Source organism: Phyllobates terribilis, unplaced genomic scaffold, assembly GCF_046119375.1.
Source record: "Phyllobates terribilis strain yellow unplaced genomic scaffold, ASM4611937v1 Scaffold_5__5_contigs__length_657084704, whole genome shotgun sequence".
Lineage (NCBI taxonomy): Eukaryota > Metazoa > Chordata > Amphibia > Anura > Dendrobatidae > Phyllobates > Phyllobates terribilis.
The window spans coordinates 32015545-32083689 of record NW_027362765.1 but is presented as its reverse complement, the minus strand read 5'-3'; the positions used below and the strand labels follow the sequence as shown (position 1 = coordinate 32083689).

The 68145-nt window shown below is 44.7% G+C and overlaps 1 protein-coding gene across 1 annotated transcript; it reads left to right on the top strand.

Annotated features, from left to right (window-relative positions):
• Positions 1–50407: 50407 nt before the first annotated feature.
• Positions 50408–62926, top strand: LOC141271845 (uncharacterized). The gene is made up of 7 exons (XM_073682034.1): positions 50408–50484; positions 58483–58629; positions 58759–58938; positions 59022–59145; positions 59225–59322; positions 59517–59607; positions 61618–62926. The coding sequence occupies exons 2-7, from the start codon at positions 58558–58560 to the stop codon at positions 62721–62723; spliced, it is 1671 nt and encodes a 556-aa protein (XP_073538135.1). The 5' UTR covers positions 50408–50484; positions 58483–58557; the 3' UTR covers positions 62724–62926.
• The last annotated feature ends 5219 nt before the right edge of the window (positions 62927–68145 follow it).

Here is a 68145-nt window from a genome sequence, read left to right as displayed (position 1 = left end):
GCTTTATGTTTTGGGTCATTGTCCATCTGTAGTATGAAATGATGACCAATCAGTTTGGCTGCATTTGGCTGGATCTGAGCACACAGTATGTCTCTGAATACATCAGAATTCATTCGGCTGCTTCTGTCCTATGTCACATCATCAATAAACACTAGTGACCCAGTGCCACTGGCAGCCATGCATGCCCAAGCCATCACACTGCCTCCGCCGTGTTTTACAGATGATGTGATATGCTTTGGATCATGAGCTGTACCACGCCTTCGCCATACTTTTCTCTTTCCATCATTCTGGTAGAGGTTGATCTTGGTTTCATCTGTCCAAAGAATGTTCTTCCAGAACTGTGCTGGCTTTTTTAGATGTTTTTTTTAGCAAAGTCCAGTCTAGCCTTTTTATTCTTGATGCTTATGAGTGGCTTGCACCGTGCAGTGAACCCTCTGTATTTACTTTCATGCAGTCTTCTCTTTATGGTAGATTTGGATATTTATACGCCTACCTCCTGGAGAGTGTTGTTCACTTGGTTGGCTGTTGTGAAGAGGTTTCTCTTCACCATGGAGATTATTCTGCGATCATCCACCACTGTTGTCTTCCGTGGGCGCCAAGGTCTTTTTGCATTGATGAGTTCACCAGTGCTTTCTTTCTTTCTCAGGATGTACCAAACTGTAGATTTTGCCACTCCTAATATTGTAGCAATTTCTCGGATGGGTTTTTTCTGTTTTTGCAGCTTAAGGATGGCTTGTTTCACCTGCATGGAGAGCTCCTTTGACCGCATGTTTACTTTACAGCAAAAGCTTCCAAATGTGAGCACCACACCTCAAATCAACTCCAGGCCTTTTATCTGCTTAATTGAGAAAGACATAACGAAGGGATTGCCCACACCTGTCCATGAAATAGCCTTGGAGTCAATTGTCCAATTACTTTTGGTCCCTTTAAAAACAGGGTGGCACATGTTAAGGAGCTGAAACTCCTAAACCCTTCATCCAATTTTAATGTGGATACCCTCAAATGAAAGCTGAAAGTCTGAACTTCAACTGCATCTGAATTGTTTTGTTTAAAATTCATTGTGGTAATGTCTAGAAGCAAAATTAGAAAAATGTTGTCTCTGTCCAAATCTATATGGACCTAACTGTATATTAATGTTTTCATCTGTATTGCATATAATGCATATTGTATGTAGAGTTTTATAGGTAATGTGTTTGGTGGGCGGTTTTGTCAGGAGGGGGAGGTGATATGGGTTCTCATTGATGTGGCTTTAATTAGCAGTATTAGTGCAAACGAGGTTTAAATATGTTGGTATGCTTGACAAAGACTTGTATCTGGTCGAAAACTGGCACCGTATTTGTCGGAATAAAAGAAGATTTATTTACTTCACCCAAGTTTGGATGCCGTCCTTCTATTCTATTTATAAGTAGCACAGCAGAGTCCGCATACACTGAGGCCCCTGATCATGTGACCCCTGACTCCTCCCCTCCTGTGACCTCATCACTGGTCCTGTGCGCACAGAACAGCCATATATGTTGGTGTTTTTTTGTTGCCTCTGACTAAGAATCGTAACTTTTTTGTTCCTTTTCCTCTGATAGATACATATGACCCAACTATGAAAGGCAGGAAGTAAGGAAACACGTATTACTCACATAGTACATTGCCCCTTTCTCGTCCCTCACATAGTGTGATGTCCCCATCGTGTCCCTTGTGCAGTATATATGATGCTCTGTAAAAAATACTTATTTACATATATTTTTTATAGAGGACTTATCAGATATGATTGATTAAAAAAAAATATATCACGATATTCTTATAAAAAAATGTAGCGGTTTATTCTTGGATTGTCCGTTAAAAAGAACAATTGTAGTAGTTACATAAAATAGGTTAAATAGTTACAAAGTGATTGTGCATTTGTCCATAATTAGCTTAATAGTTGAGATTCACCCATCTTTTCCTGGGATTCTGGCTGGTAGGTTGCGTCTGTGTGTGCCCAGCACGTGTGTCAGGATGACACCATGTGTCCGCTTGGACCTACATCGGCAGCTGTTTCCTCAGCCAGCGTAGATCCTAGGACTGAGCTGTGTAATGTAGAATGGAAAGAGCCACCCTTCATGTATGGGTTATATAGGCCGGTCATACCAGCTCTTCTACTTATGGTACTAACTTACACCGAGCTAAAAAAATAGCCTGAATATCTAGCTGATGCAATCTTATGCAAAGTACAGAATTCAGAATTAAAAATAAAAATGAATATCCTAATTAATATTTAACATGCTCCTACTTTCTTCCCACAGTATCGCCGTTTCCCCTTGCACACAGTATAGGACCATTCACTCCATGGTTAATCGGGGCTGTGGAGTCGGACTCTGTGTCCACTTGGTGGAGTCGGTATAAAATGGACCGACTCTAACAATTATATAATAAATTGGGTACAGTTGCACAATGCAGGATGTGCTGTAATAAGAATTTTGGAAAGTTGTGAAATGTCCTATAAATGTCTGTTCTGTTCCTGATCTAAGGATCTTGGCTTTTAGTTGAGATGAATCTGTGCTGCAGTTTATGTATATGTTCAGTAGTGAAGCAGGGCTGTGGAGTCAGAAAAATTTAGGAGTTGGACTTTTGGCTTACTGACTCCACAGCCCTGCGGCTAGTAAATAAATACTCAGCCCCATTCTTGGTGCAGATACATATGAACCCAGGACATATGAGATATAATTTACCACACAACAGTTGTGTAAGCAGAGGTGTATCATCCATAGTGGCAGTCCACCTGGTGCAGATCCCACCATTCCCCCTCTCCTTTCCTTGTCATCAGAATTTCAGCTGCATCCACATCCCCAGGACATGGACACTGTTTAATATCATGGTGGATCAGTGATTCGATAGCTCCCTGATCCACCATTCAGCCTGCACCCGTGAGTCTGAGACTGTGTACACTGCAGGCGCGGTGATGTCACTACATCTCACCTGTACTGTGTACCCTCAATACTTACACTGCACAGACTGGAACAGCACGCCAAGGGAATGGGGTTAGTTAAGTCGTTTTTTGAATGTCATTAATTATGGGTGCATCATATTAAGTGAGGAGCCATCATATTGAGTGGGGAGCTGTAAGGGCCCTTAAACTGAGTGGGGGCCCTCATACTAAGTGGGCGGCTGATGGAAGCCATTATTCTGAGTGAGGGGCTAGTGGGGGCCATTGTATTGAGTGGGGGGTTGTGAAGGCCCCCATACCAAGTTGTGGTCCTCATTTTGTGTAGGGAGCTGTAGTTCTCTTAATTCCGTGTGATACGCTATGGGGGTCTATGAGCTGAGTAGAGATTTGTGGGGGCCATCATACTGAGAGGACAGTTACACTGGGTGAGTGATTATAGGGGCCATTACACTGTGTGAGGGGCTATGGGGAACCTCATACTGAGTAGAGAGCTGTGAGCACCCTTATTCTGAGTGGTGGGCTATCGGAGCCATCATATAGAATGGGGAGTTGTGGGGGCCATTAAACTATGTGAGAGGCTGTGGGGAGCCTTTAAAGTGTGTGGAGGCTCCCATACTGAGTGGTGAGCTGTGGGGCCCTTGTTTTGTGTGGCAGCCTGCTTTCTGTGTGGGGGGCTGTAGGGACCTCATACTTAGAAGGGGGCTGTAGATGTCATCATTCTGTGTGGGGGCCCTCATATTGAGTAAGGATCTGTGGGGGCCATCATACTAAGAGAGAAGGCTGTGGGGGTCATAATACTGACAGGCCATGAAATTCTGTAGGGGCTACTATACTGTGTGTGTGTGTGTGTGTGTGTGTGTGTGTGTGTGTGTGTGGAGGGGGTGGCTATGGGGATATCATACTACATGGGGGCATCATGCGGTGTATTATACTGTGTTAGTGGACTTGTAGGTACCACATACTTTGCTGGAGGCACCAGAGTCATCTTACGGTACGTTGTGGGGTGAAACTGTGGGCGTGGATTCACTGTGTGTAGGTGGGGGCATTTTTGGAAGCATCATACTCTATAATGGCCATAAAAGTGTATAGGAAAATAGTGTAATAAAGTTGTTATTAATGTGACTTAACAAACGTTATATCGTGAGTTTGTTTTCCCTTTAGTGACAGATATTTTTTGTTGCTATATTGTGAACTTCTTTATTTCACTTTAAGCGTTTTTTATTAAACTTTTCAATGACACTCATTAGTGCAATCATAAAACATACAAGCCTCTGATTGCTCTGGTGATGCACTGTACTACTGTGGTGTGGTGTATTATCCCTGCCTGTCAGAGTAATTCTAACAGCCCCATACACATTAGGTAACTGTTGGCTGAACGATCATTTGGCTGATGGCTATCTCTCCTGATTCCCCCCATATACATAAACATTCAAACTTTCCTGTGGTCTTTATGAGAGAGAAGCCTGTCTCCAGTATACTGTGATCTGTTTCCTTCCCCTGGGTCCACTGCCCTCTACTGTGCTCCACATCCAGGTTTGCTAGTTGCTTGGAGCCAATCAATGACATTATCTTCCACAACCTATGTAAGGCTATTAAAGCCCATGAATATTCTCTACAACCCACTCCCATGGGTTGTAGGGAATATTCATGGTCTTTAATAGCGGGCACACAGACCACCGAGCGCAGCAGGAGCCGCGCTACGGTACAGTGTGCCCGCTATTGAAGAGACTGAATGGTCACTGCTCCCCACACACAGAGTCCCGGCGCAGGGAGCAGTGACTATACCAGCACAGCACTTCACTGTGTGAGTGTGCATGGCAGGGACGCCATGCTCGCCCTGCTATGCGTGGCTCACACAGTGAGAGTGTCAGCAGCAGAGCGGGACGCAGCGCTGGAGGTGAGTATGATTGTTTATTTTTTTTGTGGGCAGCGTGATGGGGGCTCAAGGGGTGCCAAGCATACCAGGATGGAGGGGTGCCAAGCATACCAGGATCAAGGGGTGCCATACATACCAGAATGGGGGAATCAAGGGGTGCCATGCATACCAGGATGGGGAAATCAAGGCGTGCCATGCATACCAGGAAGAGGGAATCAAGGGGTGCCATACATACCAGGATGGGGGAATCAAGGGGTGCCATGCATAAAAGGATCAAGGGGTGCCATGCATACCAGGATGGGGGAATCAAGGGGTACCATACATACCAGGATGGGGGAATCAAGGGGTGCCATGCATACCAGGATCAAGGGGTGCCATGCATACCAGAATCAAGGGGTGTCATGCATACCAGGATGAGGGATCAAGGGGTGCCATGCAAGCCAGGAAGGGGGATGAAGGGGTGCCACGCATACCAGGATGGGGATGAGGGCCACGTATACCAGGATGGGGATGAGGGCCGCGTATACCAGGAAGGAGGGGCCATACATAACAGGATGGAGAATATTAACAGAATTACGGAAAATTACCCCTATAACAGTGTCAGCAGCAGACCCCCTCCCCCATAACAGTGCATGATGACCACATTTTTTTCTTAATTTTTTTTTCTATTTTCCTCCTCTAAAACCTAGGTGCGTCTTATAGTCCGAAAAATACGGTATTTGATCCCCTTCAAACCATTATGAGTTCTGGCTCCTACAGACCAGTTAGACGCTCCTAATCAGCTCGTTACCTGCATTAAAGATAGCTGTCTTACATCGTCACCTGTATAAAAGACTCCTGTCCACAGACTCATTTAATCAGTCAGACTCTAACCTCTACAACATGGGCAAGACCAAAGAGCTTTCTAAGGATGTCAGGGACAAGATTATAGACCTGCACAAAGCTGGAATGGGCTACAAAACCATAAGCAAGACGCTGGGTGAGAAGGAGACAATAGTAAGAAAATGGAAGAAATACAAAATGACTGTCAATCGACATCTATCTGGGGCACCATACAAAATCTCACCTCGTGGGGTATCCTTGATCATGAGGAAGGTGAGATATCAGCCTAAAACTACACAGGGGGAATTTGTTAATGATCTCAAGGCAGCAGGGACCACAGTCACCAAGAAAACCATTGGTAACACATTACGCCTTAAAGGTTTAAAATCCTACAGTCCCCGCAAGGTCCCCCTGCTCAAGAAGGCACATGTGCAGGCCCATCTGAAGTTTGCCAATGAACACCTGGATGTTTCTGTGAGTTGTTGGGAGAAGGTGCTGTGGTCAGATGAGACAAAAATTGATATCTTTGGCATTAACTCAACTCGCCGTGTTTGGAGGAAGAGAAATGCTGCTTAGGACCCAAAGAACACCGTCCCCACTGTCAAGCATGGAGGTGGAAACATTATTTTTTGTTGGTGTTCCTCTGTTAAGGGCACAGGACTACTTCACTGCACCCCTTGGGAAAATGGATGGAGCCATGTACCGTAAAATCCTGAGTGACAACCTCCTTCCCTCCGCCAGAACATTAAAAATGGGTTGTGGCTGGGTCTTCCAGCAAGACAATAACCCAAAACATACATCCAAGGCAACAAAGGAGTGGCTCAAAAAGGTCATGAAGTGGCCTAGCCAGTCTCCAGACCTTAATCCCATAGAAACATATGGATGGAGTTGAAGCTTCGAGTTGTCAAGCGACAGCCTCAAAATCTTAATGATTTAGAGATGATCTGCAAAGAGGAGAGGACCAAAATTCCTCCTGACATGTGCGCAACCCTCATCATCAACTACAAAAAACGTCTGACTGCTGTGCTTGCGAACAAGGGTTTTGCCAAGAAGTATTAAGTGTTGTTTGCCAGAGGAATCAAATACTTATTTCTCACTGCAAAATGCAAATAAATTTAACTAATTAATTTATACAATGTGATTTTCTTGATTTTTTGGGGGATATTCTATCTCTCAATGTTAAAATTAACCTACCCTTAAAATTATAGACTGTTCATGTCTTTGTCAGTGGGCAAAGTTACAAAAACAGCAAGGGATCAAATACTTATTTCCTTCACTGTGTGTGTATGTATGTATGTATGTATATATAACATTTATTGTATGGAAAGAAAAATATATCATGATAAGATATAAATTGGTGTATAAGGTTATGTACATAATACCACAAGAGATGACACATAGGTAGCAAAAAGGAAATCTTTTATTTGGAATGAGTTTACAGACAGTATATTGGACCGCACACAACCCTCCACACAGTTTAATGGCATCCACACAGTCCTCCAAACAGCATAATAGCCCCACTCAACCCTCCATACAGTATGGATGCACTCCACACTGTATAATAGCCCCCACATAGCCCTCCATATAGTATAATGAACTCCACATAGCCTTCTATATAATATAATGGGCCCCACATAGCCATGCATATAATATAATGGGCGTCACATACGCCTCCATTTCATATAGTGAGCCCCACACAGTCTTCCATATAGTATAATGGGCCCATATAGCCTTCCATATAATATAATGGGTCCCACATAGCCTTCTATTTAATGCAATGGGCCCCCCCAATGCACTCATTGATTAAAAAAACAAAAAACAACTCACCTCTCCTCATTTCCCTTTCTCTTCAGTGTGTGGTCTGAAGCTCTGCACTGCTCAGCACAGCGGCGCAATATAGTGATGTCATTGCTTGCTGCGCTGATTTGTCAGAGCCTAGACACAGAGGGAGAATGATGGAGGAGGGAGTGGACGGCTCCTCTTTCATTATTGCGTTCAACTGTATCAGCATCCAGGGATGTACTGTACATATATAGACAATAGATAAAAACACATATATAGATTATTATTGGATTATTATATAGATATATATATATACAGTACAGTCCAAAAGTTTGGACACACCTCATTTAAAGATTTTTCTGTATTTTCATGACTTTGAAAATTGTACATTCACTCTGAAGGCATCAAAACTATGAATTAACACATGTGGAATTATATACTTAACAAAAAAGTGTGAAACAACTGAAAATATGTCTTATATTCTAGGTTCTTCAAAGTAGCCACCTTTTGCTTCGATGACTGCTTTGCACACTCTTGGCATTCTCTTGATGAGCTTCAAGAGGTAGTCACTGGAAATGGTCTTCCAACAATCTTGAAGGAGTTCCCAGAGATGCTTAGCACTTGTTGGCCCTTTTACCTTCACTCTGCGGTCCAGCTCACCCCAAACCATCTCGATTGGGTTCAGGTCTAGTGACTGTGGAGGCCAAGTCATCTGGCGTAGCACCCCATCACTCTCCTTTTTGGTCAAATAGCCCTTACACAGCCTGGAGGTGTGTTTGGGGTCATTGTCCTGTTGAAAAATAAATGATGAATGTCTCCCGCCACATCTCTAGATGAACCCTTAACAGAGTCCGAATTGCAGTTAGCTACCCAGTCGTTAGCGAGTGGAAAAAGTCCAGGCCCAGATGGATATACAGTCAAATTCTATAAAACATTCCTTCCGCTCCTTTCACCTCTCCTGCTGGGAGGATTTAATCACGCATCCTGCACATATCACTGTTCTCCCAAAAAAGGGTGGGGACCCACACTTATGTTCTAGCTATAGACCAATCTCTCTGCTGAACGTGGATCTGAAGATCTACGCGAAAATATTGGCGAATAGGCTGCAACCTTTCTTAACCGCACACATACACTTGGATCAGGTGGGATTCCTCCTTGGGCGGGAAGCTCGGGACAACACTTTAAAGACAATTGACATTATTCATCATGCCCAATCAAGAGGTATCCCTCTACTGATACTCTCTTTGGATGCTGAGAAAGCATTCGATAGAGTCTCCTGGCACTCCATATATTACTCTCTTAAAAAGCTTGGGGTAGGGGACCCTTTTATTGCCAAAATCATGGCCCTGTATCGCAATCCGTCAGCTAGGCTGAAGATAAATGGAACATTATCATCACCTTTCATAATAACCAATGGGACAAGACAGGGATGTCCTCTGTCCCCTCTGTTATACATCCTAGTGAGGGAGCACCTGCTCTCATCAATCCGCGATAATCCCAATATTAGGGGGATTGGGGTGGGAGGCACCGAGTACAAGTGCTCTGCATTTGCTGATGATGTCCTGCTATATATCACTCAACCACATATATCCATCCCTGCTGTTATGGCTGAAATAGATCACTTTGGTACATGGTCAAATTTTAAAATCAATGCAGCGAAGTCTGAGGCCCTCGGTGTTTTCCTCCCCAAATCCATACAGGATTCCATCCAGTCCAACTTTCCCTTTGCCTGGCCCTCATAGAGACCTCTCCCGTCTATTTTATCTTAATTTTGGGCCGTTTATTGAACAACTCCATAGAGATCTTACTTCTTGGACGGTGAGGGATTTTTCCTGGTTCGGCAGAATAAATATACTAAAAATGAGCGTCCTACCTAAACTCTTATACCTCTTCCAAACCATTCCCGTGGTAATTCCCTCAAATTTTTGGAAAAGACTGCGCAGTAGCTTTTGCAGATTTATCTGGGCAAGTCGGCGTCCACGCATTCGGGGAGATGTTCTGATCAGACACAAACAAAAGGGGGGCCTTAGCCTTCCGGATTGTAGAAGGTATTACATAGCAGCAGTACACGCTAGAATCCTGGACTTCTTCCATCATTCGGAGGGGAAGTTATGGGTCAAAATAGCTCAATCCATTTGTCCTAAAGCGCTTACCACTCTCCCATGGTGTGCCCATTTAACTGTCCCCTCTCTTGGCCTTATGTCATATAGTACTTATGCCACTGCTCTGGCTTTGAGATCCCATAAAAAAAGCTTATCCTTAATCGACCCCCAGGGCCCCTTGCTCCCGATTTCAGATAATCCGGATTTCCCACCAGGACTATCTGCAAATAGATTTCTCGGTTCAAACAAGTCCCATCCGATATTCTTTTCTCATGTCATCTCCAACACTTCGCTGCTCCCCCTCAATGACTTGTTACAGGGAAGAGCCACTTCCCCGAAGGCTAATTTTGAATATAGTCAATTACAACACTTCTATTCAACTGTGAAGAAGCACACACATCTTCATAGAGATCTCACAAACTTAGAAAAATTGTGCCTATCATTGTCACCCCCTACACACTCCATCTCCCTACTGTATAATCTCCTCATTGCCCAGGTAACTGACAATAGGCCAGGATTCTGCGGTGCATGGGAAAGGGAACTGGGGAAGTCCTTCTCTGACTCACAATGGGATAAATGTTTCTTCCTAACACATAAAACCTCAATAGGGTCCAAAGCTCAGGAAACCTCCTTCAAAATTATCTCTAGATGGTACCGGGTACCAGCAGTCCTTCATAAATGGTACCCAGTGGTCTCAGACAGATGTTGGAGATGTGGGGAGGGGGAAGGGACAATGTCACACATATGGTGGGGGTGCCCTATAATAAATGCATTTTGGGCAAAGGTGGTTCCCATGATTGAGAAAATAACTGGTTTGACTATCCCTAATACACCAGAAGCCCTCCTATTATCAATGTTACCAATAAGTAAACGTAGTTATAAAAGGTCATCAATAGGCTACCTAATACAGGCGGCTAAAAATGTCATTCCACGACACTGGAAAAGCAGAGACCCACCCACTGTGGAGGAATGGTTTGCGGAGATCTCCCTCCTTAATAGGATGGAGCATCTGATTGCCATCTCACCGGCTGATGTTGATAGACACTGTGTGACTTGGAGGGATTGGATGGATTTCCAAAACTCTGACGCCTACCATCTAGCCCCCAACTAAAGTTATCCGGGATGTCGTCACAACAAAGATCATAATCACACTCTATTGATTAGTGGTCTGCCGTGGTCCGCTCCCTCTCTCTCTATCTTTCATATGGAAAAATACATGCTTGATCTGGAGATTGATGGAAAACCCTCCCTGTACCCCCCCAACGTACTGTAGTTATGCATAGATTTATAGTTACGTTACCCCTTTTACTATGTATATTGTATTTTCTTGTACTTTTTCAACACAAAAAATAAAAAAACTTGAATTTGAAAAATAAATGATGGTCCAACTAAACGCAAACCGGATGGAATAGCATGCCGCTGCAAGATGCTGTGGTAGCCATGCTGGTTCAGTATGCCTTCAATTTAGAATAAATCCCCAACAGTGTCACCAGCAAAGCACCCCCACACCATCACACCTCCTCCTCCATGCTTCACGGTGGGAACCAGGCATGTAGAGTCCATCCGTTCACCTTTTCTGCGTCGCACAAAGACACGGTGGTTGGAACCAAAGATCTCAAATTTGGACTCATCAGACCAAAGCACAGATTTCCACTGGTCTAATGTCCATTCCTTGTGTTCTTTAGCCCAAACAAGTCTCTTCTGCTTGTTGCCTGTCCTTAGCAGTGGTTTCCTAGCAGCTATTTTACCATGAAGGCCTGCTGCACAAAGTCTCCTTTTAACAGTTGTTGTAGAGATCTGTCTGCTGCTAGAACTCTGTGTGGCATTGACCTAGTCTCTAATCTGAGCTGCTGTTAACCTGTGATTTCTGAGGCTGGTGACTCGGATAAACTTATCCTCAGAAGCAGAGGTGACTCTTGGTCTTCCTTTCCTGGGGTGGTCCTCATGTGAGCCAGTTTCTTTGTAGCGCTTGATGTTTTTTGCAACTGCACTTAGGGACACATTCAAAGTTTGCCCAATTTTTCAGACTGACTGACCTTCATTTCTTAAAGTAATGATGGCCACTTGTTTTTCTTTACTTAGCTGCTTTTTTCTTGCCATAATACAAATTCTAACAGTCTATTCAGTAGGACTATCAGCTGTGTATCCACCTGACTTCTGCACAGCACAACTGATGGTCCCAGCCCCATTTATAAGGCAAGAAATCCCACTTATTAAACCTGACAGGGCACACCTGTGAAGTGAAAACCCTTTCCGGTGACTACCTCTTGAAGCTCATCAAGAGAATGCCAAGAGTGTGCAAAGCAGTCATCAAAGCAAAAGGTGGCTACTTTGAAGAACCTAGAATATAAGACATATTTTCAGTTGTTTCACACTTTTTTGTTAAGTATATAATTCCACATGTGTTAATTCATAGTTTTGATGCCTTCAGAGTGAATGTACAATTTTCAAAGTCATGAAAATACAGAAAAATCTTTAAATGAGGTGTGTCCAAACTTTTGGTCTGTACTGTGTATATATATATATATATATATATATATATATCTATATAATAATCCAATAATAATCTATATATGTGTTTTTATCTATTGTCTATATATGTACAGTACATCCCTGGATGCTGATACAGTTGAACGCAATAATGAAAGAGGAGCCGTCCACTCCCTCCTCCATCATTCTCCCTCTGTGTCTAGGCTCTGACAAATCAGCGCAGCAAGCAATGACCTCACTATATTGCGCCGCTGTGCTGAGCAGTGCAGAGCTTCAGACCACACACTGAAGAGAAAGGGAAATGAGGAGAGGTGAGTTGTTTTTTGTTTTTTTAATCAATGAGTGCATTGGGGGGGCCCATTACATTAAATAGAAGGCTATGTGGGACCCATTATATTATATGGAAGGCTATATGGGCCCATTATACTATATGGAAGACTGTGTGGGGCTCACTATATGAAATGGAGGCGTATGTGACGCCCATTATATTATATGCATGGTTATGTGGGGCCCATTATATTATATAGAAGGCTATGTGGAGTTCATTATACTATATGGAGGGCTATGTGGGGGCTATTATACAGTGTGGAGTGCATCCATACTGTATGGAGGGTTGAGTGGGGCTATTATGCTGTTTGGAGGACTGTGTGGATGCCATTAAACTGTGGAGGGTTGTGTGCGGTCCAATATACTGTCTGTAAACTCATTCCAAATAAAAGATTTCCTTTTTGCTACCTATGTGTCATCTCTTGTGGTATTATGTACATAACCTTATACACCAATTTATATCTTATCATGATATATTTTTCTTTCCATACAATAAATGTTATATATACATACATACATACATACATACACACACAGTGAAGGAAATAATTATTTGATCCCTTGCTGTTTTTGTAACTTTGCCCACTGACAAAGACATGAACAGTCTATAATTTTAAGGGTAGGTTAATTTTAACATTGAGAGATAGAATATCCCCCCAAAAAAATATGTATATTGTAATGCACACGCCCGGACTGACTGGCGTGTGCGTGTTTATGTAGTGATTCCACTGTGCAATGAACCGGAGAGTGCCTGGAGGGGCTGAACTAAGTATCTGCCCGATCCGACCAAGGTCGCACGACTGCATACGACGCCAGTGCACCAGGGAGGAACCGAGCAGAGGAACCAGGGTCTACTCCAGGTCAGACTCCGGACACGGCTGTTGACCCACACCGGGGAATACAGGAACAGGCAGACTAGAGCGCAGGCTGGGTAGGGTCCAGTACAGACTGGAAGACAAATTCGAAACCGCAGACGCGGTGGACAGAGCAGAGCAAAGCGAAAACCGCAGACGCGGTGGACAGAGCAGAGCAAAGCGAAAACCGCAGACGCGGTGGACAGAGCAGAGCAAAGCGAAAGCCGCAGACGCGGTGGACAGAGCTGAGCAAAGCGAAAGCCGCAGACGCGGTGGACAGAGCTGAGCAAAGCGAAAGCCGCAGACGCGGTGGACAGAGCTGAGCAAAGCGAAAGCCGCAGACGCGGTGGACAGAGCTGAGCAAAGCGAAAACCGCAGACGCGGTGGACAGAGCTGAGCAAAGCGAAAACCGCAGACGCGGTGGACTGAGCTGAGCAAAGCGAAAACCGCAGACGCGGTGGACAGAGCTGAGCAAAGCGAAAACCGCAGACGCGGTGGACAGAGCTAAGCAAAGCGAAACCGCAGACGCGGTGGGGACAGGGCTCTGTACACACGAAACAGACTAGAAGGGAAAGGCAGAACCAGATACCCACAGGGTACTTGCAGAGAAGTAGCGATTGGACCACAAACTCACAAACGGAAGTACAGTGACAACGAGCAGGAGTTAGGTACGAGTTCAGACTCTGCAGAAAAAGAGAAAGTACGGACATAGAGAAAAACAAAACAGGCTAGGAGAGTATTCAGACAAGAACAGACACAGCAGCAAGATACAGGAGCGGGTTCACACAGGCCTGGAAATACAGCCTCCAGGATAGGCAGAAGACAACAGGCTAGAAGATAATACAGACAGGACACAGTTCAGACACGGGAACTGATACCGAAGGCGGGAAACAAACGGGACCTGGCATATCAGTGACCAAAGGCCAACTGACAGAACACAATGCTCAGGCAGGGATTCATTGGAGCAGCTGGGTTAAATACCAGATGGTAGACAGCAATAGGCTGAGGACGCACAAGGGGTGTGTCTGCAGCAGGTACAAAAAGCAGGAAGTGATCGGGCGCCGCCCTTAAGCAGCAGACACAGAGGCAAACAAACAGCATGGAGGGAAGCCAGGCTAGCAAACTGGACTGGAGATTAAGTGCGCGCTCTTGCACAGTGGGAGATGGACCACTATGCAAGGACGCCGCCAGGTATGTTACAGTACCCCCCCCCCTTACACCCCGTCTTCTTCAGGCCTGCCAGAATGTTCCGCAGGGAATTCGAGGGCCAATCCTTTACTTCAAGGAGATCACTTCCACTGTCCACCGGAAAAACTGGTCTCCTCTGGTTAGCTAGGATGCTACCTCCTATCCAGCCATCCTCAGCAACAGACGAAACGGGTGGAGTACCAGGAATAGCACACAAGGAAGTCTCTCTCCACTTATTATCAGGTAGCACCCCAGAGGGTTCAGGAGACAACTGAAAGCCCTCCGACGGGTTGGAGGGGTGCAGAGACTCGAGGGTAACCTCTGCTTCAGAGTACACTAGGTCGGACTCACTAAATGAAGCGGGCGAGGTATCAGATCCAGGATATAGGAAAGTCTCTGTCCATTCACCACCAGGTGGCACCCCGAAGGGTTCTGGAGACAACTGGAGGTACTCCGCCTGGTCGGAGGGGTGTAGAGACTCGGGAGTAACCTCTGCTTCGGAGTACACTAGGTTGGACTCACTGGACGAAGCGAGCAAGGTATCAGGTACAGAGTATAGGAGAGTCTCTGTCCTTTCACTACCAGGTAGCACCCTGAAGGGCTCAGGAGACAACTGGAGGTCCTCCGCCAGGTCGGAGGGGTGAAGAGACTCATGGGTAACCTCTGCTTCAGAGTACACTAGGTCGGACTCACTGGATGAAGCAGCCGAGGTATCAGGTACCGAGTATAGGAAAGTCTCTGTCCATTCGCTACCAGGTAGCACCCCGAAGGGTTCAAGAGACAACTGGAGATCCTCCGCCTGATCGGAGGGGTGTTGAGACTCGGGGGTAACCTCTGCTTCGGAGAACACTAGGTCGGACTCACTGGATGAAGCGGGCGAGGTAACAGGTGCAGAGTATAGGGAAGTCTCTCTCCAATAGTCATCAAGCGGTATCCCGGGGGATTCAGGAGGCAACAAGGGGTCCTCCGGTGTGGATTCTGGGTGGGCAGCAGTCTCTTCGGGCAGGAGAACTGGTGCACTACCCAGGCACATTACCTGTTGGGGCTTCTCCGGGACACAGGGAGATGAAGCTTTAGTAGGGACTTCAAGGTTAGGGTCAGGAGGTCTCAGGGAGGACAAACCCTGGCGTGACGGCTTGCCTCTACGTCTAGCACGTCTGGACTGCCTCTTGAGGTTTGGAGAAGTATTCCGGAGAGTGTAGTCACCCCGTGAGGATTCTGTGTGGGCAGTAGTCTCATTGGGCTGGAGGACTATTGCGCTACCCACACACATTACCCATCGGGGCTGCTCCGGGATATTGGGAAGTGAAGCTTCAACAGGAGCCTCCGGGATAGGATCATCGAAGACCATTAGAAAGGCCACCAGGAAGGCCATTATGTCCAGGACGATAGGATCCTGTGCGTCCCATAGGGGGGTGATCCAATTCAAGGCATCACCCGCTAGGTAAGACATCATGAATCCCACCTTAACCCGATCGGTGGGAAAATAAAGAGGGTAGAACTTGAAGTGTAGCATGCATTGCTCCACAAATGCACGACTCTGTCTTGGATCCCCATAGTAACGTGGCGGATCCGCAGGAACGAGTGCAGAAAGATCCATCTGGACGGGTGCGTAATTCGCCTGGACTCAGCTAAGGAAAAAAAAAAAAAAAATTTATTGATTTATTTTTCATGCACGTATTTGCTGGAAAACGTCTGAGAGCGAAGGCCGTGGGGCTCAACGGGAACCATGGCCTGAGCATGCTGTAATGCACACGCCCGGACTGACTGGCGTGTGCGTGTTTATGTAGTGATTCCACTGTGCAATGAACCGGAGAGTGCCTGGAGGGGCGTAACTAAGTATCTGCCCGATCCGACCAAGGTCGCCCGACGGCATACGACGCCAGTGCACCAGGGAGGAACCGAGCAGAGGAACCAGGGTCTACTCCAGGTCAGACTCCGGACACGGCTGTTGACCCACACCGGGGAATACAGGAACAGGCAGACTAGAGCGCAGGCTGGGTAGGGTCCAGTACAGACTGGGAGACAAATTCGAAACCGCAGACGCGGTGGACAGAGCTGAGCAAAGCGAAAACCGCAGACGCGGTGGACAGAGCTGAGCAAAGCGAAAACCGCAGACGCGGTGGACAGAGCTGAGCAAAGCGAAAACCGCAGACGCGGTGGACAGAGTTGAGCAAAGCGAAGACCGCAGACGCGGTGGACGGAGCTGAGCGAAGCGAAAATCGCAGACGCGGTGGACAGAGCTGAGCAAAGCGAAAACCGCAGACGCGGTGGACAGAGCTGAGCAAAGCGAAAACCGCAGACGCGGTGTACAGAGCTGAGCAAAGCGAAGCGAAAACCGCAGACGCGGTGTACAGAGCTGAGCAAAGCGAAGCGAAAACCGCAGACACGGTGGACAGAGCTGAGCAAAGCGAAGCGAAAACCGCAGACACGGTGGACAGAACTGAGCAAAGCGAAGCGAAAACCGCAGACGCGGTGGACAGAGCTAAGCGAAGCGAAAACCGCAGACGCGGTGGACAGAGCTAAGCAAAGCGAAGCGAAAACCGCAGACGCGGTGGACAGAGCTGAGCAAAGCGAAGCGAAAACCGCAGACGCGGTGGACAGAGCTGAGCAAAGCGAAGCGAAAACCGCAGACGCGGTGGACAGTGCTGAGCAAAGCGAAGCGAAAACCGCAGACGCGGTGGACAGAGCTGAGCAAAACGAAGCGAAAACCGCAGACGCGGTGGACAGAGCTGAGCAAAGCGAAGCGAAAACACAGACGCGGTGGACAGAGCTGAGCAAAGCGAAGCGAAAACCGCAGACGCGGTGGACAGAGCTGAGCAAAGCGAAAACCGCAGACGTGGTGGACAGGGCTGAGCAAAGCGAAAACCGCAGACGCGGTGGACAGGGCTGAGCAAAGCGAAAACCGCAGACGCGGTGGACAGGGCTGAGCAAAGCGAAAACCGCAGACGCGGTGAACAGGGCTGAACAAAGCGAAAACCGCAGACGCGGTGAACAGGGCTGAGCAAAGCGAAAACCGCAGACGCGGTGGACAGGGCTGAGCAAAGCGAAAACCGCAGATGCGGTGGACAGAGCTGAGCAAAGCGAAAACCGCAGACGCGGTGGACAGGGCTGAGCAAAGCGAAAACCGCAGACGCGGTGGACAGGGCTGAGCAAAGCAAAAACCGCAGACGTGGTGGGGACAGGGCTGAGCAAAGCGAAAACCGCAGACGCGGTGGGGACAGGGCTGAGCAAAGCGAAAACCGCAGACGCGGTGGGGACAGGGCTGAGCAAAGCGAAAACCGCAGACGCGGTGGGGACAGGGCTCTGTACACACTTAACAGACTAGAAGGGAAAGGCAGAACCAGATACCCACAGGGTACTTGCAGAGAAGTAGCGATTGGACCACAAACTCACAAACGGAAGTACAGTGACAACGAGCAGGAGTTAGGTACGAGTTCAGACTCTGCAGAAAAAGGGAAAGTACGGACATAGAGAAAAACAAAACAGGCTAGGAGAGTATTCAGACAAGAACAGACACAGCAGCAAGATACAGGAGCGGGTTCACACAGGCCTGGAAATACAGCCTCCAGGATAGGCAGAAGACAACAGGCTAGAAGATAATACAGACAGGACACAGTTCAGATACGGGAACTGATACCGAAGGCAGGAAACATAAACGGGACCTGGCATATCCGTGACCAAAGGCCAACTGACAGAACACAATGCTCAGGCAGGGATTCATTGGAGCAGCTGGGTTAAATACCAGATGGTAGACAGCAATAGGCTGAGGACGCACAAGGGGTGTGTCTGCAGCAGGTACAAAAAGCAGGAAGTGATCGGGCGCCGCCCTTAAGCAGCAGACATAGAGGCAAACAAACAGCATGGAGGGAAGCCAGGCTAGCAAACTGGACTGGAGATCAAGTGTGCGCTCTTGCACAGTGGGAGATGGACCACTATGCAAGGACGCTGCCAGGTATGTTACATATATATATATGTATAGATCTATTTAATTATCGAATAATAATCTATACATCTATGTATGTATTTTTTATCTTTTTTATAAAGATAAAAAATACATAGATGTATAGATTATTATTCGACACACATACAGTACAGACCAAAAGTTTGGACACACCTTCTCATTTAAAGATTTTTCTGTATTTTCATGACTTTGAAAATTGGACATTCACACTGAAGGCATCAAAACTATGAATTATATACTTAACAAAAAAAGTGTGAAACAACTGAAAATATGTCTTATATTCTAGGTTCTTCAAAGTAGCCACCTTTTGCTTTGATGACTGCTTTGCACACTCTTGCCATTCTCTTGATGAGCTTCAAGAGGTAGTCACCGGAAATGGTTTTCACTTCACAGGTGTGCACTGTCAGGTTTAATAAGTGGTATTTCTTGCCTTATAAATGGGGTTGGGACCATCAGTTGTGTTGTGCAGAAGTCAGGTGGATACACAGCTGATAGTCCTACTGAATAGACTGTTAGCTGCTTTTTTCTTGCCATAATACAAATTCTAAGTAAAGAAAAACGAGTTGCCATCATTACTTTAAGAAATCAAGGTCAGACAGTGCGAAAAATTGGGCAAACTTTGAATGTGTCCCCAAGTGCAGTTGCAAAAAAACATCAAGCGCTACAAAGAAACTGGCTCACATGAGGAAGTAAAGGAAGACCAAGAGTCACCTCTGCTTCTGAGGATAAGTTTATCCGAGTCAACAGCCTCAGAAATCGCAGGTTAACAGCAGCTCAGATTAGAGACCAGGTCAAGGCCACACAGAGTTCTAGCAGCTGACACATCTCTACAACAACTGTTAAGAGGAGACTTTGTGCAGCAGGCCTTCATGGTAAAATAGCTGCTAGGAAACAACTGCTAAGGACAGGCAACAAGCAGAAGAGACATGTTTGGGCTAAAGAACACAAGGAATGGACATTATACCAGTGGAAATCTGTGCTTTGGTCTGATGAGTCCAAATTTTAGATCTTTGGTTCCAACCACCGTGTTTTTGTGCGACGCAGAAAAGGTGAACGGATGGACTCTACATGCCTGGTTCCCACCGTGAAGCATGGAGGAGGAGGTGTGATGGTGTGGGGGTGCTTTGCTGGTGACACTGTTGGGGATTTATTCAAAATTGAAGGCTTACTGAACCAGCATGGCTACCACAGCATCTTGCAGCGGCATGCTATTCCATCCGGTTTGCGTTTAGTTGGACCATCATTTATTTTTCAACAGGACAATGACCCCAAACACATTTCCAGGCTGTGTAAGGGCTATATGATCAAGAAGGAGAGTGATGGGGTGCTACGCCAGATGACCTGGCCTCCACAGTCACCAGACCTGAACCCAATCGAGATGGTTTGGGGTGAGCTGGACCGCAGAGTGATGGCAAAAGGGCCAACGAGTGCTAAGCATCTCTGGGAACTCCTTCAAGATTGTTGGAAGACCATTTCTGGTGACTTCCTCTTGAAGCTCATCAAGAGAATGCCAAGAGTGTGCAAAGCAGTCATCAAAGCAAAAGGCGGCTACTTTGAAGAACCTAGAATATAAGACATATTTTCAGTTGTTTCACACTTTTTTGTTAAGTATATAATTCTACATGTGTTAACCGGTTCCCAACCGCCCACTGTAGATAAACGTCGGCGCTTGCTGGGCTCTGTGCAGCGCCGACGTTTAAAAACGGTGGGTGGTCTCGCAGCGCTCAGGACCCCCAGGGTCCTGCAAGCGCTGCTATTCCGGTGCAGAGCATTAGAGTAACTCTGCTGCCTCATTACAGTGAATGGATCCCGCAGGGGTTTCATCTGAATTACATCACTTGGAAATTTAGATGGAAACCCCGATGTAAGTGCTCAGCCTAGAGCGCCGGATAAATGTTACGTAAAATGTTCCCAATAAAAGCTTCAACTCAGTCCTCAAAAAAAAGCTAGTCCCCACTCAGGTCTGTCATCTGTTAAAAATATAAGGGACTTCCAAGTTACTGGTAGCAGAAAAGCGAGATGGCCCTTGCCCCCCAAAAGAAATTCTGAAAATTTTGTGCTCCCAAATCCAAATGCCTATTCTACAATAATTTGTTCTCCAATCGTCAAATAGCACTCCGTCCCCCCCAGATCTCGCCGTATGGCTGAGCGGTACGATACAGCCACATATGGGGTATTGCCACTTTTAGAAGATTTGTGTAACATTTTGGCACCATTTTTACCCATTGCCCTGTGTGAAAATGTAAAATCTGAGGGTAAAACATTTTTTTGTGGTAAAAATATAATTATGCTTTTTTCACTGCCCAATGGTATAAATTTAAAAATTAAAAAATACTCACTACTTCCCTAGATGAATTCCTTGAGAGGTGTAGTTTACAAAATGGGGTCACTTGTGGGGGTTTCTGCTGTTTCGGCATGTCAGCGACTCTTCAAATGTGACATGGTGTCTGCTGCCTATCCCAGCCAACATAGCGCTCCTTTCTCTTCCGAACCCTGCCGTACACCAAAGCAGTGGTTTTCCCCCACATATGGGGTATCGGCGTACTCAGGAGAAGTTGTACAACAAACTTCATGGTGCAATTTATCCTGTTACCCTTATGATAATACAAAATTAGGGAATGAAAAACATTTTTTATGGGAAAAATATTATAAACTTCTGTGAAGCAGCTGGGGGTGCAAGGTTCTGACCACACATCTAGATATGTTCCCTAAGGGGTCTAGTTTCCAAAATGGTGGCACTTGTGGGGGGTTTCCACTGTTTAGGCACATCAGGGGCTCCCCAAATGCGACATGGCGTCTGCTAATTATTCAAACTAATTTTACATTCAAAAAGTCAAATGGCGCTCCTTCCCTTTCAAACCCTGCCATGCGCCCAAACAGTAATTTGCCTCCACATATGGGGTATCAGCGTGTTCAGGAGACATTGCACAACAAATTTCATGGTGCAATTTATCCTATTACCCTTATGATAATGCAAAATTAAGGGATGAAAAATGGTTTTGTGGGAAAAATGTGAAAATTTTATTTTTACAGCTCAATATTATAAACTTCTGTGAAGCACCTTGGGGTTCAAGGTGCTCACCACACATCTAGATAAGTTCCCTAAGGGGTCTAGTTTCCAAAATGGTGTCTCTTGTGGGGGTTTCCACTGTTTAGGCACATCAGGGGCTCCCCAAATGCAACATGGTGTCCGCTAATTATTCAAATAAATTTTACATTCAAAAAGTCTAATGGCGCTCCTTCCCTTCCGAACCCAGCAGTGCGCCCAAACAGTGGTTTTCCCTCACATATGGGGTATCAGCACGCTCAAGAGAAATTGCACAAAAAAATTTGGGGTCCATTTTTTCCTGTTACCCCTGTGAAAATAAAAAAAATTGGGTCTAAAGTAACATTTTTGTGAAAAAAGTTAAATGTTAATTTTTTTTCTTCCACATTCCAAAAATTCCTGTGAAGCACCTGAAGGGTTAATAAAGTTCTTGAATGTCTTGAATGTGGTTTTGAGCACCTTGAGGGGTGCAGTTTTTAGAATGGTGTCACTTTTGGGTATTTTCTCTCATAAAGACCCCTCAAAGTGGCTTCAAATATGATGTGGTCCCTAAAAAAATGTTTTTGTAAGTTTTGTTGGAAAAATGAGAAATCGCTGGTCAACTTTTAACCCTTATAACTTCCTAAAAAAAAAAAATTTTGGTTCCAAAATTGTGCTGATGTAAAGTAGACATGTGGGAAATGTTATTTATTAACTACTTTGTGTGACATCTCTCTGATTTAAGGGCATGAAAATTCAAAGTTTGAAAATTGCAAAATTTTCAAAATTTTCGCCAAATTTCCGATTTTTTCACAAATAAACGCAAGTGATATCGAAGAAATTTTACCACTGTCCTGAAGTACAATATGTCACGAAAAAACTGTCTCAGAATCAGGGGGATCCGTTGAAGCGTTCCAGAGTAATTACCTCATAAAGTGACAGTGGTCAGAATTGAAAAAATTGGCCCGGTCATGAAGGCAAAAACAGGCTCTGGTGCGAAGTGGTTAATTCATAGTTTTGATGCCTTCAGTGTGAATGTACAATTTTCATAGTCATGAAAATACAGAAAAATCTTTAAATGAGAAGATGTGTCCAAACTTTTGGTCTGTACTGTATATAGATAAAAATAATTTTTGGAATTAACCCCTTTCATGTAAAGTAGCTTACCAGAGAGTAAACTGATATGGGTAATACATGCTGTGCTTTACTCTGTAGCCTCAGGTGCTGCCCAACAACCAGCCTGTAATCTGGGAGCGTGTGTCATTAGAACACAGCACGCTGAGCTGCCAACCTCAAGATGGCAGCTCCCATTAACTGTGATTCTCTCAACACAATTCTTCTATTCACAGTCAAAGGTGATTTATTTCATGTTTATTTATACATGCAGCCTCCTTACTGTGATATAACTTAGTTTGTGTGAAGGTGATAGGTCCTCTTTAACTTCTATGTGTGAATCAGACATGAGATCTAATGTTATAGAAGATTACAGCCGGGAGAAGACGGGGAACATTCACACCGTCGGCTGGTGGTGATGTAGTAAGTGACTGCCTCTGACCAAATATGTTTATAGAGCCGTAGTAGAAAATGAGGATTTCGTCCTCATCATTAAGCGGTTATTTCTCATGTCACATGTAATGAATATCTCCTGCAGTATTGCTAATGCCAATTCTGTGTACGTAAATGTCAAGGAAGAAACTGCTTGTTGTGTGTGTGGCCTAAAATATATAGATTTTAGTAGATGTAAGGAAAAAAACTGAATGCTGTAAAATAATAAAAATACCACCGCTGCTTGGGTCCACCACCAGTCTCTGTATTCTCTGGTCAGTCCCAACAAACTTGTGGTTCCTACAGGCAATCAGTTGCTGGAGCACTGGCCATCATAGCCAGTGATTGGGAGCATGGAAAAATTGTCTTAGTCAGCAATTCAACTTATGTTCCAGTCCATACCAGCCAAGGAGAATACATACAGGTGCATCTCACTAAATTAGAATATCATCAAAAAGTTAATCTATTTCAGTTCTTCAATACAAAAAGTGAAACTCGTAATATATAGAATCACTACAAACAGAGTGTTTATTTCTGTTAATGTTGATGATTATGGCTTGCAGCCAAAGAAAACACAAAAGTCAATATCTCAGTAAATTAGAATAATTTATAACAACAGCTTGAAAAATGTTTTTAAAATCCGAAATGTTGGCCTACTGAGTATGTTCAGTAAATGCACTCAATACTTGGTCGGGGCTCCTTTTGCCTCAATTACTGCATCAATGCGGCGTGGCATGGAGGCGATCAGCCTGTGGCACTGCTGAGGTGTTATGGAAGCGCAGGCTGCTTTGATAGCAGCCTTCAGCTCGTCTGCATTGTTGGGTCTGGTGTCTCTCATCTTCCTCTTGATTCTCTATGGGGTTAAGGTCAGGCGAGTTTGCTGGCCAATCAAGCACAGTGATACTGTTGTTTTTAAACCAGGTATTGGTACTTTTGGCAGTGTGGACAGGTGCCAAGTCCTGCTGGAGGATGACATTTCCATCTCCAAAAAGCTTGTCGGCAGAGGGAAGCATGAAGTGCTCTAAAATTTCCTGGTAGACGGCTGCACTAACTTTGGTCTTGATAAAACACAATGGACCTAAACCAGCAGATGACATGGCTCCCCAAACCATCACTGATTGTGGATACTTCACACTAGACCTCAAGCAGCTTGGATTGTGGCCTCTCCACTCTTCCTCCAGACTCTGGGACCTTGATTTCCAAATGAAAATTCGAACTCTGGGACCTTGTGGAGTGTATCAATGACTGCCTTCTGGACATCTGTCAAGTCAGCAGTCTTCCCCATGATTGTGGAATCTACTGAAACAGACTAAGGGACCTTTTTAAACTCTTAGGAAGCCTTTGCAGGTGTTTTTTGTTAATTATTTTAATTTACTGAGATAATGACTTTGGTGTTTTCATTGGCTGTAAGCCATAATCATCAATATTAGCAGAAATAAACACTTGAAATAGATCACTCTGTTTGTAATGACTCTATATAATATGAGTTTCACTTTTTTGTATTGAAGAACTGAAATAAATTCACTTTTTGATATTCTAATTTAGTGAGATGCACCTGTATATTCCCTCTTATTATAAGGGATTCTTTTTGATTTTCCATCAGCTCATCTTCTCCCCATTCAGGTCTCTGCAATATCAGATCTTCTCAGCGGAGATCTTCTATATAAGAGAATTTTCCTGATTGACCCATCAAGAATGGATAGGGAACATGGTGGAGAGGATCTTACACCTCACCCTAGAGATCTTCTTCCGGCTTACTGGAGAGGTGAGAGATTCTGATAACGTCACATTACATAATTTTTATGTATGGGAATAACAGATGGACAGAACTGGAGAGGTGAGCTCTATTTGCAGGTTCCATCAGTCATCACATGACCCCTTCACTCATATGCGATTTTCATTCTTACGTTCATGTGAAAACTCGCTTTTCTTTCTGCTTCTCTCAGAAAGAATTAGGAAGAGCAGCTCATCGGCATGTGACTAAGGCGACGGCCCCATTATCAGTATTTGGTCAGTATTCGGTCAGTATTTTTTCTCAGGAGTGGGAGACAAAACAAGGTGAGGAACAATTGGCGAAAATGTATAGTAGAAACAGGTCCACCAATTCTGCACTTATCACCCACTCCTGTTTTGGCTCCCACTCCTGAGAAAAAATACTGACCAAATACTGATAGTGGGGCCATGGCCTTAGTGTGCAAATCACATATGTGCAGTGGGGTAGGTGACAAACTGAATTCTCCGGGTGCTAGAAGACCTAGATGCACCTCTGGTTTGACTAATTTTCCACTGTTCCCTGGTCCCATTGTTTCAACTGTTGGATTTGGGCAGCTAAATAATAAATCCAAGCATTGGGAATAGCTAGGCCCCAATCTGTTTGTCCCTTTGAAAATGTTCCAACTTTATTCTTTCTTGTTGCTTTTTCCACAGTAATAATTTAACTTGTGGGCTTTTTGGAAATACAGTGGGTATGGAAAGTATTCAGACCTCTGTAAATTTTTCACTCTTTGTTTCATTGCAGCCATTTGGTAAATTCTAAAAAGTTATTTTTTTTCTCATTAAAGTACACTCTGCACCCCATCTTGACTGAAAAAAAACAGAAATGTAGAATTTTTTGCAAATTTATTATAAAAGAAAAACTGAAATATCACATGGTCATAAGTATTTAGACCCTTTGCTCAGACACTCATATTTAAGTCACATGCTGTCCATTTCCTTGTGATGATCCTTCTTGAGATGGTTCTACTCCTTCATTGGAGTCCAGCTGTGTTTAATTAAACTGATAGGACTTGATTTGGAAAGGCACACACCTGTCTATATAAAATCTCACAGTTCACAGTGCATGTCAGACCCAATGAGAATCATGAGCTCAAAGGAACTGCCCAAGGAGCTCAGAGACAGAATTGGTATCCAGACTGGAGAATTATGCAATATATATAACAATTGTGGCATTTATACCATTTTTCCCAGGTTGCCCCTCGCCACAGTTGAGATGGGCAGACGACACCATGCATTTATCTTATTTATAATCCTGTCTAGAAGTGGAGTGAGATTAAGGGTTACATAGTACTGAGGTCTCGCTGTTACTCTAACACCCTGGTATTTGAATTCTTTTACCACTTGAATGTTAGTAGAATCCATCAACTGTGAATCTGATATCGGATCTAAGGGCAGAGGAACTGATTTGTCCTAGTTCATTATAAGTCCCAACCATTTTCCAAATTCTTCCAAAATAACCATCATCGGTTTAATTGAAGAGGGAGCATCCCCAAGAAATGATGGTTTGATGATGGTTTTTTGATGTTTTTTTGTCCTGAAGAAGTCTGTAGTACTTCGAAATGCATTGACTGAATAATCCCACATCCCTTGTAGATTGTGAGCCCTCAAGGGCAGGGTCCTCTCTCCTCCTGTACCAGTCACTGACTTGTATTGTTCAAAATTATTGTAATTGCTAGTGCTCAGTATACCCCTTTCACAAGTAAAGCGCCATGGAATAAAAGGCGCTATAATAATGAATAATAATAATAATGATGATGATGATGATGAAAAACCACTAATGCCTAATGTCTGGACTTGTATCTATTATACAGTTATAATGACCTGTTGGACCTGCAGCAGCTGGATTGGGTTAGCATAACTTTTTTAATATTTCTATCTCCCCCGGATAAGAACCTATTGTGCTGTTTTTCTCCTCCTAGTTTTCTCTAGAAAATGTCTTAACGTTAGGGTTTCTTACTCACCGTATATCGTTATATCCCATCTCATGTAAAACTGTTGCCATTGAGGTAGGAAAAATATTTAGATTTGAGGGTCATCAGTGGTTGATAGCTTTAAATGGTTAACTGAAAAGATGGTAACAAATTGCAAGCTTTCAAAACTACTCAGGTTTTTTTCATCAGGCATAGTATAACACAAAATCTGTCACATATTTATACACAATAGGACACAGAAATAATGCAATAGATGAGTCAAGTGACGTGAAGCAAAACTTTGAGTATGGGAGAAGGATAAACAGTTGTGGCCGTAAATATTGAAGCAGTTCATAGATAAGGAGTGTGAAAGTTTTATTGGTCTGTGATTGAAGTCTGGTCGAGTTTTGTGATGACCCCACAGGTCTGAGGAGCACATTCCTTAGTTGATGTAGAATGACATAAATCCATGAGACACATTCATTCCTGCATTGAGTGTGTCAAAGGTTGTAATAAGATTACATTCCCAGACTCTTCTGTCTCTCTGAGATTTGAAATTACCTTTTAATACTAGTAATTTCATGTCCATGATGCTGTGATCAGGGAAACAAAAATGTTTTGCCACAGGTAGATCTATTCTTTTTTCTTTTATTGTGCGGCGATGAGAATTCATCCTTGTTCTAATTTTTTGCCCTGTCTCCCCTACATACAGACCTCCAGCTGGATATTTGGTATATATAATTAAGTCCACCACATAAAATGTGATGCAGCTGAAAGTACCTGGGATCTTGTATTCCTGATGTGAGTTAGGGATCTTTATCTTGTCCGTGGTCATTATAAACGGACAGGTTTTACATTTTTCTGGTTGCAGGGAAAGGTTCCTGTACCTGGTGGAGAGGACAAATGTTAAGGAACACTCTTTCCAGTGTAATGACTTGTATATAAGGCAAAATAAATAACAAAATACAAAAATGCTCCTCCACACCTTGGGCTAAGTTCACACGTAGTGTTTCTCATGCGTTTTTGCACTTTTGCATTGATTTCAACGGTGAAAAATACATTCACCAGTAAATGTAATTTTAACATCTTACTACCTTATCTGGCCGTTTGGTGTGTGCGACATGATCAGACACATCCTGTTTCATTTATGAAGAAGGGACTCTGTAAGTCACAAAGCCTATTTTTTACAAGGCCATCAGGCGGCCCTTACTATTGTTAGAGGACCAGCAGTTATCCCTCACTATTGTTAGAGGGCCATTAGCCTGCTATGCTTTGTTCCCCTTATTAAGGAGTGGGTCTCCTATACTGTTATTGCATATGCAGTGACTGCAAGGGCTGCCAAAATTCAGTTTGCAGTCCAATACCCCTTTGAAGAGACATATAGGAAGGCCTCAGAAAAAAAATGTTCCCATGATAAAGGAGTGGGTCTCCTATACTTTTATTGTGTATGCAGTGACTGCAAGGGCTGCCAAAAATCAGTTTGCACTCCAATACCCATTTGAAGAGACCTAGAAGAGGGCCTCAGTAAAAAAATAGTTTCCATTATTAAGGAGTGGGTCTCCTATACTGGTAATGCCCATGCACTAAGTGCATGGGCTGAAAAACATTTATCCCTGGGGGGTATACATGAACATACATACTGTAAAAATATTTCCTACGGGCATCAAACGCCCTTAAAAAAAATTATGTGGGTGTTCCATGATGGTCACCCTGTTGATATGGTGGTGGAGGATAAGGAGAAGGAGGAGGGTGACGTAAAATAGACAAAACCAGGAAGCGTATACCCATGTCTGGGTGTGAAGAGGTACATAAGAAGAGACCCCCCCCCCCCAAAAAAAAAAACACTGGATTTGACTTTATGTTCTGCTGCTATCATCCTGTGGTGTTGAGAAGTCTGTCCAGCCCTTTTGATTTTGATAAGAGTCTGCCTGTCAGCATTTTCAGTTGACAGGCGGATGTGCCTATCAGTTATAATACCCCCGGCGGCACTAAATACCCGCTCTGACAAAACGCTAGCGGCAGGGCAGGCCAGGACCTCCAAGGAGTAGAGAGCCAGTTCATGCCACGTGTCCAGCTTGGATACCCAATAGTTAAAAGGCACAGAGGAATCACGGAGGACGTTGGTACGGTCCACAAGGTGCTCCTTTAGCATCATGGCCTATGCGCTGGGAGGGCCTGAGAAAACTGTTCCAGACCTTTGACAGTGTTCCCCTGCCTCTGCTGCATCGTATCGGTGTCTCCCTCGCCTGTACTCCTTGGTTGTCCAACAAACTGTGACCTCTGCCACCAGCGTTTTCAGATGGGAATTTTTTTAATAATTCTTCAACAAGGGCCTTCTCGTGCTGCAACATTTTATTAGATCTCTCTGCCATGGAAAGGAGAGATAGAAAGTTCTCCTTGTAGCGTGGGTCTAGAAGTGTGACCAACCAGTAATTAGTGTTTGCCAAAATGCGTATAACGTGAGGGTCACGGGAAAGGCAGCGGAACATAAAGTCAGCATGTGTGCCAGACTGCCAACAGCCAAGACTTCCCTGTCCTGACCAAGAGGACAACTGTCCATGCTCTCCTCCTCCTCCTGGTCCTCCTCCTCGTTCTCCCTCACCTCAGGCCATCCATGCTAAACAGACGGTATGACTGTTGTGTGGGTAGTACCGTCTGTAGAGCAGGAAACCAGCTCCTGTTCCTCCTCCTTATCCCCCAATCCACGTTGAGAATGAGATGAGGCTGGACTGTGTAGCATCACCCTATATAGCTCCTTGCTCCATCTCATTGTGCTTCACCTGCAATGCCTCCTCTTTAATTGTGAGCAGCGATCGTTTCAGAAGAAAGAGAAGCAGGATGGTGATGTTAATTATGGCATCATCGTCGCTCACCATCTTGGTAGAGTCCACAAGTTTTGGGGGACGGCACAGATGTCTGATATCCATGCCCACTCATCAGTTCTTATGTGCGGAGGCTGGCGTGAATAACGATGGGTGTATTGAAGCTGGTACTCAACAACTACCCTCTGCTGCTCACAAATCCTTCCCAACATATGCAATGTCGAGTTCCAATGCGTTTTGACATTTCACACCAGGTGGTGAGCTGAAAGCTGCAAGTGCTGCTGAAGCATGGTGAGGGCGGCGGAAGCTGTAGGTGACTTTCTGAAATGGGCACACACGTGGTGTACTTTGACAAGCAGCTCAGGCAGATCCGGGTAGGTTTTGAGAAACCGCTGAACCACTAGGTTGAGCACATGGGCCAAGCATGGTATGTGTGCGAGGTTGACAAGCCTCAGAGCTGCAACCAAGTTCAGGCCATTTTCACACACGACCATGCCTGGCTGTAGGTTCAGCAGTGACAGCCACAGATCTGCCTGATCTGTTACAGCTTTTAACAACTCTGCAGCGGTGTGTGGTTTGTCACCTAAGCATATTAGCTTCAGCACAGCCTGTTGCCTCTTGACCGACACAGTGCTGCAGTGCTTCCAGCTCCCGACTGATGTGGTCATTTCGGTGATGGACGCTAAAGAGGAGGAGGAGGAGGTGCAGGAGCTGTAGAATGTGGGAGCAACCCTGATTGACCCAGGTTCCGCAATCCTCGGCGTCAGGAGGATGTGTTCCGTCTCAGGAACTGGGTACCGGCTTCCACTATATTAACCCAGTGTGCCATCAGTGAGATGTACCATCCCTGGCCACAAGCATTTGTCCGTGGTTAGGTGGACCTTCCCAGTAACTGCGTTGTTGAGGGCACGGGTAATGTTCTGGGACACGTGTTTGTGTAAGGCGGGGATGGCACACCGGGAGAAATAGTGTCGGCTGGGGACCGAGTACCGAGGGACGGCCGCCACCATGAGGTTGCCAAAATATTCCGTCTCCATGAGCCTAAAAGGCAAAATTTCAAGTGCAAGCATTCGAGAAATTTGTCAGTTTAGTATTGTGACCTGTGGAGCATTGGCTGCATATTTGTGCTTGCGTTAAAAGGACTGGGGTAGGAACAACTGAATGCTGTGCTGGGACAAGGACATGGTTGCTGATGGTGGTGGTTGCAAGTGTGCAATGACAGGTGCAGGGCAGGAGGCATCTTCACCTGCGCCATGGACAGGGAATTGGTGTGCACGCACAACAGCGGAACAGGGAGTGGTGTCACCTGCAGACACTGTTTCTGGACCCTGGCATTTGGCCCAATTAGTCGGGTGCTTTGCTGTCATGTGACTTAGCATGCTGGTGGTGGTCAGGCTGGTAGTTTTGCTGCCCCACAGATGCTGGCATATTAGATGTTGCAAATGGCTTTTTTGGGGTTAACTGGATAGTCTTTAAAAAAAGATCTAACAAACGAAGTAGCACTCTGCAACGCTAATTATGCGAACATGAAATATATGAAATTTGAATAGCATTACTGCTCTAGAAAATAGAAATAAATGAGAAATCTAAAAGCATATATTGGTAAATTCATGTGTACCTGGTAGTACACATGTCAGTTGCATATGGAGGTAGCTGCTCCTAGTAATCACCTGTTCACACCTATTACTTGTTTTTTTCTTCTGTTTGGTCTTCCCGAGTTTGGCTCTTTTTTAAAGACTAACACTTGGACTGGCAACTTCCCTCGTGTTGGTGTTCTGGGGAACAGTTGCCCGCCTTGTGTCTGTGGCCACTGCACTTCTTGTTCCTTCCTGTTGTGGTGCTATGGCTCCATTCCACCCTGCGCTGCTGTCCTCGCTATGCATGTCACCTTGCAGGTTGGGTCAGTGATTTCATCGTCCACCACCTCGTTTTCCACATATGCACCCTGGGCCTCCTGACTTGCTGCCAATTGTATCTCATCATTATCATCCACCTCTTGTGACAGTAATTGCACTTTCTCACCGTCGCCTTCGTGTGACCGAGGCTGCTCAAATATTTGGGCATCGCTACATGTGATCTCCTCAAGCCCCCCTTCAAGTGGGCTGGGCAAAAGGCCCGAAACTATAAATGGAAAGTGAACAGCTCTTCAGAGTGTCCAAGTGTGGGATCACTTGTCTCCGGGCACTCAGCATGGTGGGAGGAAGGAGGATCAGGGTAAGGAATATGTGGTCCAGACTCACGGCTACTGAGACTGAACCGTGTGGAAGACAGGGTGGTGGTGGTGGCAAACTGACTGGAAGCAGTCAGTTTCACACTGCTCTGGCTTCAACAGTGGTGTTCCACGGTCCCCTATGTGGGACAGGAAGGTAGGACGATATGCTTATTGTGCTCCCTCAACAGGCATAATTTCAGCTTGCCCACGGCCTCAGCCTCTGCATACACAATCATGTCCACTTCCCTGTCCCTTGCCATGCGCCTTGCCCATTTAGAGTATAATATTTGTCATGTTCCCAAAAATGTCTGTATTATTACTGCAGTAATATAGGATCATGTCTGATGACCACGGTTTTAGGCAGTAGCCCAATAGTATGGTATTTGTCAGCGACCTAGTGTGAATAGGTTTTAACAACACACAACTGGGAGACTTTAAATGGAGTATAATATTTGACACGTTCCCAAAAATTTCTGTATTATTACGGCAGTAATATAGGATTACGTCTGATGACCACAGTTTTAGGCAGTGGCCTAATAGTATGGTATTGGTTAGCGACCAAGTGTGAATAGGTTTGAACAACACACAACTGGCAGACTTTAAATGGAGTATAATATTTGTCGCGGTCCCAAAAATGTCTATATCATTACCGCAGTAATATAGGATCACGTCTGATGACCACAGTTTTAAGCAGTGGCCTAATAGTATGGTATTGGTCAGCGACCAAGTGTGAATAGGTTTGAACAACACACAACTGGCAGACTTGAAATGGAGTATAATATTTGTCATGTTCCCAAAAATGTCTATACTATTACCCCAGTAATATAGGATGCCGTCTGATGACCACGGTTTTAGGCAGTGGCCTAATAGAATGGTATTGGTCAGCAACCAAGTGTGAATAGGTTTGAACAACACACAACTGGCCGACTTTAAATGAAGTATAATATTTGTCATGTTCCCAAAAATGTCTGTATTACCGCAGTAATATAGAATCACCTGAGATAATGGACAAGTTTCTCTGCTTCCACAAAGCAGAATTCCATTAAAATCAAACAAATCTGGCTGTATGCTGCTAACAAGCAAATGGAGCAGTAAAAAGGGTGTATTATATTGCTTTTCAACAAAATAATCAGGATTAAGAGCAAAAAGAATATTAGCCCTGACAGAACGTTCAATGGATCCTATTCTGTTGTATACATCCTCCACAAACTATGCCTGCCTAATGCCTGCTATCACCAGGATTGATATGCATCAGAATTAGTCTGACTAAATTAACCGCCAATTCTCTACCTCACTCAGCTGAAGCTCTCCCTACTCTGCCTGTCTGAAGGGTGGACTGTGACAAGCATAGGGTCACTGGGTCTTTATATAGACCCGATGACGCTATGCGGCCAGTCAATCACTGTAATGCCACAACCAACATGGCTACGGCATTACAGTGACTGGCAGGCAATCCCCGCATCTTAATTCGCTGTCTAAACAACACCAAACACGCGGGGTGGGGACTCAAGCTCCTGCCCGAGCATTCAGGAAATACTCATCGAGAATAACAAGCAGTGAGATGCTTGGGCAAGTACCGAGTCGTTGCGAGCATGCTTGTTCTTCACTAGTTGTTATCAAATTCAAAGTAATTGTAGGTGAGGATAAATTTTATAAGTTTTACCACAGAATAAGCATCAATTCTTGTATTTTCCATGAAGATTTTGCAGGCATTTAATGCATCGTGGTGTGGGATATTAGAGTACAAAGATTCCACATCCATGGTAGCCAGGATGGTTCTTTCTGGTAGAGGACCTATTGCTGCTAGTTTATTCAGTAGGTCCGTTGTGTCCTGAATGTAGCTGGGTGTATAAAAAAACTCTATTGTCTACAGCCCATCCATCAGATACAATTGAATATGTTTCAACCCTATCAATAGAGACAAACACCTTGGTGGCCTCAGAAAGACCTTTTCAAATGCGGGCTACCATCCAAGAACAATTGAGAACCAGATTCCAAGAGCCATCCGGATTATCAAGGAATCACCTCCTACATTACAAAACTATACAAGAAAGAAACCGGGTGCCTCTAGTAGTCACCTACAATCCAAATCTGGAGGCAATAAGAGGAGCTGCACAGAAACTACGTTTACTATAAAAGATGCCCGATTACAATTCATATTTCCAGACCACCCACTTTTGTGTTTTAGGCAACCCCCAAATCTAAGAAGCATTATTGTTAGAATCTCCCTGTTCTCTCCACCAGCTACAGGAACCTTTCCCTGCAACCAGAAAAAATGTAAAACCTGTCCATTTAAAATAATAATAATAATCTTTATTTATATAGCGCCAACATATTCCGCAGCACTTAACAATTCTGAGGTTCATATACAACAGTCATAAGTAATATAGCTAAAGATAATACAAAAATTACAGCAAAAATAATGACGACCCTGCTCGTAAGAGCTTACAATCTACAATGAGGTGGGGGTGACACAAAGTACAATGGCTTATTTACAAGGATGGTCCAGCCATCTTGAGGGGATGAGGGATAGATAAAGGCTGCATGAGCTCATCACCAGCCAGTATCTGTAGTGCTTTTGGGTTCGGTGGAGACTTATGTTTGGAGAAATAAGGGATGGGCTATAAGAATATAAAAAGACTTCGATTAGGGAACGTGATAGGCCGCCCTAAACAGGTGTGTTTTTAGGGAGCGCCTAAAACTCTGTAAGTTGTGGATCATCCTAATTTCTTGGAGTAGCGCATTCCAAAGAATAGGTGCGGCTCGGGAGAAGTCTTGAAGCCGGGAGTGGGAGGTATGGATTAGTGCGGATGTTAGTCGAAAGTCGCTTGCGGAGCGTAGAGAACGGGTAGGCCGATAAACAGAAATGAGGGAAGAGATGTAGGGGGGTGCCACACTCTGGAGAGCTTTGTGGGTGAAAACAAGCAATTTAAATTGGATCCTATAATTCATGGGCAGCCAGTGCAATGACTGGCACAGAGCGGAGGAGTAACGGTTAACCGAATAGATGACCTTGGCTGCAGCATTAAGGATGGACTGGAGAGGGGAAAGTCGAGTGAGGGGGAGGCCAATTAATAGAGAGTTACAGTAGTCAAGGCGGGAGTGGATCAGGGCAACAGTGAGGGTTTTTGTTGTTTCCAAGGTGAGAAAGGGGCGGATTCTAGAGATGTTCTTCAGGTGCAAGCGACTAGAGCGGGCAAGAGATTGTATATGGAAGATGAAGGAGAGATTGGTGTCAAACACAACGCCCAGACAACGCGCCTGCTTGCTTGGCATTATTGTGGTGCCACACACGGGGAGAGAGATGTCAGATTTAGAGAGGTGAGTAGACGGCGGGAGCAGAAGAAGTTCAGTTTTGGAAAGGTTGAGTTTCAGGTAGAGAGCGGACATGATGTTAGAAACTGCGGCCAGACAGTCACTGGTGTTCTGTAGTACAGCGGGGGTAAAGTCAGGGGATGAGGTGTATAGTTGTGTGTCATCAGCATAAAGATGGTACTGAAAACCAATTTTGCTGATGGTCTGTCCAATTGGGGCTGTGTAGAGAGAGAAGAGAAGAGGGCCAAGGACTGAACCCTGAGGAAGGGTGAGAGGAAGGGGGGGAGAAGTGGAGCCAGCGAACGTTACACTGAAAGAGCAGTCAGATAGGTAGGAGGAGAACCAGGAGAGAGCAGTGTCCTTTATGCCGATTGAGTGGAGCATAGAGAGTAGGAGGTGGTGGTCAATGGTGTCAAAGGCTGCAGAGAGGTCAAGAAGAATGAGCAGAGAGTGGTCACCATTACCTTTTGCTGTTAGAATGTCATTGGTTACTTTGATGAGTGCAGTTTCTGTAGAATGTAGGGGGCGGAAGCCGGACTGTGATGGGTTTAGAAAAGAGTGAGTGGAGAGGTAACTGGTAAGGCGGGGAGTAGACCAGGCGCTCCAAGAGTTTAGAGATTAAGGGAAGATTGGAGACTGGTCTGTAGTTGTTCGTGCAGGAAGGGTCAAGGAAGGGTTTTTTTTAATAATGAAGTAATGATGGAGTGTTTGAAGGAGGAGGGGAAGATACCAGAAGAGAGGGAGAGGTTGAAGATTTTAGTTAGGTGAGTAGTGACGACTGAAGAAAGAGACTGGAGTAGATGTGAGGGGATGGGGTCAGTGGTGCATGTAGTGGGATGAGAAGAAGAGAGGAGCCTGGAGACTTCGTCTTCTGTGACTGGGTCAAATGTGGAGAGTGATCCCGAGGGGATGTGGGGAGGGATGGGAGTCCTGGCACTTGGAGGCTGGGAGCTGATTTCCTGACGGATGGTGTCTATTTTCTCTGTGAAGTAGGAGGCCAAGTCCTCGGCACAAATGTCCGTGATGGGGGCCTGCGCTTTAGGACTGAGGAGGGAGTGAAAGATATCGAAGAGTTTTTTGGGGTTGTTGGATAGTGAGGAGATCAGGGTGGTGAAGTAGGTCTGTTTTTGGCGAGGTGAAGGGCAGAGTTATATGTTTTTAACATAAATTTATAGTGGATAAAGTTTTCTAGTGTGCGAGTTTTCCTCCATAGGCGTTCGGCACTTCTAGAGCAACACTGGAGAAATTGGGTTTGCTGTGTGAGCCAGGGCTGTTTTACTGTGTTTAGAGGTTCTGAGGGTGAGGGGCGCTACTTGGTCCAGCGTGCTTCTGAGAGTGTCATTGTAGTGGTTTACAGCCAGATCAGGACAGGAAAAAGAGGAGATTGGGGACAGTGATGAGTGAAGGGAGTCTGTAAATGTATGAGGGTTAATGGCTTGTATTTTTCTGAATGTGTGATAGGTAGGAGTGTGCTGGGGCAGGCGAGGATTTGTGAGCGTGAAGGAGAGAATGTTATGATCAGAAAGGGGAAGGGGGGAGTTGTTTAGGTGGGGGATTGAACTAAGCCGGACAAAGACCAGATCAAGGGTGTTTCCGTCTTTGTGTGTCTCAGAGGTTGAAAGCTGTGAGAAGCCAAGAGAAGTGGTTAAAGATAGAAGCTGGGATGCGGATGAGGAGGTGGGGCTGTTTATGGAGATGTTGAAGTCTCCCAGGATAAGGGTTGGTAAATCTGAGGACATAAAGTGCGGCAGCCAGGCAGAAAAATGGTCAAGGAACTGGGTGGGTGAGCCTGGACCATGGACAAGATAAAGATTCCCAACTCACATCAGGACTACAAGATCCCAGTTACTTTCAGCTGCATCACATCTAATGTGGTGTACTTAATTATATGTACCAAATGTCCAGCTGGGGGTCTGTATGTAGGGGAGACAGGGCAAAAACTTAGAACAAAGATGAATTCTCATCGCCACACAATAAAAGAAAAAAGTATAGATCTACCTGTAGCAAAACATTTTTTGTTTCCCTGATCACAGCATCATGGACATGAAATTACTGGTATTAAAAGGTAATTTCAATTCTCAGAGAGACAGAAGAGTTTGGGAATATAAACTTATTACAACCTTTGACACACTGTGTGCAGGAATGAATGTGTCTCATGGATTTATGTCATTCTACATCAACTAAGGAATGTTCTCCTCAGACCTGTGGGGTCATCACAAAACTCGACCAGACTTCAATCACAGAACAATAAAACTTTCACACTCCTTATCTATGAACTGCTCCAATATTTACGACCACAACTGTTTATCCCTCTTCCATACTCAAAGTTCTGCTTCACATCACTTATCTCATCTATTGCATTATTTCTATGTCCTATTGTGTATAAATATGTGTCACTTCAGATTTCATGTTATACTATGCCTGATAAAGAGACCTGAGTAGTCCCGAAAGTTTGCAATTTGTTACCAACTTTTCAGTTCAGATCAACCACTGAGGACTCTCAAATCTTGATATACGCAATATTCCATATGGGGAATTAATTAGGACGAAACAAAATTGTACGGATAATACTGCGTTTGATATGGAGGCCAGTGAAGTTTGTGACAGATTGGCAAAAAGAGGTTATCCTGACTGGAATCTTAAAAAAGCATACAAAATGCTATCTCGCCTACAATGTAAGGATCTTCTCAAAAATAAGGAGCGAAAAAAAGTTTTGGGATGTGAAACTTCCAGTGTAACATTCTCTACAACTTATAGTCCGCAGTATAACAAAGTGGTGTCCATTATAAAGAAATACATACCAATGTTGCACAATGATCCAGGGCTTAATAAAATTCTTACCAATGATATTCTGTTTGTGGCTAAGAAAGCACCCACGCTGTCCCCCAGTCTTTTCCTGAGTGAAGAGCATAGGCATTCTGAATCTACTACCTGGTTAAACCTTAGTATTTTTTTCAAATGCGGAGCGAACCGCTGTAAAGCGTGTTCACACGCAGTGAAAAAGGATACTTTTACTTCACTACAGTGGGGAAAAAAAGTATTTAGTCAGCCACCAATTGTGAAAGTTCTCCCACTTAAAAAGATGAGAGAGGCCTGTAATTGACATCATAGGTAGACCTCAACTATGAGAGACAAAATGAGAAAACAAATCCTGAAAATCACATTGTCTGATTTGGAAAGAATTTTTTTTCAAATTTTGGTGGAAAATAAGTATTTGGTCAACTACAAACAAGCAAGATTTCTGGCTCTCACAGACTTTTAACTTCTTCTTTAAGAGGCTCCTCTGTCCTCCACTCATTACCTGTAGTACTGGCACCTGTTTGAACTTGTTATCAGTATAAAAGACTCCTGTCCGCAACCTCAAACAGTCATACTCCAAACTCCACTATGGTGAAGTCCAAAGAGCTGTTGAAGGACACCAGAAACAAAATTGTAGCCCTGCACCAGGCTGGAAAGGCTGAATCTGCAATAGGCAAGCAGCTTGGTGTGAAGAAATTAACTGTGGGAGCAATAATTAGAAAATGGAAGACATACAAGACCACTGATAATCTCCCTCGATCTGGGGCTCCACACAAGATCTCACCCCGTGGGGTCAAAATGATCTCAAGAACGGTGAGCAAAAATCCCAGAACCACACGGGGGGACTTAGTGAATGACCTGCAGAGAGCTGGGACCAACGTTACACAGGCTACCATCAGTAACACACTACGCCGCCAGGGACTCAGATCCTGCAGTGCCAGATGTGTCCCCCTGCTTAAGCCATTACATGTCCGGGCCCGTCTGAAGTTTGCTAGAGAGCATTTGGATCATCCAGAAGAGTATTGGGAGAATGTCATATGGTCAGATGAAACCAAAGTAGAACTGTTTGGTCGAAACACAACTCGTCGTGTTTGGAGGAGAAAGAATGCTGAGTTGCATCCAAAGAACACCATACCTACTGTGAAGCATGGGGGTGGCAACATCATGCTTTGGTGCTGTTTCTCTGCCAAGGGACCAGGACGACTGATCCATATACATGAAAGAATGAATGGGGCCATGTATTGTGAGATTTTGAATGCAAACCTTCTTCCATCAGCAAGGGCATTGAAGATGAAACGTGGCTTGGTCTTTCAGCATGACAATGATCCCAAGCACACCGCCAGGGCAACGAATGAGTGGCTTCGTAAGAAGCATTTCAAGGTCCTGGAGTGGCCTAGCCAGTCTACAGATCTAAACCCTATAGAAAACCTTTGGAGGGAGTTGAAAGTCTGTGTTGCCCAGCGACAGCTCCAAAACATCACTGCTCTAGAGGAGATCTGCATGGAGGAATGGGCCAACATACCAGCATGAGTGTGTGCCAACCTTGTGAAGACTTACAGAAAATGTTTGACCTCTGTCATTGCCAACAAAGGATATATATATAACGAAGTATTGAGATGAACTTTTGTAATTGACCAAATACTTATTTTCCACCAAAATTTGAAAAAAAAATATTTCCAAATCAGACAATGTGATTTTCAGGATTTGTTTTCTCATTTTGTCTCTCATAGTTGAGGTCTACCTATGATGTCAATTACAGGCCTCTCTCATCTTTTTAAGTGGGAGAACTTGCACAATTGGTGGCTGACTAAATATTTTTTTTCCCCACTGTACATAATAATCGTATGTATAAAATACATGACTTTATTAATTGCAGCACGCCCTGGGTTATATACGTTGTTGAATGTATTACATGTAACATCCAATACATTAGTTGTACTACTGTCCCTTTAAAAGTACGGATTAGAAGGCATATATCTGATGCAGTTAATCCTTTGGCCACAAATATTTCAGCAGTTTCAAAAGCTGGGCTGTGGAGTTGGTAAGCCAAACCTCTCACTCAATTTCCATGACCCCGTACTGTAGCACAGATTCATCTTGGCTAAAAGTCTAGACCCTTAGATCAGGAATAGGACAGACATTTATAAGACATTTCATAACTTTCCCAAATTCTTATGAAAAAATATTCCCCACAAACTGCATTGAACTACTGTACCAATTTATTATATATTTTAGGAGTTGTAGTTGGTCCATTTTATACCGACTCCACCAAAATGGACTCCGACTCCACAGCCCTGGTCAAAACACTTCCAAATGTTCCATAAAGGGGAAGTTTCAGCAGTGAAATTTCAAGGCATAGAAAAAGAGTATAAACCTATTCGAGGGAGGAAACCATAGACGCGTACTGCTAACTAGGGAATCATATTGGATTTTTATGTTGGAAACCCGAGTACCCTTTGGACTGAATCTCAGGCAGGATCTAATACTACAATATTAATGACAGTTTTGCTTACAGCTTGGACATGGTATATCGCTAGTTTTTTATATTTATTCTATATTTGTATCACAAATATTTTTATTTTTTCTACATGTCAATGTTATTAACTTTAGAGGACAATAATATGTGTGTCACTAACGTTTTTATTTCACTCTTGTCTATGTTAATCATACTGACCTCAGAGACTTGTGAGCATATGATAACTATTCTCTTTAATTACAACTTACCTTTATATGCCCACTAGTCCGTTCAGACAGACCATGATTAAGCCTGTACGTCGAAACGCGTAGGTCGAGATAGTGCACACAAGGATCACACCTAAGTCTTATTATGGTGGTAACAGCATTTTATAGTCGCTCAATAAAAGCTGTTTTATTCAAGTTTATAGCCTGATACGCTGGATCATTCCTTCTATTTTCTGATTCATGAACCAGGCTACTATGACTGGATCCGAGCGAGGCTGAGACTGCACCACACCCCAATGGTGAGCGGACTTTACATACTTTTTTTTTCTCTAACATTTACATTTTGAGCTATATTATAATGAAAGTCAAATATATGGGCTTCATAGATCAGTATTATTTATAATTATAAGGTCATAGATACACATTGAATATATCTTGTGTTCCACAATAAACGTAACCCAAACCCCTTTAACTAAAGAACAGACGAAAAGTGTAGCATCGGTGTCTCTGCTCCCTGCCAGGCAGAGACGCCGTCCCCCTTACCCCCGCGGTCCTGCTCCAGTGTCTTCTGGCCTACCTGGAGCTGCTGCTGGTGCACGCAGCTTCCCTGGCTCTGTGCTTAGGGCGCACGTGCGCTCCCTCCCTCTGAAAGGGGCCGCGCGCGCCGTCCTAAAAAGTCCCCGGCCAATCACCGGAGGGCTTTCCCTATAAGAGGCACCTCCTCCAATATTGAGGTGCCCGTGCAAGGTTGTTGATTTGTGATTCTTACTTTGCTTCAGCCCTTAGGTCCTCTGCAAGTCAATCCTGTTCACCAGTCTGATCTTCTGCTCAGTCCGCTAGCCTTCTCTTCTGCCCGACAGTCTGTCTACAGTCCAGTCCGCCAGTCTGTCTATGGGCTCTGCCCGCCTGCTTACCTGGAAGCACCTGCCGTGCCTGCCTGCCCACTTACCTGTAAGCACCCACCTGTTACCTGCTGTGCTTGCCAGCCCGCTTACCTGGAAGCACCTGCCTGTCACCTGCCGTGCCTGTCCGCTTACCTGGAAGCAACTGCCTATTACCTGACCTGCCTGCCTGCCCGCTTACCTGGAAGCACCAGCCAGCTACCTGTTGTGCCGCCAGCTTGCCTACCCGGGACACTCGCCTGACTATCTGCCTAATCAGCCTGCTTGTCTACCCGGACCACCCGTCAGCCTGCCAGCCGAAGCTCATCCGCTGTATCGGTCAGTTCCTGCCTTCTGAACCGTGGGAGTCACCTGCTCTCATACAAGGTCGGTCCCAGAGTGGCACCTGGTCCCTCTGCTCGGTTCCTCCCTGGTTCACGGAGTCGACTGAGCCGCCGTGCGACCTTGGTCGGACCGAGTTGATACTTAGTCACGCCCCTCTGGCCCCTCCTTGCACCGCAGCACAGAGGTTCCACCACCCGGATCCATAACAAAAAGCATAAAAAGACATTCCTCTCTGGAAAAGATAACAGGGGCCATTACAAAAAACAAGTCAACTAGGAAGACATACACTACTACACTATTAGGGATATTTGTTTTTCAGGCAAAATTTCAGGCTGAACCTAAAATTGACTCTAATCTTTTCAAATGAATGTAATGTGACCACCTCTAAACTTTTGAGTGCACATGTCCAACTGTTTAATGTTTCACTACTTTTTGCATAACTTGCTTGTCAATCAATTTCGAGGTTCGATTAGAATTGATAAATTGATAATTAAACAGTCCTCCTCATCACGATGTTCACATTTTGACATCATGAGACCAAGACGACACCTAACAATTGATCAACAATACCTCGCCATTGCGAAGCTTCAAGCAGGATGTCCTCAGATGGAAGTGGCCACTGAGCTTAGAGTGTCATCAGCAGGTTGCAACAGAGATACCAAGTGACTAGAAGAGTCACAGAAAGGCAAAGAAGTGGATGTCCTTTGTCCACAACCCACCGTGATGAGTGAATAGCAGACAGTGTCACTTCCGACCATTCAAAACCATTTACATCAGCATGATCTACAGGCTAAATGACCTGCAAGGGTACCTGACCGTCTTGCCTGGGCCAGGGAGCATTTACGCTGGACGAGGGACCAGAGGGGCTCAGTGCTATTCACTGATGAAAATCAATTCATGCTGAGTAGAAATGATGGCTGTTAACGATGTTGGAGCCATCAAAGAGAGAGTGCTATGCATCAGCCACTGTTGTCATCAGACGAGACTTTGGTGTTGGTATTGCAGTGAGGGCAGGTGTGTCTAGTCAATATAGAACTGCCATACACTTTGTGAATGGTATAGTGACGATTCCCTATTACGTGAATAACATCATTAATCCAGGTATTGTGCCTCTGCATGAACAACAAAGGCCTAATTTCATCCTCATGGACAACAATGCTCCAGCTCATCAAGGTCGCATCATTAGGGAATGGCTGCTGGAGACTGGGGTAACTCAAATGGAATCGCCTTCTCTTTCTTCAGACCTAAATCCCACAGAAAACCTATGGGATTAGCTGAGTCATGATGTAGAGGCTCGTAACTCTGTACCCCAGAACCTCAATGACCTGAGTGCCACCCTTTAAGAAGAGTGGGATGCCATGCCTCCGTAGACAATAACTCGACTTGTGAACAGCATGAGACGTCGTTGTCAAGCTGTAATTGATGCTCAAGTCACATGACAAGTTATTAAGACAGACATTAGAGTGTTTGAGATGAGGAAATTACCATTGCATGCTTCTACTTAAATGCTCTACTTTTATGATAAAATATCACTGTAGCGGGAACTTTTTACGTTTTCCGTAAATTTCACACAAAAGCTAAATATCCCTAACTTTTTGTGAGTAGTGTCTTTTATAAGCGTATTGATGTAAATGAATAACATTCTTAAAGGGAAACTGTCAGTAGAATTCTGCTAAGCAAACTACATACACTGTCAGGTGGGCGCCGTTACACTGGTTAAAATGATATCTGGGTTGATGAAATCCGTCATGTGGTTCTCTTGTAATCTTTGATTGCAGTTTTCAGTTAATGAGATTCTGGTCCTTTGGGGCATATATCGGCAGGCGTTAGATGTTACTGCGCGAGCGCCATTCTGTTGGAGCAAAGAATTTTTTTAGCTCCAGCAAAATGGCTGCGGAGCGTGCGCAGTAGCATCTATCGGCTAGTGTTAGATGCTACTGCGCATGAGCTGGCACTATTTTTCTGGATGTAAATTTTTTTTTCTCCTAACCCCATAATAGAAAAACCCCATTATAGAAAATAGGAGGCAGGTCACTGAAGGATCAGTGACCTGTCATAAGCTCATACTACAGATTAATATATAAGCAGAGCACCACATAAAGCCCTACCCACAGGCCCGCCCCGAAGCACAGGCGTATAATTATCTCAAAACTGAAAATAAAGATTACACAAGAACCACAGGATGGATTTCATCAACCAATGTATCATTTTAATCAGTGTAAGGGCGCCCACCTGACAGTGTATGTAGTTTACTTAGCACAAACCTGCTGACAGGTTCCCATTAAACATAACCATATCACAGGTACTTTTAGAATTAAAAATATCAACATCGCTTATATCAGCAGTAGAAAATCATAGGCACTCAGTCATAACCACTTCTCTTATCGTGAAATATGATTCCTATTTTTAATTCCTATTTTGCATCTGTTTTCTCTCAGAAAGAAAATGTAACATCAACTGATCTTCACTGTCCTTTCAAAGGAATAGAAGAATCCAAGTTATCTGTAAACAGAGAGATTGTGAGGGAATATTTAGCTAACATAAATGAGTTCAAGTCTCCAGGTCCAGATGAATTACACCCCAGAGTACTGAAGGAGATCGTAGAAGAAATTTTAGAACCACTCTCCATAATCTTTGAAAATTCTTGGAGAACAGAAGAAGTCCCAGAAGACTGGAGAAGAGCAAATGTTGTTCCTATCTTCAAAAAGGGGAAGAAGGTGGACCCAGTGAACTATAGGTTGGTGAGTCTGACTTCTATACCAGGAAAGATCTTTGAACAAATTATTAAACAACATGTATGTAAGTAACTGGATAAGAATGAAGTGATTAACCAGAGTCAGCATGGGTTTGTAACTAACAAGTCACATGAGACGAACTTAATTTCCTTCTATGACAGAATCACTGACTGGGTGGTTCAGGGAAATGCTGTAGATATAGTATATCTTGACTTTAGCAAAGCATTTGACAACGTATCTCACACCATCCTTATTGAAAAAATTACCAAGTATGGAATGGACAAGGCAACTGTTAGGTGGATTCATAACTGGCTTAGTGATCGGACTCAAAAAGTGGTCGTAAATGGCTTCACATCCAGTTGGATGAATGTCTCAAGTGGGGTACCTCAGGGCTTTGTCCTGGGACCTGTATTGTTCAACATCTTTATCAATGATTTAGATGAAGGAATTGAGGGTAAACTGATTAAATTTGCTGATGACACAAAGCTAGGAGGAATAGCTAACACTAGAGAAGAGAGAGAGAGGATTCAAAAAGACCTAAATAAACTGGAGAAGTGGGCAGCAACTAACAGAATGGTTTTTAACAGGGATAAATGCAAAGTACTACATCTGGGCAATAAAAATGAAAAAAGCATATACAAATGGGAGGAATAGAGCTAAGCAACAGTACATGTGAAAAAGACTTAGGTATACTAATAGATCATAGACTGAACATGAGTCAACAGTGTGATGCAGCAGCAAAAAAGGCAAATACAATTCTGGGATGTATTAACAGAAGCATACAGTCTAGATCATGTAAAGTCATTATCGCACTTTACTCCTCTTTGGTCAGACCTCATCTGGAATACTGCGTCCAGTTTTGGGGAACCACATTTTAAAAAAGACATCGACAAACTGGAGCAAGTTCAGAGAAGAGCGACGAGAATGGTGACCGGTCTGCAAATCATGTCCTATGAGGAACGGTTACAGGATTTGGGAATGTTTAGCTTGCAAAAAAGAAGACTGAGAGGAGACTTAATACCTGCCTACAAATATCTCAAGGGCTGTCACATTGAAGAAGGATCATCTTTATTCTCATTTGCTCAAGGAAAGACTAGAAGCAATGGGATGAAACTGAATGGGAGGAGACACAAATTAGATATTAGAAAAAACTTTTTGACAGGGTGATCAATGAGTAGAACAGGCTGCCACAAGAGGTGGTGAGTTCCCCTTCAATGGACGTCTTCAAACAGAGGCTGGACAGACATCTGTCTGAGATGATTTAGTGAATCCTGCTTTGTGCAAGGGGTTGGACCAGATGACCCAGGAGGTCCCCTCCAACTCTACCATTCTATGATTCTATGATGGATCACTGCCCATCATATCGCAACTGCCCTTCATTGGAGTCCATCAACTGAAGAGCTTCTTTGGAGGATTCAAATATATGGACTTTGCCAAAAGCAGTTACTCACAGCCAAGCAGGATACACCATTGCATAGGAGACGTCTAAAGCACGGAAGTGTTTCTTTATATACATAAAGTGTGCTCTCTTTTTCTGAACCTCTGCAGAGAAATCTGGAAATAAGAATATTTTCCTCTCCTCAATAATCAGATTAGAGTGCTATCTGGCTTTGCGCAAGATGGAGTCCTGCCTTAAAATGGAGCAGCTTAATCCGCACAGAGTGAGGTGGTGCCCCAGGAGGTAGTGGGCACATTGGAACTCTGTGAGCCATCTCAATGGCAAAGAGAGGTGAAAATGTGTCCTTTCCAAAGCACTGTATGAGCCAATTTTCAAAAACTAATCATATATTATTTCTTTTGAATCTGGTGTCCAGATTATCCGTTTTAAGAGCATATTAATATTTTGCACATTCTTTTTAGCATCTTTCTGGATGATAGGAATTTGGTCTACAAGTGTACTCACTATGCCTTCCACCTGTTTTGTTCACTCTTTTTACAGGGCTGTCAGGTCCAAATCAATGTCTGCAGTCACACTGAGCTCACGCACTGTGCACTGCAGGGAATCATCGGTTTCTGACCCGGGACCGGAGGGTATGTATGAGTTATACATACTATCAACCAGGGCCCGTCTAGTGAGCGTGGCTTCACTCCATACACTTGTATTGAGCGAAGCCTATTCCCCTCTAGTGATGCGGCCTTCCAGTGGGCGCGGCTAACTAGACGGCGAGGCCTCAATCCATACAAGTGTATGGAAGTGAGGCCATGCCCACTTGCTGGGAGTATGTATAAGACATACATACCTTCCGGTCCGAGTCAGAATCCAATGAATCCCCGCAGCGCACAGTGGAAAAAAAATTGGGATTAAAACATTTTGCTAGGGAAAAAAATATTTTTCATTTTCATGTCCCAATGTTATAAACTTTTGTGAAGGACTTTTAAATCTAAAAAGGTCATTACACCCCTAGATGAATTCCTTAAGGGCGGTGTAGTTTCCAAATTGGAATAATTTTTTTTACTCCATATTCATGAATTGCTTTTTGCCATTTTGAAAAATTTGGTACAAAAATAGTCAGCGAAAACTACAAGACAAAATAAGAAAAGTGACTGCAATAAATTGCAAATGATAGATCGGGCCCATAGTTTTTCATTTCAATTTGCATTAATGCCTGTGAATTACATAACGGTTAACAAACATCCTGACTGCTGTTTTGCATAAAACGAGGGGTGCAGTTTTTAAATTTTTATCACTTTTAGGGGTCTCCTGAAATATGATCTCATCAAAGTCACTTCAACAGTGAAAAAGGTCTGTTAAAAAAAAATTAACATTTTGTTGAAAAAAAATGAAAAAATGCTGCTAAACTTTTAACCCTTAACCCCTTCACAACCTTGGGTTTTGTCGTTTTTGCTTTTTCATTTTTTGCTCCCCTTGTTCCCAGAGCCATAGCGTTTTTATTTTTTGGTCAATATGGCCATGTGAGGGCTTATTTTTTGCGGGACGAGTTGTACTTTTCAACGCCATTACTAGTTTTACCATATCATGTACGGGAAAATGGGAAAAAAATTCCAAGTGCGGTAAAATTGCAAAAAAAGTGCAATACCACAGTTGCTTTTTATTTACTTTTTTACCACGTTCACTGAATGCTAAAACTGACCTGCCATTATTATTCTCCAGGTCATTACGAGTTCGTAGACACCAAACATGTATAGGTTCTTTTATATTTAAGTGGTGAAAGAAAATTCCAAAATTTGGTAAAAAAAAAAAAATAGCGCCATTTTCTAAGACCTGTAGCGTCTCCATTTTTCGGGATCTGGGGCTGGGTGAGGGCTCATTTTTTGCGCGCCGGGCTGACGTTTTTATTGATAACATTTTGGGGTAGATCCGATGTTTTGATCGCCCGTTATTGCATTTTATTGCAATTTTGCGGCGACCAAAAAATGTAATTCTGGCGTTTATAATTTTTTTCTCGTTACGCCGTTTACATCCGTGAGGGTCAAGCAGGTCCGGGAACTCCAGTTAGACAGGAGGGACTTCAGAGCACCCGAGCGGGACTGAGAGTGGGGAAGCTCAGGGCTGGAGGGAGAAGACCCAGCGTGAAGACGGTCTAGAGAGGAACACAAGAAAGTGGGGTTCCGTCAGGTGCTCCTAATCTACCTGAGGCCGGCTGGAAGGGCAAGATGCATGTGCACAGTGCTGAGCCCTGTCCCTGGCTGGAGTGGGGGGAACTCAAAGATAGGGGGAACCAGTAGTGGTTGTGGGTGGAGGAAGCATGTTATTTCTTACCTATTTTGTGTGGTATGACTAAGGGCGTAAAAAGCAAAATTGCAAGTTATCAAAATGTATCTTTTTCTGTAGTAATTAATCCTTGTGACTGTTCATAATCAAACTACAATTAATAAGTTCTGTCTTGTTCTTAATGATTCGTGTGATTGTGTATGGCGTGGGGGGGGGGGCTGTAATCACATTAGACAGATTAGGTGATCTTGTAGTGGTCACCCAGGGTACACTCGTCCACTCATCATACTGGTTGTTATATACACACGCAGCTGCGCTCCGCACACGTCGTACACACGCGGCTCCACATCGTACACACCTGGCTCCGCTCGGTACACCTCGTACACATGGCTCTGCTCCGTACATCTCGTACACACGCGGCTCCACTCCATACACCTCGTACAGAAGCGGCTCCACTCCGTACACCTCGTACACACGCGGCTCTGCTCCGTACACCTCGTACACACGTGGCTCCGCTCCATACACCTCGTATGTGGCGCCAATGAGGGTTCAGTCGCCACAGAGGTACTGCACCTCACCCAGAGGTGTGGTGTCTCCTTCTCTCAGGTAAGGAGGGAGTGCTGCCCGGAACCCCAACACTACACTACTCCAGGCCGGCTGGAAGGGCAAGATGCATGTGCACAGTGCTGAGCCCTGTCCCTGGCTGGAGTGGGGGGGAACTCAAAGATAGGGGGAACCAGTAGTGGTTGTGGGTGGAGGAAGCAGTTTAGGGGAGCACCATAGGAGATATATAAAGAGAAGCCATCTTAGGGTGGCAGTTCAGTTCTGTAGATGAGAAGAGATTGTTAGTCAGTCAGGGAGCAGAGTCTCTCTAGGAGCTCAGCTCCACAAGTAGGGCCCAATGCTAGAGGCCCAGGAGGGGAGCAGAGGAGTAGGCTCCGTGGTATTGAAGGGATCCCAGGGGGTACGGCGAGTGCAGGACGGCACCCGTACGCCCCAAATCTGTCAGAAGACAGAGGGATCGTAGGCCGCAAGAAGGGGACCGGCCCCTGGACCAGCAGTGTTACTCCAGGTCTTGGCTGGAAAAATCGGAGGCTTCTGGCTTTTATAGTCCAGTTGCCAAAGCCTCATTCTAATCTCCGTGAGGGTCAAGCAGGTCCGGGAACTCCAGTTAGACAGGAGGGACTTCAGAGCACCCGAGCGGGACTGAGAGTGGGGAAGCTCAGGGCTGGAGGGAGAAGACCCAGCGTGAAGACGGTCTAGAGAGGAACACAAGAAAGTGGGGTTCCGTCAGGTGCTCCTAATCTACCTGAGGAAGAGCTGAACCCCCGGTCGGGTGAACGCAGCGCGACGTGGGAGGCTGACACCCGTACAGTGCACTTGTGGAACTTACATAAGAACTGTGAGTAAAGACTCGGATGACTGCACCGCACTGCCTCCGTCCATTATTTCAGCTGCGCCATCTTTCCCCTCCATGCACTACAACGCCCAGCGCAACCAACAACACCTACACTGCCCTGGAGCTAGCTCTTCCTGTGGAGAGCCACACCATCCCTGCTGCAGTAACATCAGCTTCAGAGGACTGCTCCACAGCGGCGGCTCCCTTTGGCCGCAATTCACAGGTGGCGTCACGAACACTTCCTAAAACTACAAACCCCTTACAAATAATATTTCCCATTTTTGTTGACCGCCCTTGGCCACGGACCGGGCCAGCCACCGTGATATCCCCCACCAGCAACCATAGGCCCGACTGCCGAGTACTCCACGGCTCTGGGGGCGCGTCACGTACACGCGCGGCTCCTCTCCGTACACCTCGTACACACGCGGCTCCTCTCCGTACACCTCGTACACGCGTGGCTCCGCTTCGTACACGCGCGGCTCCGCTCCGTACGCCTCGCACACGCGCGGCTCCGCTCCGTACGCCTCGCACACGCGCGGCTCCCTCCGTACGCCTCGTACACGCGCGGCTCCGCTCCGTACGCCTCGTACACGCGCGGCTCCGCTCCGTACGCCTCGTACACGCGCGGCTCCGCTCCGTACGCCTCGTACACGCGCGGCTCCGCTCCGAACGCCTCGTACACGCGCGGCTCCGCTCCGAACGCCTCGTACACGCGCGGCTCCGCTCCGAACGCCTCGTACACGCGCGGCTCCGCTCCGAACGCCTCGTACACGCGCGGCTCCGCTCCGAACGCCTCGTACACGCGCGGCTCCGCTCCGAACGCCTCGTACACGCGCGGCTCTGCTACATCCACACTGTAAACCCCTCCTGACCCCACACATAACCTTCCCCTCATCCAGCACCATGACAACCAGCACAGCAGAGTTCTGCATCCACTGAGGCCCCTGATCATGTGACCCCTGACTCCTCCCCTCCTGTGACCTCATCACAGGTCCTGTGCGCACAGAGCAGCCATATATGTGGTGGCGGCTCTGCAGGTGGAGGTATGTGGAGATTCCCCATTACTGGGACATTAACCCCTTCACTACTGATAGTGACCTTTTTCTGCTGTCACTTTATAAGAATCCTGCCGCTTTTTTCCCTTTTCCTCTGATAGATACATACCACCCAACTATGTAAGGCAGGAAGTCAGGAAACCTGTATGTTCGCGTAGTTCAGTGCTCTTTTCTTGTCCGCATACACACTATAATATTCCCACAGTACCGTCCCCCCCACACTCACACATTATGATACTACAAGATGCCCCCCACTATATTATACCAACCACCCCCTGCTGCCTCTGCCTCGGCCTAATAGACTTTTGTACATTCTTGACCCATTAACCATTATTCGGCATCCAGGCACCACAGCAGTCCCCCAAAATTGAATAGTTGAGGGGAAATGAGCAGTACAGGGGATCCCCGTAACTCTGTCTACTTTATTAGATGTTACAATTGATTTTGACAAGTGATTAAACTGTCAGCATTAGCATCACAGCCGCGCCTATAACATCCCTGCACTGTACATGTATGATGTGCTGCAAAAAAGAGTTACAGTTTTCGTTTTTAACCCCTTAACGACCGCCGTAACGCATTTTCACTGCAGCAGTTAAGGGTACTTATGCGTCGCTCATTAATAAGGCTGTAGTGCCCCCCAGAATCAGAAATTCTCCGGGGTCTCTGCTACCAGGGGTAGCTAAGACCGTGGAGAATATGATCAGGGCCAGTTTTTATGGTCCACTGTCATGTGATCGCCGTTATTCACCGAATAACGGCGATCACAAAAAAAAAAAGTGTGCTCGCGGTTACAATCATTTCTCTCTCCTCTGACATGATATACATGTCAGAGGAGAGAGAAGTGAAGCCCCCCGAGCCCACCCGGTACCTCCACCGTCCCCTAATCTCCCCCGGATCATCCCCTGGCCCTCCGGCATCTTGCTACAGAAAAAAATGGCAGGCACATGCGCAGTGCGCCCGCCGAGATCTGCCGGCTGGTACCTGGTAACAGCAGGGAATTTTCCCTATTGGTTCCTTTTGATCACTGATAAACCCTATCACAGTAATCAAAATAAAAAACATAATAAATCAAACCCCCTTTAACCCCCCCTTAGTTAGATAAAAATTATAAAATCGAAATATTTTTTTCCCTTTCTTTGCAGGTTGTGTTAGGGTTAGGGTTGTGTTAGTGTTAGGGTTGGGGACGTGCTAGGGTTGGGGTTAGGGTAGTGATATTGTCAAAAGTAAAGAAAAAAAATTACGACGATATGGCGACTAGTGTTGAGCGCAAGTGCTCGCTACAAACGCGACATTGCGTCTGCTCTTGATTCCAGCCAATTTTGTGTTAAAAAAGTCACACAGTGCTCCTTCCTTTCTGAACCCTGCCGTATGCCCAAGCAGTGTTTTTTCCTCACATACGGGGTATCGGCTTACTCTTGCCTTCCTTTGAATCAACATGTTAGGCTATGGGTTGAACTAGATGGACTTAGTTTTTCAGGTTGAAGGAAGACTATGTTACTATGTTACTCAGGAGAAATTGCATAACAAATTGTATGGTGCAATTTCTCCTGTTATATTTAATGCAAAATTGGGGGCTGAAAAACATTTTTGTGGGAAAAATGTGAACATTTTATTTTTACGGCTCAATGTGATAAACTTTTATGAAGCAGCTGGGGGTTCAAGGTGCTCACTACACATCTAGATAAGTTCCCTGAGGGGTCTAGTTTCCTAAATGGTGTCACTTGTGGGAGGTTTCCACTGATTAGACACATCAGGTGCTCCACAAACGCAACATGGCGTCCGCTAATTATTCAAGCAAATTTTACATTCAAAAAGTCAAATGGCGCTCCTTCCCTTCTGAGCCCTGCCGTGCGCCCAAACAGTGGTTTTCCCCAGAACTGTGGAGTCTGAGTCGGTGCTCATTTTGGTGGAGTCGGTATAAAATGGACCAACTCCGACTCTTAAAATATATAATAAATTGGGTACAGTAGTTCAGTGCTGTTTGTGGGGAATATTTTTTCATAAGATTTTGGGAAAGTTATGAAATGTCCTATAAATGTCTGTCCTATTCCTGATGTAAGAGTCTAGACTTTTAGCTGAGATGAATCTGTGCTACGGTAAATTTATCACTTAAAGTGAGCCATGTATGAGGGAGTCACAGTCGTGGAGTCGGTGTCACTGAAATTGAGAAGTCGGAGGTTTGGTTTACCGACTCCACATATGGGGTATCAGTGTACTCAGGAGAAATTGCACAACAAATTTTGTAGCCCATTTTCTCTTGTTACCCTTGAGAAAATTAAAAATTTGGGGCCTGAAGTAAAATCTGTGTGAAAAAAGTTAAATTTCATTTTTTCCTTCCACATTGCTTCAGTTCCTATGACGCACGTGAAAGGTTAATAAACTTCTTGAATGTGGTTTTGAACACCCTGAGGGGTGCAGTTTTTAGAATGGTGTCACTTTTGGGTATTTTCTGTCATAAAGGCCCCTCAAAGTCACTTCAAATGTGATGTGGTCCCTAAAAAAAAATGGTTTTGTAAATTTCATTGGAAAAATTAGAAATCGCTGGTCAACTTTTAACCCTTATAACTTCCTAACAAAAAAATTTTGTTGAAAAAATTGTGCTGTTGTAAAGTAAATGTTATTTAACTATTTTGTGTGACTTCTCTATCTGATTTAAAGGGAAGGTGCCCCATTTTTACATTATGTAAAATAAATTAAAATGTTAAATTCCTTAATGTTATAACATATTTTCAAGTGCCCAGTATTTATAGTTTATTTTTTATTAATTTGTTTTGCAGCTATTGGGGGCTGCCATCTTGCTTTTCAGGAGTGTAAGAGTTACTACACTACACTCACACTCCTTCAAATACAGCAGCCCTGGACATAGGCTTCAGGAGGATGCTGACCCTATCTGTAACATTGTAGCCACATTAGCTGTGAACTGGGCACGCCTCTGTGGGCTGCTCAATTCACAGCTGTAGGTGTGTCTAGGTGCCATTTCATTGTGGCCCAGAGCTTCCACACTGAGGACATGTAATTGGAAGCTTTTTACACACACACACACACACACACACACACACACACACACACACACACACACACACACACACACACACACACACACACACACACAAGCTGCCCCATCTCTGCTCTCATATTCTCCCATCCTCCACTGCCTGTGCAGTTAAGCTATGGATCCTCACCGCTGCACTGTTTAGCCTCCTCGGTCCTGGCCTCGCAGCTGCTCTCTTCTCCACTGCGTGCAGCTCTGCTCCTCAGGTCCACGTTGCTCCACAGTCCGTTGTCTTCCTTCTGCTTGCTCTTCTGTAAATATACTGAGATCCACTTCCTGTTTAGCAGCTGGTTGAGATTAGATCACAGTGCAGTCACCAAGAAAATGGCGGTGCATTGTCTCTAGTCTTTATTCTGCCTCCCCCACTTTTGGGTGTAGTATAACACCTAAAAGGGGAGGGAAACATTGATGTCACAAGGACACTGCCCCAATTTTGCAGCTAACGTAATGCAAGTAAGCATTACTGTAGCTGCTTGAGGTCTATACAGGAAGATGCTCCCCCTAGCTGCAAGTATAGGTAATCTTTTTTTTTTTTTATAGATATTTTGCATGTTGCAGTGTTTGCAATCTATGCAAACACTGCATTACAAAGCTTAAATTAATATTATAATGTTATTTTCACAAAAAGAAAAAAAAAATTGATGGCACTTTCCCTTTAAGGGCATGAAAATTCAAAGTTTGCTAAATTTCTAAATTTTCATCAAATTTACGTTTTTTTCACAAATAAACGCAAGTATATGGAGATTTTGGCACTAAATATCTCCTGTCTGTGGTGTTCTTACCAACAAGCTTTTATAAATGCCTCAAATGTCTGTGTGTGAATCAGAGATGAGATCTAAGTCCAAGGGATGAGCAAAGTAGTTTAAAAGGCGTCATTCTCAGCAGGAGAAGACATCAGACTGAAATACATACAGTGACGGAAATCATTATTTGATCCCTTGCTGTTTTTGTAACTTTGCCCACTGACAAAGACATGAACAGTCTATAATTTTAAGGGTAGGTTAATTTTAATATTGAGAGATGGAATATCCAAAAAAAATCAAGAAAATCACATTGTATAAATTAGATAATTATTTTTTTTTGCATTTTGCAGTGAGAAATAAGTATTTGATTCCTCTGGCACACAACACTTAATACTTGGTGGCAAAGCCCTTGTTGGCAAGTGCAGCAGTCAGATGTTGTTTGTAGTTGATAATGAGGTTTGCGCACATGTCAGGAGGAATATTGGTCCACTCCTCTTTGAAGATCATCCCTAAATCATTAAGATTTTGAGGCTATCGCTTGGCAACTCGGAGCTTCAACTCCCTCAATACGTTTTCTATGGGAGTAAGGTCTGGAGACTGGCTAGGCCACTCCAGGACCTTGCTGTGCTTCTTTTTGAGCCACTCCTTTGTTGCCTTGGCTGTATGTTTTGGATCATTGTCTTGCTGAAAGACCCAGCCACGACCCATCTTCAATGCTCTTACTGAGGGAAGGAGGTTGTTGGCCAAAATCTCACGATACATGACCCCATCCATCTTCCCTTCAGTACTGTGCAGTTGTCATATCCCCTTTGCAGAAAAGCACCCCCAAAGTATAATGTTTCCCCCACCATACTTCACGGTTGGGACGATGTTCTTAGGGTTGTACTCATCCTTCTTCCTCCAAACACGGCGAGTTGAGCTAATGCCAAAAAGCTCAATTTTTGTCTCATCTGACCACAGCACCTTCTCCCAATAACTCAAAGAACCATCCAGGTGTTCATTGGCAAACTTCAGATGGGCCTGCACACGTGCCTTCTTGAGCAGGGGGACCTTGCGGGCACTGCAGGATTTTAAACCTTTAAAGCGTAATGTGTTACCAAAGGTTTTCTTCGTGACTGTGGTCCCAGCTGCCTTGAGATCATTAACAAGTTCACCCCGTGTAGTTTTAATCTGATCTCTCACCTTCCTCATGATCAAGGATACCCAACCAGGAGAGATTTTGCATGGTGCCCTAGATCGATGTCGATTGACAGTCATTTTGTATTTCTTCCATTTTCTTACTATTGCACCAACAGTTGTCTCCTCACTCAGCATCTTGCTTATGGTTTTGTAGCCCATTCCATCTTTGTACAGATCTATGATCTTGTCCCTGACATCATTAGAAAGCTCTTTGGTCTTGCCCATGTTGTAGAGGTTTGAGTCCGACTGATTAATTGAGTCTGTGGACAAGAGTCTTTTATAAAGGTGACTATGGAAGACAGCTGTCTTTAATGCAGGTAACGAGTTGATTAGGAGCGTCTAACTGGTCTGTAGGAGCCAGAACTCATAATGGTTTGTAGGGGATCAAATACTTATTTCTCACTGCAAAATGCAAAAAAAAAAATATCTAATTTTTACAATGTGATTTTTTTTGGGGGGGGATATTCTATCTCTCAATGTTAAAATTAACCTACCCTTAAAATTATAGACTGTTCATGTCTTTGTCAGTGGGCAAACTTACAAAAACAGCAAGGGATCAAATAATTATTTCCTTCACTGTATAATCTCACCAAACAATATAAAGGCAATGCATAAGTAGCAAAGTCTATGTACAACAATATCAATAACAGTGTTAGGAACAGAGACATACACCGACCCATAAGTGTCCTCTCTTGCTGGAATGGCGCCAGCCCTGACTGGCGGTTTGGCTCAATGCCTTAAAAGGTGTCATCCGCAGCCTAACCCCAGACATAGGCATCATGCTGAAACGCCATTCCAGAAAGAGAGGACACTTATTGGTCAGTGAATGTCTCTACTTCCCATCACTGTTATTGCTATCGTTGTATATAGACTTTGCTACTTGTGCACTGCCCTTATATTGTTTGGTGAGATTATATGTACTTCACTCTGATGTCCTCTCTTGCTGGAATGGCGCCAGTCCTGCCTTCCTCTGGGGGTGGGCTGTGGTTGACGCATTTTAAACTGCTATGGTCATCTTTTGGACCTAGACTTACTTTACCTAATAAAGATTTAGTTTCTTTTTACATAGCTGTGTGCTCATGACTATTTCTTTTTTCCTGTTTGATGTGTTGTTGTGTGTAGTCTAAAATATATCAGTTTTATGAGTAGATGTCAGGAAAAAATACAGAATGATGTAAAATAAACAAAATAGTAACTTTAATGATTCCACACATTCCTGTACCACCACTGCTTGAGTCCCCCACCAGTCTCTGTTTTTCCTGGTTGGTCCCAACAGACTTGTGATCTCTACAGGCAATCAGTTTCTGAAGCAGAGGTCATCATAGCTAGTGATTCGGAGCATGGAGGAGATGTCTTATAGTCAACAATTCAACTTATGTTCCAGTGACAAGAGAATACAACATCTACACATTCTATCTCCTGATATATTTTCCCCTATTATCACCAGTAATTGTATTATTACACAGCAGACCTGGGCAAAGTGCTGACCGGGACTGCTAAAGGGCTAGATGCAGTGGTTCTCCGTACCCTGCTCAATATTTGATTTTCACAGGTATCTGCATCCTCGGGATGCAGATACTGGTGAATACAATGATGGAACAGGAAGCTGTCAGCTCCTTATTTCATCACCAAGCCTGTGCATCTCAGAGCGCAGCAGGCGCGATTATGTCATTACATTGCGTGAGCTGTTCCTCAGTACACAGAGCAGACCGGAGCAGCGGGTAACGGGGTGAGGTGAGTAGCTGTTTTTTTTCTAATTCACAATATATTATGGGAAATTGTTGGGACATCATGCTGTGCCCTAAGGGGCATCATTCTGCATGGGGGAGCTGTGTGGGGATATTATACCATGTAAGTGGGCTGTGTGAGGACACCATAATGCGCGAGTGAGGGACTCTGTGGTGACATACTGTGTTAGGGACATCTAGTGTGGGGAGTCTGTGTGGACATCATACTGTGTAGGGGGGCTATGTGGAGATATACTGCGTAGGGGCTCCGTGAGGGCATCATACTGTGTGAGGGGACATTATTATTATTTATTTATAGAGCAACATTGATTCTATGGTTCTGTACATGATAGGGGTTACATACAAAATATAAATATAAGTTACAGTGAACAAACGAACAATAACAGACTAGTACAGAAACGAGAGGGCCGTGCCCTTGCGGGCTTACAGTCTACAGGATAGTGTGGAGGAGACAGTAGGTAGTAGGGTTGCAGCAGCTCCTATAGTGGTGAGGAGGCAGGGGTTTTCAAAGCTCTAAATGTGGTGGATAATCGCACATGCTGAGGCACAAAATTCCTGAAAATGGGGGATACCCAGGAGAAGTTTTGGAGGTGATTCGGTGAGGAACGTATAAGTGTAGAGGAGAGTAGGAGTTCTTGTGAGGACCGGAGATTACGTGTGGGAAGATATTGGAAGATTAGCTCAGACACATCTGGAGGTGACAGATTATGTACAGCTTTGTAGATCAATGGTAGTAGTTTGAACTGGATACATTGGGGAAATGGGAGTCCAATGAAGGGATTTCCAGAGGGGAGAAGCGGAGGAATAGCCGAGGGAGAGGTGGATTAGTCGGGCAACAGAGTTATGGACAGACTGGGGAGGTGCGAGACTGTTAGCAGGGAAGCCACAGAGGACGATATTGCAGTAGTAGGTTGGCTACAGTGTGAGAGGGTTTGTGGGAACATCATATTGTGTTGTGAGCTGTTGATTAAGGTACAAAGGCTGAATAACAGGATCCAAATAATTTATAAAAAAAAAAGCAGTAAATTACATGTTTTTTATTAGCTGCTACAGAGAAGAACACTTTACATGTATTAACATTGAATCAGCAGACCTAATTCTGCTCAAGATTAAGTGATAAAAATTGACAGAAAAAAAAATGAGCAGAATTAAGTTTGGTCATTCAGTCATGGTCTTTGATATGGGCCCTTGGGAAATTAACTGCCCACCCTTGTTACACAGGATTCTTTATAATGTTACCTCGGCTCATTTTCTCTCTATCCAGGTCCCTATATCGGATCTTCTCAGTGGAGATCTTCTATATAAGAGAATTTACCTGATTGACCCATCAAGGATTAATATGGACAGGGGCAAGATGGCAGAGAGGCTATTTCACCTCAGCCTAGAGATCCTCTTTCGGCTTACTGGAGAGGTGAGAGATTCTGATGACGTCACATTATATCATTCTTATCTATGGGAATAATAGATGGACAGAACTGGACAGGTGAGGACTCTGGAAATGTCTGTAGTGAGATTTATTAATGTGTCTCTCCATAACCAGGATTACACAGTAGTGAAGAAGACCTTTAGTGAGCACTTTCCGGTTTCTGTGTCTGAGGAATGGGGAAGGACCCAGAGTCCAAACACAGGGCCTCCACCTCACCCCCTGATACATGAGGACATCAATGACCAGAAGATCCTAGAACTCACCTACAAGATGATTGAGCTGCTGACTGGAGAGGTGACACCGCTGCAAATGCTGGGACATTATACAATAATGCTATGAAGGGATCGGGGGGATGACAGTATCATTGTATGTGTCAGGTTCCTATAAGGCATCAGGATGTCACCGTCTATTTCTCCATGGAGGAGTGGGAGTATTTAGAAGAACACAAAGATCTGTACAAGGATGTCATGATAGCGGTTCCTCAACCCCTCACATCACCAGGTAATAGGAATAAATACACAAGGCCCATAATGATCTGTATGTAAAGAATTAATGCAGTCCCTGTATGTGTTTCCTCCAGTTTTATCCGGTAAGAGGACAACACCAGAGAGATGTCCCCGCCCTCTTCTTCCACAGGACTGTAAACAAGAAAATCCCAGTGTTCCTCAGGATCATCAGGTAGATGGAGAGAAGGTGTCATGAGATCTCCCCTATGATGTGTAGACGGCTGTGAAGGTCTTGTGTTCAGTCTTGTTTTATCCACCAGTATTCTATCTTTTATACTTGTGTAATGAGAACTGTGGAGATGGCAGGATTAGAGCTGATCATAGATGTGACTTATTTGTTTGTGTCTTCTAAAATATTTGTTTCAGGGTGAAGATCTGACCCATATTAATACTACAGAGGCATATGTGAGAGGTGATGAGCGGTCTAAAGAGGAGGTTCCTAGATATGACCACCCAGGTGAGTAACCACTAAATGCAGAGTAGTCACAGATTTTTCTCAGTCACCGGCTGTGGCTTTATCAGTGGTGTAGTCCGGCCATATCACAATCATGTTATCACCATTTTGTCGCTAGACCACAACATTCTCATCCACCGAAAACTGTTCACTTTTCTTTGGGCATGTTAAACTCTTCTTCTATTGAATCCTCCTACCCCCTGGAATTAGAAGAGGCTGTCCCTTATCTGCCCAGATCTGTTAGCTGCAAAGCCAAATGACAGCATAAGTAGAATATGCTGACAAGTTCAAAAATCAGTTGAAGACGATTATTATGATGGGCCTCTTAAGAGAAAGCGGAGGGTAATGATGCTGTTACCTTCCTAGAATCCTGATGTCTTATTGAATGAATCTACCTTCTCTTCCATCTGTGCTGCTGAATTTGCTCATATGGTTGGTCCCTACAAAACCAGGTCTAGTTTTTTCTGGCCAAACTTCACTTTTTTGATCGTAACATTAAATGTGCATCGAGGGCCAAGTGTGAATTTCTCTTCAATAACAACAGAGTTTCCCTTTATCTTGAGTCTTCAATTTCTTTTAAAACCAAACAAATTAGAAGAGGCATTGCGATAAACTACACAAAAACACTTTACACCTGTGCCATGATATATGTCTAAGCTGTGCATAGTTGATGGCTGTAATATACATTTATTCACACCTTCTGGAGATGTATTGGCTCGAGCCCTGGTTTCATTGCATCAGTCCACGTCATAAACTCCATTATGTTTCTGATCCTAAAAAATTCAGATTACTGCACAATGGCTCCTAAAATGGGGGAGCACTTATACCGTCTCTACTATTCATAGTAGCTCCAATGGTCCATCATAAATCAGTGGAAAAAATACAAAATCGGAACATGCAAGAGTAGTCACAGGTCGGGGGTCACAACCGGGAGCTGAGCACAGAGGACTGAACCAGAGGAGAACAAAGCTGTATCGGGCAGCGTCCTGCAATGTGCTTTGAGCTTTAGTAGGGTGCGGTGCTTTACAATTGGCTGAAGCAGGGAAGTGATTACTTACAGTTGGACAGCACGCACACCCATACTGCCAGACTTGATGGTACTACTGGTCCCAGCCACTCTGTTCTTAGTGGCTGGACAGAGCTTCTACTGCCCAGATCTTATGTTTCCGATGTCTCCCATTACCAGTGCCACCTGCAAAACAAATAAGGCGGCGCCTGGTGATAAAAGCAGATGGTGACACGCCATTTGCAGAAGCTTTTGGGTGACAGAATGGCAGAAAACCAGAGCAGTAGAAAACCCCATAAAGTGACTCTTATTTTGTAAATTATAACCTACAGTGAATAGTTGTAGTGACTATTTTGACTCCATAAACACTTTCCTGAAATTAGCACGCACTGGGTGTAGCAGAAAAAAAGTGCCCATATGCCGTTTTATTATCCAACACATAATGCCTAGATTGTGATCCATGAAACACACACACCTTAAATTAAGTGGGTTCTTCTCATTACAGCATTGCCAAATACATGGATTCTAAATGTGGTTTGGGCACACTGGAAGGCTCAGAAACCAGGGGGAAATTTGACTTTGGGAGAGCGGTTTTTGCTAGATTGGTTTATGGAAGCCATGTTGCTTTTCAAGAGCCTTTGAGACACTAATAATGTGGAAACCTCTGTTTTTATATTGACAGATGATGGACCAGAGTCGGAGCTTGTTTTGTATGAGATGAGTAGAAGTTTTTATTAGTATTATTTTTGACATCATAACATTTTTTGGTGGCTTTTTATTCCAATATTTAGGAGGCCAAATGAACAAACAGTGGAACACCAAGCTCCACTGGTTCATGCTACGAGGTTTTCGATTAGACTGTGAACTGTCATTGTCTTAGTGAATAATTCAGGTTTGCTACATAACTTGCCATATGTGGCTATGGCACATTTAAAGAAGAAATGTTCAAAAATATAAATTTAAAGGATATTTTCTTAAAAAAAATAATTGGTTTTATTTCTTGGCAGATGACTGTGACAGGACATTAGAGGGACAACTGACATCTTCAATTTTTAAGTCAGATGACCTTGAGATCACACAGGATACAATTGAAGTGAATGCCATTACTCCAGATATACCATCATCACTTCACTGCAAAGATCAATCACCTGGACCTGTTCCAAAGGATCAATCTTTTGATGCATTGCAGACTGCTAATAAAAATAAAAGTCACAAAAGAGACATTGAAAAACAAACTGCTCTAAAAGCAAATAACACATTTTCACATTTAGAACATGGAAATAGTTTTCCCCTCGAATTGTCTTTAGTTAAACATAAAAAAACTCAAACAGAGGAGAAGAGATTTTCTTGTTCCAACTGTGGGAAATATTTTGCCAGGAAATCAGATCTTATTAGGCATGAGAGAATTCATACTGGGGAGAAGCCATATTCATGTTCCGAATGTGGGAAATGTTTTAACCTGAAATCTCATCTTGTATGTCACCAGGGAACTCACACTGGGGAGAAGCCATATTCCTGTTTAGAATGTAGGAAATATTTTAACCGCAAGTCGTATCTTGTTAAACACCAGAGAACTCACACGGGGGAGAAGCCTTTTTCATGTTCAGTATGTGGGAGAAGTTTTACAGAGAAATCAAATCTTATTGCACATCAGAGAACTCACACAGGGGAGAAACAATATTTATGTTCAGAATGTGGGAAGTATTTTAGCCGGAAATCTACTCTTGTTAAGCACCAGAAAATTCACACAGTGGAGAAACCCCTTTCCTGTTCAGAATGTGGGAAATACTTTATCCGGAAATCCCATCTTGTTATACACCAGAGAAGTCACACTGGAGAGAAGCCCTTTTCATGTTCAGAATGTGGGAGGGGGTTTACACAGAAATCAAATCTTATTGCACATCAGAGATATCACACAGGGGAGAAACAATATTTTTGTTCAGAATGTGGGAAATATTTTAACCAGAAAGCGCATCTTCTTAAGCACCAGAGAATTCACACAGGTAAGAAGCCGTTTTCATGTTCCGAATGTGGGAGATGTTTTATCCAGAAATGGCACCTTCTTAGACATCAAAAATCTCACTCTCCGATTATTGGATCTCAAGGACTTTAGGGCCTAGCTCAGGGCCAGATAAGGTTATCTCTTTTCTTAACATGGGGGAATGATCTAAGTTTCTTTAACAGAAGATAGTAGAAACTATCTAGGTGACTGCCCCGATGACGTAGGGGGTAAAAATGTGACTGTCCCTTCACCTCAACATGTCTAAAAATATTTTCCAGAGTTTGATCAGTACACAATCCACTCGTGGGAGTTCCACCCTTGTTCAGGGTGATAACCTTTTTTCTCTTTCAAAATAAAGTGTCTATTGAGAGGTAATTTGTGCACAAATTCATTGGCGTCCAAAACAACTCAAAAATATTTGTATCTGTTATGGGGCAAAATACAGCCATACCTCCTTTTTTCCAGACTTAGGAGGGGTTTATCGTCGTGGGGGCCCCAAATGTTAATGCTGTGCAATGCTTATACATGAGTGTAAGAGCTTTCAATCTAGGACCACTGGGGAGATTTTCCCTATCAGTCAATTTCTAAATTGCAACACATCGTTTGATGTTTATATGTTAGCGTACAGCTGTAAGTTTCAATATGTTGGACGCAACATTCAACCCACTGTGGTATAGCGACAAGCTCGGCTGTATGCGTAGGTAAACACGGGATACTGTCTCTTTTAAATTTTCGGGTTAGTTTATTTAGCAGGCATAAACTACCCGATTGTCCATAAACAAAAAAACTAACACAGCCCATTCGGCCAAAGAGACACAAAATGAAATACAAAACTTGTAGCAGAGTCCTTATCTCGGCCAAGGTCTGGCCACTCACAATTAGCCACACACAGGTTCAGCACAGCCCATGCTCACTCCTCTCTGGAGCAAGATTTCCCCAGGTACTGAACACACCTGAGTGTCAGGGCTGGCTATTTGATGCACAAAGCACTCCCCTGATTGGATAACGTCCCTCCCTGCACTTCGTTATCCACTGAAAACCTTCCCTTGTCAATGTGGTCCTACTAACTCTCTCTGCACCTACTTCGCAGGAGAAACTTGCATGTTTTCACATCACTGAGGCTAAGAGTTTCAGCGACACATATCTTCCTTCCAGCACACTACCAGTGACTTTGTCACATATTCCCCCCCCTCTGCCCTAAGCCGAGGGTTTTGGCACCTTCACTCACTAGACAGGAAAGTCTGGACGGAGCATTAGCATCCAGTTTCCCGGGCCTGTGCTCTACCAAAAAACTAAAGTCCTGGATGACCAGGAACCACCTGGTTACCCGGGCATTTTTTACCATCCGTTCACTCATCCATCTCAGGGGGGCATGGTCTGAAACCAGTCTGAATTTGCGGCCTAATAGGTAGTACCTAAGGGTATCAACCGCCCACTTGACAGCCAGGCACTCCTTTTCCACAATTGCATAATTCTTTTTGCAGGCTGAGAGTTTTCTGCTCAGGTACAGAATGGGGTGTTCCTCCCTTTTACCTCCTGCGATAAGACGGCTCCTATGCCGACGTCTGAGGCGTCCTTCTGGAGCACAAACTCTTTACAGAAATCAGGTACTATCAAGACCAGCTGGTTACATAGCCTTTCAGGAGCTGAAACGCTCCCTATCTCTGCCTCAGAAGACCACTTAGCCATCACCGTCTTTGTACCTCTAAGTAGGTCGGTTGGGGTGCCACCATTGTGGGGAAATTCGGGATAAACCGCCGATAATACCCCACGATACCCAGAAAGGCCCATACCTGTTCCTTGGAGGCTGTTGGGAGGCAATTCTGGATTGCATCCACCTTGTTCATTTGCGGTTTTATTTCACCCCTCCCAACCACGTAGCCCAAGTATTTTGCTTTTTCCTTTACCATAGCGCATTTTCTTTGCTTTATGGTAAACCTGGCATTTATCAATGCATCCAGTACTGCCTGTACCCTCTGCAGGTGGGTTCCCAAATTTGGGCTGAAAATAATGATGTCGTCCAAGTAAGCGGCAAGGAATTTTTTTTATGTGAGCCCAGAATCCGTTCCATGGCCCTCTGGAAGGTAGCTGCGTCTCCCTGTAGTCCACACGGCATCTCGGTGTATTGAAAACGCCCGTCGGGTGTAGATAAGGCCGTTTTCTCCTTGGCCCCTGGGGCCAGGCGAATCTGCCAGTACCCTTTTGTTAGGTCCAGGGTAGTGATGTACCTGGCAGGCCCCAGCCTCTAAATAAGGTCATCGACCCGGGGCATCTGGTAGGCGTCAAACTTGGACACGTCGTTTAGCTTCCTGTAATTGTTACAGAACCACCATTCTCCGTCCAGCTTAGGCACAAGAACAATCGGGCTGGACAAGCCACTCTTAGATTCTTCGATAACGCCCAGTCTCAACATTCTCCTCACCTCCTTGGAGATCACCTATCAACGGGCTTCGGGAATTCGATACGGCCTTTGGGTCATGCGTACGTGCGGTTCCGTCAGGATCTCATGTCCCACAACTTGTGTACACCTGGGAAATTCTGAGAACAGGTCTCTGGTTCTCTGCAAGAGTTCTTGGCACTGTTATTTTTGGGCTGGTGACAGTGTCTCTGCCACTGTAACGTCCTCAACCCTGGCTTCAAGATTTGCTCCTAGAGATGGAGCTTCCACCGGTTCCCTGTCTTGCCACGGCTTCAGTAAGTTGATGTGGTAGATCTGGTACAGCTTCCTTCTACTGGGCTGGTGGACTTTGTAGTTGACTTCACTCAGGTTCTCATCTCCAGGGTGAATTGTCTAAGCCTTGCGACCCTATTGTAGACCCTCGCCTGTGCTTCTTGTGCTTGTAGAAGGCTCTCCTTCACAATTGGCATTACCCTTTAGATCCGATCCTGCATTTGGGCCACTTGCTCAGTCACACTCTGGTGGGGTGTAGCAACCTCTGCTTCCCAGGTCTCCTTTGCTATGTGTAGAAGTCCCCAAGGGTGTCGTCCGTATAGCAGTTCAAACGGCGAGAACCCTGTAGAGCTCTGGGGAACTTCCCTATTGGAGAACAGCAGGTATGGCAGCAGGCACTCCCAGTCTCACCCATTCTTCTCTACAACTTTCTTTAACATCGACTTTAAGGTCTTGTTGAAATGTTCTACCAGTCCGTCCGTCTGCGAGTGGTACACGGACGTTCGGAGTTGTGTAAATTGGAGGGCCTTACACAATTCTCTCATCACCTTCGACATAAACAGAGTTCCCTGGTCTGTCGGGATCTCCTTTGGCAGACCTGTCCGGGAGAAAATATTTACCAGCTCTCTGGCGATACTTCTGGCGGAGGAATTTCTTAATGGTACCGCTTCCAGATATCACGTTGCATAGTCCAATACAACCAGAATGTATTGGTGGCCCCAGGCGGACTTCTCCAGGGCCCCGACAAGGGGACCTCTATCACAGGTAACGGCACTAGGGGGCTGTGGAAATGGGACACGGGAGCCGTTAGCTGACAGGTGGGACATTGCCAGTCTTATCTACCCTTAGATGCCTAGCCAAAATGTGAGAATGGGCCAGGCCTAACACACTACGCCAATAGGGTCCCGGCATTACCAACTGCTCTATTTATTCTCCTTTTGGGTTAGTGACCCTATAAAGAAGCTACCATTAAGTGAAAAATACAGGAACCTGGTGTCAGCCCCTGGCTCCTGAGCAATCCCATTGATCACAGACACATTGTCAAATGCATACTTCAAAGAGCGACCGTCCATCTGTGAAGTACCAAAGTTCCCCCCAGACAACCCCAAGTCTGGGACCTCGTCTTCCGGGGTCACCACCTCGCCTTTGTCCCCCACATGGACATACAGGGAGAAGTCATCTGCCTCTGACCGCAACAGTAGTGCATCATGGTGTGACCAGCTCCCGGTTGAGACATTTGGCACCCCCGCTTTCCGCCACAGCCTGTGCTAGCTCCTTCCTGGAGCAAGATTTCCACAGGTATTGAACATACCTGACTGTCGGGGCGGGATATTTAAAGCCCAAAGCACTCTCCTATTTGGAGATCGGGTGGATAACGTCCCTCCCTGCACTTCATTATCCACTGAAAACATTCCCTTGTCAATGTCCTATTATCTCTCTTTGCATCTACTGTGCAGGAGAAACTTGCATGTTTTCACATCACTGAGGCTGAGTCTCAGCGACACATACAGTATCTCCCTTAATAATGTTGGAATATATACCTAACGGATTCCAAGATGGCCGCCGATCAAGGAGGATGCATACTCCACAGCTCCTGCTAAATCCAGCAGCATCCGAGCCATCCACTGAAGGAGACTCATCAAACTGCTCCCAAAGCACCATCATCACTTGCACACATCTTCAAGGACCCAGAGGTCTGGAATAAGGCTGCACATCAAGCATCTACAACCTCCATACAGGTGGGATCCGCACGTGCCCCCTGCCTCTGCCACTCTGGGCCCAGCATAGCTCCATCTCCAGCTCCCTCCGCTGTTGTAGTCGCCCCCTAGACAAGATCACCGCCCGCATCTGAGCCGTGGCTGCCGTGCGTTCGCCGCATGCTAAGACTCTTCATTAACCTGGGAGATCTGGGCCGAGACTGTACTGGGGCTGTGACGCAGTGGAGGCGAACACGTTGCCACGTGAGACCCGTCACGCTAGTTCCGTGCACCCCTTCCCCCGACATAACCGTTACCTCGCTGTGCCCGTGTGCTCTGCTCGGCTGAGTGGGGGCCGCTTGGATTGCAGTCGGTGGTGGGAAGAGACCACGGGATAATTGAGAGGAAGCGCTTACCTCTGACCCCCGCCGCCATTGAGAGCGGCCGCGGCCGGCGACCCCTTTGCTGAGCGCTGCATTTCGCGGCAGCAGGTCTGGCCTGAGAGACGCCGGGGGATAGTGGAGTGGCACCGGTTACAAAAGCGGGTCACACTGGAGTTCAGTGCGAGGTCCCACAGAGCGCTGGATAAAGCACCATCTTCAAGTGAGAGGCAGCAGATTTTGAGTGTGCTGTAACCTACAGGGAACTTTCTCCCCTGCTCCTGCAGGGTCATCAGACTGCTGTAACATTCTTCACTAAAGTCCCTGAAACTCAGACTGGCTACAGTTAACTCCTTCTACTCTGGAGCACGACATCTACAGCTCCAGTAGAATCTCCATAGCATAATTCCCAGTTTAACCCTTCTCATCTCTTTCTCTTATCATGGCATGCTAGCTTGCCTTGTTGCCAGCAGAGGGAGCAATTAAGGCATTTCTTCAAGATCCACTGGTCAAGACCCTGAATATATCATGGGTAAAGCTACAAAAACCCCAAAAAATGTCCCCAAAGCTTCTAAATTAGTCACTCAAGCTGATGTAGATCAATTTCTAAGGAAACAAAGTGACACACTAATGACCCCGAAACCTACTAAGCAATCTAACCTTCCATTCATAGAAGATTCGGATTCAGACATGGAAAGTGATTCTGACGCTACCACCACTGGCACCACGACAAAAGACTCTACCGTTACCAGGTCCTTCCTAAAACGTATCCTGACCAAAGCATT

What these genes read in the sequence shown, in the direction of transcription:
- LOC141271845 (XM_073682034.1), top strand. Translation starts at nt 58,558, where the DNA reads ATGGACAGGGGCAAGATGGCAGAGAGGCTATTTCACCTCAGCCTAGAG. An exon ending in TCTTTCGGCTTACTGGAGAG is followed by an intron (nt 58,630 to 58,758) that starts GTGAGAGATTCT and finishes CTCCATAACCAG; the next exon opens with GATTACACAGTAGTGAAGAA. An exon ending in TTGAGCTGCTGACTGGAGAG is followed by an intron (nt 58,939 to 59,021) that starts GTGACACCGCTG and finishes TGTATGTGTCAG; the next exon opens with GTTCCTATAAGGCATCAGGA.